Here is a 59,062-nt window from a genome sequence, read left to right as displayed (position 1 = left end):
TAGTTAATTTATTTCGTAAAGTTGAATGTACTAAAGACTAGTTCGAAAACAACAACTGTGTCGAAGAAATTGGTATTTTTAAAAATTTTATAGCCAAACTTGCCAAATTCAAGTGCTTCTTTAATGCCAAATTCCCAAAATATTTGTGGACATTTGCCAACCTGGTAGTCTTGAAATTACAGGTGCAAACAATATTGGTTGTGTACATTTCCGCATTGTCAGCTGTTATTGATTAAATTTCAGGTTTATTGTAGATCATAGTTGGAAACATACAATACAAAATGTTTACAAAATCAACTTGATGACTTTTTCAATTGATCTGATATATTAATAGTATATTTGTCCAGACAGTGTATAAATTCAATTAGGTATCTCTTTGTTTTTGATACATAATACTTAATAATGTACATCCACTATTCCCAACGGAATAAAGTAAGCAATTAATTTCAGTTAGTTGTATTAGCTACTTTTTTCCATAGAGTTTAGAAGTTCAATAAAAGTTCAATCTTTTTTCGATTATAGCACTTTACAGTGACGTTTTTGGATAATAAGTAAGTATAAACCAACATATACATCTTTTTCTGACAAGGCTGGGTTGGATATCCAGATCGACCTAAATCCAATTAAAGGTTTATGATTCTGGTCAAAAAAAAGTTGGGAAGATGACCTCGTTCCGTCTCCTTACAGCCTTAATTAGTATTAAGATCGTCGTTTATTCTCGTGATAAATAAATGACTAACTAAATAGTAAATACATATAGGTATGAATACATTAATAAGGGACTGAGGTGTATACCAACGTAATTTAATTTCGCGTGTGAAAGTTTATTCACGTCGTGGAAGGACTAGGATATTATTTCTCATCCTTCCATGATTCACCAAGGGATTAAATGACATGGGTCTCGTGGTATATGTAATATGAATATGTTAGGTACCACTAATTTCCGAAATCCATTAATATGTATAATAACTAGACATATATTAGGAATTATGCATAACTACTAAACTTGCCAGTGATTATTATGTATAACAACTAAACAGATTAGAAACATTATGTGAAATCACCACAATTTTCAGTTATGCATGGTAATGTAAACATTCAGGTCATAATAATAATTAATATTATTATCATTATTATTGAGAACTGTTTCCAACGGGTAAAAAGAACCCAATTCCCTGACACAGAAGGCACTATCAAGAAAATTGGAAATTCTATATTTGGAATTTGCATATGTTATATAAGTTATAACATTCTCTGACATGGCGTTAAGGATACGTAAGTACAATTAAAAATATCGACATGATTTTCTATACCCATTGAGTTAGAAAGCATCTGCACAAGAGGAAAACCAGTTGCACTTGCCCTTCGTGCGATGGTGGTTTTTTTTTCACCTCATTAGTTTTGTTGACCTTTAGGGAGATATTGTCCAGGATAGTTGGACAATCTTGGGTTCTTCTGAGAATTTTAAATAACAGTATCACTGAATGCTCAAAACGCCGTTTCAATAAAGAAGTCATCTCAAATCTGTTTTAAGGGAGTAATTCTTGAGTGAATAAAAGTGATCTGTAATATAAAATACCTATCGTTTTCAAGAAACTTCGTTGCTTGCGCAAAGGCAACACCTAGATCACGTATTATTTCTGGTCTAGTTCGAATAGTGTTATCCAAATTGTAATTGAAAATAAAAGGTACCTACTTCTTTTTCTTCGCAAATTGAATTATTGCTAACAGAGGAACGTTCTCATGTAATACGTGCTCTCTCCCTCTACTGTGATATAGAACATGATGTTAAAAGGTTTTGTTTACCCAATTCATTGTGGGATTATGCCGCCGGGACACCGAGAAATTTCCCTAAACACTCTACTTCGGGGCCCCACATCTTACATTTCACATATTATACAGGATGTTACAATTATAAATACAATAAATTTTCCTAAACATTTAACAGACGCTTAAAAAATGTATCTATGGATAAATATTAACAAAAAATTTCATTTATACTAGCTTTGTTTTTCTTAGCAGCGTCGTCAAAAGTTCCGAAAACAACATCACTTTTACTTCCCGAGCGTAAGCTAAGGAAGTATAGTAATCGAGTCCATCGGGCGACTTGCCGTTTTCATGTTTTCGCATGTTTGATGCAGGGCGGCTGGTGTCGGGGGGCGCAAGGGCACATGCCCCCCCAAAATTACAACGTCTATAAACACACTGGACATAGCAACATAGTAAATTTCAATATTTAAAAAAAATTCTGGAAATTTGTGTCATAATATGTTATTTCTGATGAAATGCTGATAAAAGCCGGGAACAGAGAGCGAATCATGGCTGCTTTAGACGGTTTGTTTACACCGCCGCCATGGAAACCTCACGTCCTAGCCGCCTGATACACCTGGACTGCGGTCCCGTCCCGACAGTGCTCGGCAGGATTGAATTACTATCGCTTGTTTTAATTTTCATTCTGCGCGAACACGTATGATAAATATTCTTGGATGATCTTCTCGGTCATACCGACATTCGGAAACAACTACACACCGCTTTCGGCCAATTTTGTCTTAACGTTTTTTCTAAACATCTAAAAATTTGGTCGGATGGATGTCGCCTATCGGGATATCTTCTTTCGTAGAGATTTGCTGCTGCAAGGGAATTTTTTCCGCATTCTCCAAAAATCAAGATCATATCAACGTTTTCAGTGTTCGTGTTTTACCCTCATCTTATCGCGAAGACTAAAAACTTATCTGAGTCAAAATTGACAAATAGAATTATTGCGAAAGTCAAAATTAACTACTAGATAACTATGTTTGTACATTTTAGAAAAATAAATTATAAAAAGAGGTACATATGAGATATGTATTTTGTGTTGCATTGAAATTTGGTCAGGGTCCCGTTATTATAATACTCACCCTGTTATACCCCTAAACAGTACGAACACACTATCTTGATGAGAGGTTTGCAAATAAGTGGATTGGCAGAGGCAATGTGAATGCATACCCCCCTCGTATGCCGACTTAACACCTTTATAGATTTATTCCTCTGGGGGATTGTAAAAGGACAAGTTTACCAAAGTCCTATTCGTATAATTGTGAAGATTTAAAAAGCAGAACTAGAAATGCATGTGCTACAATAACTCCTGTATGGTGTACGAATCTGCTTTAAGTTTTTCCCTAAACCGCCAAATTTTCTCAACCAAATTATAACACAGTATAATAACATTTTACCTCTAACATAGGATGTAAATCTCAATGGAATCATGGCTTGTATATCAGCAAGAGGACCTGAGGATAGCACGTTGGAGTCAAATTTGGCCTTATCTTCTTTTCTTGCGCTGTGACTAGTAGTAAAAAACTCACTTAAAATAAACGCTTAACATGCTCCCTTTTGGCTCCATTGTAGCTTAATTAACGAAATTTGTCTCCTCCTTTCTTTTGAGGAGACAAAAAAAATTAAGTTTCATTTCCTGTTAACGTAGATACTTATCATCGAAACGCACCAACAGTAATGAAACACTGAGAAAACAGGTTTTTCCGTTGGATATTTGTTTGAAACGTATTACATTTTGTCGTCACTTATGGGGACTGCGCCCTGTTGTAATTTATTTAGAACTGGTTATGTAGGCATTGATTACAGGTGACTCAAAAAAATTAATGACTATGAGTCAGTTTGTTCCATTTATTAAATCAGAAACGGCTTACTCTTATTTTAAGAAAATATGTTTCTGGCATACTTTTTTGAAAACTCAAAAACGATTAAATCTTCCACGCTGCGGAAGACATACTCAATGTTGAAGACAATTCTAAAAATTGAAATAAATTTGGACATAAATAACAATTGCCCAAAGTTACTGACTTTTTTTAAAAAGAAAAAATGAACATAATAGTAAAATCTGAAGAAATAAAACATTTTGATTATGGAAGAAGTTGATTAGTTTTAACCAAAGATCTGATCCTGATGAAGATTTCTGTAAAAATGTAAATTTAAACGTGCACTTTTGTAAAAATAAATTTTTGTATCTTTTTTGAATATAGCAATCTGTGTATCATTTAATTTCTTCAGATTTTGTTCTGAAATTTAATCCATTTGAAACCAATGTTTCACTGCGATCCAAAAAAATAGAGATTAAAAATTGGTCTAAAGAGTTTAGACAGTACTTCCCTCGCTGTCGGAAACTTGACGACTGCATGGCTATTGTGTTTTTTTCTCATTACATTTTTGTAGTGGGAATTTAAAAAAAATTGCGATGACGTCATCAACATTTTTGCAAGGACACGTATATCAGTTGGGATAGATGTAGTGTAATACTAAGAATAAAATTATTGTATTCCGAAATTTTCGGGAAAATGAATTGGGTCGTTTTGAATATTGATTTTTTATAATCAATAAAATAACGAAACAATTTACTCACGTATACGGCAACTGAAAATCGTTTATGTATAAACATTCTTAATTTAAGATGACAAGCGTAACAGCATACGTGAGAGTCAAACAGAGAAACTGTAAACAAAACGACCATCGGTTTTATTGCTTCGACTTCCGCTTATTATATAAAACATTGGGTTTTATTTTAATTCTTGACGGTGAAATTCACAATTGGTTGATTATAAACATGTCTATTTCACATTCGCGGAACCAAGTGAGCGCATAAAACAAATGCAGGTCTGTAATGTTAAAGTCGATGTAAATAAGCGTGCTACCCTTATGTTTCAACCGAGTTTTTCCTTTAACAAATTTTGTGTCTACCAAATTGGGTTGGTTGGGGTGTAATACTAATAATAAGTGATGCCTTTAATTTAATCAACAAAATAAATTGACTTCATTAATTTTTTTGAACCACCTCTTAAGAAAATCTAAAAAATATGAATGGAATGATAAATCACAAGTACAAACTCATCATATTTTTTGCATTTTAGATAGGATTTATTCAGCAAAATTTAAGGGTGACGTCATCAATTTTTTTAGGAGGGATGAACAAATACATTTTGAACAAAAGTTTACCATGCTTATACTAACTTTAAAATATTCCCAAGATTTCAAAGCATTCGGTTTTGTAATTCCTGATTAAATCGATAAAATAAATTCACGCCTTCATTAATTTTTTTGAGTCACCCTGCATATGCAAATCCAAAAATATGAATGGAATGATAAATCACAAGTACAGACTCATCATATTTTGTACATTTTAGATACGATTTATTCGGCAAACTTTTGAGCTGACGTCATCAGTTTTTTGTAGAAGATAACCAAATATATTTTGACTAAAAATTTATTATGCTCTTTATAACCTTAAAACATCTGCAAGATTTCAAAGCATTCGGTTTTGTAGTTCCTGATTAAATCAATAAAATAAATTTACGCATTCATTAATTTTTTTGAGTCACCCTGTATATGCAAATCGAAAAAATTTGAATGGAATGATAAATCACAAGAAGAGACTCACCATATTTTGTACATTTTAGATAGGATTTATTCAGCAAAATTTTGTGGTGACGTCATAAATTTTTTAGGGGGGACGACCAAATACATTTTGATCAAAAATTTACCATGCTTATGATAATTTTAAAATATCTTCAAGATTTCGAAGCATTCGGTTTTGTAGTTCCTGAGTAAATCAGTAAAATAAATTTAAGCTTTCATTTATTTTCTTGAATCACCCTGTATATGCAAATCCAAAAAATATGAATGGAGTATTAGATCACAAGTACAGACTGATCATATTTTGTACATTTTAGATATGATTTATTCGGCAAATTTTCGAGCTGACGTCATCAAGTTTTTGGAGGGGATAAGCAAATATATTTTGACTAAACATTTATTATGCTCTTTATGACCTTAAAACATCTGCAAGATTTCAGAACATTCGGTTTTGTAGTTCCTGATTAAATCAATAAAATATATTTACGCATTCATTAATTTTTTTGAGTCACCCTGTATATGCAAATCCAAAAAATATGAATGGAGTGATAAATTACAAGTACAGACTCATCATATTTTTACAGTTTGGATAGGATTTATTCGGCAAACTTTCGAGTTGACGTCATCAATTTTTTGGAGGGGATAAGCAAATATATTTTGACTAAACATTTATTATGCTCTTTATAACCTTAAAACATCTGCAAGATTTCAAAGCATTCGGTTTTGTAGTTTCTGAGTAAATCAGTAAAATAAATTTACGCATTCATTAATTTTTTTGAGTCACCCTGTATATGCAAATCCAAAAAATATGAATGGAGTGATAGATCACAAGTACAGACTCATCATATTTTGTACATTTTAGATATGATTTATTCCACAAACTTTTGAGCTGACGTCATCAAGTTTTTGGAGGGGATAAGCAAATATTTTTTGACTAAAGATTTATGATGCTCTTTATAGCCTTAAAACATCTGCAACATTTCAAAGCATTCTGGTTAGCAGATTAAAAATTAAATTTCAAAATGTTGTTTTATAATTTTGATTTTTTTTTTCCAAAAATCTGGACGTTTCGGGTGAAAAGTCCATTCAGAGTTGTAAACTACATGTGTAGGACTATGTTATTTTATACAATTGAAAACCCATTTACTATGTACAATTTTGAAGTGACGTCATCGCATTAGTGGTGGGGATGATTAGACAAATTTTGGTTAGCGTTTTACCATCTACATGATATTCTTAATATAAGTACAAAATTTCACAACAATCGGTCAAGTACTTTCGGAGATTATCTGTCTAATAAAAATCCGGGACGGCAGACGGACAGACGGACAGACGGACGGACAGACGGACAGACGGACAGACGGACAGACAGACGGAAATGGGAGACCTATTTCTTCGTCTTCTAGGGGTCATGAAAGATCGAGAAAACGTAAAAGTAGAGAGTCGGCCGACGGACTCGATTACAATACTTCCTTTGCTTACGCTCGGGAAGTAAAAAGCTACAGTTCTGATGCCAGAAGTGCAAAAAATCATTTATAAGTAAAAAGTATAATTGCACTGAGACCTAAGGTGGAACGAATTCAAAAACTAAAAAAATGAGCTTTACATAAATTCATTGTGTATTTATGTGACCCAGTACTAATTTTAACTTAATCAGCTCTGAAAAATGAAGTTAAAATTTCCGCGCCAAAAGTGGATCAAGTCGGTCTACATGTGTATAAATACATAGGTTTAACAAAATAAGCGGATAATATTAAAAATTCGTGCTTAGTCTCCCCATTTATAAAAAAAGTGTCAAAATCAACAAACATTTTCGTGGAGTTCACTATACAGTATTGGTAAATTTGCAGGAGGTTAACTATAGGGAACAGAAAAGTAAACAAAGACTGGAAATGAGGCAGAAGATGATGACCAATTTTTGTTTATTCAGTGCAGTCATTGTTAATAATTTGTTGCAAATTAAATAAACATTTGATTTGTGTTTAGCGCTAAATTTATTTCATTGATTCGACAAATATTTGACAACTGAAGTGGATCAAGTCCACAATTTATACTTCAACTTAACTTCCTGTATGAATAATTCATTAATTTTTGCATATTATTACTTCCCGAGCGTAAGCAAAGGAAGTATTGTAATCGAGTCCGTCGGCCGACTCTCTACTTTTACGTTTTCTCGATCTTTCATGACCCCTAGAAGACGAAGAAATAGGTCTCCCATTTCCGTCTGTCTGTCCGTCTGTCCGTCTGTCCGTCTGTCCGTCTGTCCGTCTGTCCGTCCGTCTGTCCGTCTGTCCGTCTGTCCGTCTGTCCGTCTGTCCGTCTGTTGTCCCGGATTTTTATTAGACAGATAATCTCCGAAAGTACTCGACCGATTGTTGTGAAATTTTGTACTTATATTAAGAATATCATGTAGATGGTAAAACGCTAACCAAAATTTGTCTAATCATCCCCACCACTAAAGCGATGACGTCACTTCAAAATTGTACATAGTAAATGGGTTTTCAATTGTATAAAATAACATAGTCCTATACATGTAGTTTACAACTCTGAATCGACTTTTCACCCGAAACGTCCAGATTTTTGGAAAAAAAATCAAAATTATAAAACAACATTTTGAAATTTAATTTTTAATCTGCTAACCAGAATGCTTTGAAATGTTGCAGATGTTTTAAGGCTATAAAGAGCATCATAAATCTTTAGTCAAAAAATATTTGCTTATCCCCTCCAAAAACTTGATGACGTCAGCTCAAAAGTTTGTGGAATAAATCATATCTAAAATGTACAAAATATGATGAGTCTGTACTTGTGATCTATCACTCCATTCATATTTTTTGGATTTGCATATACAGGGTGACTCAAAAAAATTAATGAATGCGTAAATATATTTTATTGATTTAATCAGGAACTACAAAACCGAATGCTCTGAAATCTTGCAGATGTTTTAAGGTCATAAAGAGCATAATAAATGTTTAGTCAAAATATATTTGCTTATCCCCTCCAAAAACTTGATGACGTCAGCTCGAAAGTTTGCCGAATAAATCATATCTAAAATGTACAAAATATGATGAGCCTGTACTTGTCATTTATCACTCCATTCATATTTTTTGGATTTGCATATACAGAGTGACTCAAAAAAAATAATGAATGCGCAAATATATTTTATTGATTTAATCAGGAACTACAAAACGGAATGCTCTGACATCTTGCAGATGTTTTAAGGTTATAAAGAGCATAATAAATGTTTAGTCAAAATATATTTGCTTATCCCCTCCAAAAACTTGATGACGTCAGCTCGAAAGTTTGCCGAATAAATCATATCTAAAATGTACAAAATATGATGAGCCTGTACTTGTCATTTATCACTCCATTCATATTTTTTGGATTTGCATATACAGAGTGACTCAAAAAAATTAATGAATGCGTAAATATATTTTATTGATTTAATCAGGAACTACAAAACGGAATGCTCTGACATCTTGCAGATGTTTTAAGGTTATAAAGAGCATAATAAATGTTTAGTCAAAATATATTTGCTTATCCCCTCCAAAAACTTGATGACGTCAGCTCGAAAATTTGCCGAATAAATCATATCTAAAATGCACAAAATATGATCAGTCTGTACTTGTGATCTATCACTCCATTCATATTTTTTGGATTTGCATATACAGGGTGATTCAAGAAAATAAATGAAAGCGTAAATTTATTTTACTGATTTACTCAGGAACTACAAAACCGAATGCTTCGAAATCTTGAAGATATTTTAAAATTATCATAAGCATGGTAAATTTTTGATCAAAATGTATTTGGTCGTCCCCCCTAAAAAATTTATGACGTCACCCCCAAATTTTGCTGAAAAAATGCCATCTTCAATGTGTAAAGTATGATGAGTCCATACTTGTGATTTATCACTGCATTAAAATTTTTAATATTTGCTTATACAGGGTGTCTGAAAAAAATTAATGACGGAGTGAATTGATTTTGCAAAACTGAATACTTAGAAATCTTGACGTTTTGAAGTTATTGTAAGCGTGGTAACTGTTTAATCAAAATGTATCTCTTTATCAACCCCAAAAAAAATTCATTACGTCTTCTCACAATTTTGCTGAATAAAGTATATGATCTGACTATACTTTTAAAATTTTTAATATTTGCTTATACAGGGTGTCTGGAAAAAAATTAATGACGGAGTGAATTGATTTTGCAAAACTGAATACTTAGAAATCTTGACGTTTTGAAGTTATTGTAAGCATGGTAACTGTTTAATCAAAATGTATCTCTTCATCAACCCCAAAAAAAATTCATTACGTCTTCTCAGAATTTTGCTGAATAAAGTATATGATCTGACTATACTTGTAAAATTTTTGATATTTGCTTATACAGGGTGTCTGAAAAAAATTAATGACGGAGTGAATTGATTTTGCAAAACTGAATACTTAGAAATCTTGACGTTTTGAAGTTATTGTAAGCATGGTAACTGTTTAATCAAAATGTATCTCTTTATCAACCCCAAAAAAAATTCATTACGTCTTCTCACAATTTTACTGAATAAAGTATATGATCTGACTACACTTGTAACTAATCATTGCATTCAAATTTTTTAACTTGCTTATACAGGGTGATTCAAAAAAAGAAATGAATCAGTCACTTTATTTTAGTGAATAAATCAAGAATTGCTAAACTGAATATTTTGAAATCTTGCAGATGGTTAAAATTGATTGTGAGCATGGTAAATTGTTAATGAAAATATATCTGTTTATTCCCCCGAAAAAATTCATGACGTCATCTACAATTTTTGCCAAAAAAGTTTAACTCAAAATGTGCAAAATATGATGAGTTTTAACATAAGCAACTGTGGCCTGTGGTTTAGTGGAGGTGGAGTGTGCAGTGCAATTAGAAGTTTCGGTAACAGATCCCGGCACTTCCAACTTTTTTCGTCCATCAAATCAAGAACAGCACTTCCGATTTTCGCAACAATAATGTTATAATATTTATATATTTGTTATTGTGTGTTCGTGAATAAGCACCATAAATAGCAAATGTTGAAATTTTTTTTTGTGATCGGAAGAATATCTCTTAATCATTTTATATATTGTCAATACATGATTAACTTCGACTGTTAATGTTTATACATCGAGAGAAGCAGAGAAAAAGTACATATGCATTTGCTTCAGTTACGCCACTGACCGTGTCATTTCTTTATCGCACGTTGAGACATAGTTTATATAAACAAACTCCCAGCCATAGCAAAAAGCGGAAGTTGGAAACGACGAGCGGCGCGGGGGGAATCACTTGTTTGGGTGGCGAGACGAAACAGTTGCGATTGCGAAATGCGAAGCCAATTCGAAAAAAACTGTTGAAGAGTGAGTGTCATTGAGGATATATATCTCCAAATTTTAAAAATTGGACCAAGTTACAATAATTGTTGCCAGGTAAGTCCAGATATTTTGGATTTGCATATACGGGGTGATTCAAGAAAATAAATGAAAGCGTAAATTTATTTTACTGATTTACTCAGGAACTACAAAACCGAATGCTTCGAAATCTTGAAGATATTTTAAAATTATCATAAGCATGGTAAATTTTTGATCAAAACGTATTTGGTCGTCCCCCCTAAAAAATTTATGACGTCACCACAAAATTTTGCTGAATAAATCCTATCTAAAATGTACAAAATATGGTGAGTCTCTTCTTGTAATTTGTCATTCCATTCAAATTTTTTCGATTTGCATATACAGGGTGACTCAAAAAAATTAATGAATGCGTAAATTTATTTTATTGATTTAATCAGGAACTACAAAACCGAATGCTTTGAAATCTTGCAGATGTTTTAAGGTTATAAAGAGCATAATAAATTTTTAGTCAAAATATATTTGGTTATCTTCTACAAAAAACTGATGACGTCAGCTCAAAAGTTTGCAGAATAAATCGTATCTAAAATGTACAAAATATGATGAGTCTGTACTTGTGATTTATCATTCCATTCATATTTTTGGATTTGCATATGCAGGGTGACTCAAAAAAATTAATGAAGGCGTGAATTTATTTTATCGATTTAATCAGGAATTACAAAACCGAATGCTTTGAAATTTTGGGAATATTCTAAAGTTATTATAAGCATGGTAAACTTTTGTTCAAAATGTATTTGTTCATCCCTCCTAAAAAAATTGATGACGTCACCCTTAAATTTTGCTGAATAAATCCTATCTAAAATGCAAAAAATATGATGAGTTTGTACTTGTGATTTATCATTCCATTCATATTTTTTAGATTTTCTTAAGAGGTGGTTCAAAAAAATTAATGAAGTCAATTTATTTTATTGATTAAATTAAAGGCAACACTTATTATTAGTATTATATCCCAACCAACCCAATTTGGTAGACAAAAAATTTGTTAAAGGAAAAACTCGGTTGAAACATAAGGGTAGCATGCTTATTTACATCGACTTTAACATTACAGACCTGCATTTGTTTTATGCGTTCACTTGGTTCCGTGAATGTGAAATAGACATGTTTATAATCAACCAATTGTGAATTTCACCGTCAAGAATTAAAATAAAACCCAATGTTTTATATAATAAGCGGAAGTCGAAGCAATAAAACCGATGGTCGTTTTGTTTACAGTTTCTCTGTTTGACTCTCAAGTATGCTGTTACGCCTGTCATCTTAAATTAAGAATGTTTATACATACACGATTTTCAGCTGCCTGGGATACGTATACGTGAGTAAATTGTTTCGTTATTTTATTGATTATTACAAATCAGTATTCAAAACGACCCAATTCATTTTCCCGAAAATTTGAGAATATAATAATTTTTATTCTTAGTATTACACTACATCTATCCCAAACTGATATACGTGTCCTTGCAAAAATGTTGATGACGTCATCGCAATTTTTTTTTAAATTCCCACTACAAAAATGTAATGAGAAAAAACACAATAGGCATGCAGTCGTCAAGTACTGTCTAAACTCTTTAGACCAATTTTTCTCTATCTAATTTTTTCGGGTATGAAAGTACAAACAATTAGTACTTAAGTTAGTTCATAAACAAACTTTTAACACGGTTTTACTCGTAAAAATAATTTTTGAATTTGATCCATTTTAGTTCTGAACCCCTGAACCATGGCTCACTACTGTATATGAAAAATGACAACATTTATGTGCTTTAGCCATCTGCATTTTATTAGTTTTATCACAGAGTTACTAATTAAGAAATTGCTTTTTTGTTTGATCTAGAATAATTTAGCTTACTTAACATTATACGAGTAGGGTGTGTTTGAAAGATCATAAATACAAATGGATTCACTCATTTAACGGTCAGAAGTCAAGGCCAAAAAATAATGTAATGTTTGTTTAACTGGACCGTGTATACCATTTTGGCTACCACAAGTCTTGCTAAAAGCTTAGCCATGTGTACAACGGTCTTACCACGGTGGTCGATTTTTACACATGCCGTGGCATTCCATTGCTGTGAAATAATTACTTGCGTTTATAAAAAGTGTTAAACGTTTCAGGCTCTGCCATCTCTCATTTTTTCTCCACATTCCCCTTTCTAAGTTTTTAGTATTTTTTAATTTGCTTAAATCTTCGAGTTTTCGAAAATTCTAAAACTGGTTTAAGTTTAGCATTAAAACTTTACAGTATTTTCAAGAATTTATCAATGGATATTGTTCACATTTTGGTAAATAAAATACAAATTAGCAATTTAGAAATTAAAAAAAAATTGGTTGAAATTTATTTTGACAGGACTTCCTCTTTTGATTGTAAAGTTTGAAAAAATTATTAAACAAGACTTTTCAATATGACATAGTTGCGACATTTGCAGTCTTTCAGAGGTTTGAGAAATTCTGCTAAGTAACTTACAATTTTTTTATTATTGTTTTACATGGTATCTTTTGCAATTTTTTCAAATAAAAGCAGTCTCCTGTTTACACTAACGATGTGTACAGTGCAGACATAAAATTGTCATTAGTGTCATCGATAGTAAGTATACAAACGTAAGTACATAAGTATTGTATAAAAGGAAATAAATATGGTTTTTTGGTACCCACATGCAATGTTTACCTACGTAATAGTGTAAATATGTTCTTTCTGTAGTGTTAGTTCAATAAATTTGTAATAACTTAAGAATGTATCGAACTAAAATGCGTCTTTATATTTAATTTAAAATTGTCACCGTGGCGATAATTAAGTAATTTATACTATAAGTCTTTATAGATATTTATATACTTTTTCGACAAATTAACATAACAATAGAAAAGTTCAATAAAAATTAGAATTAGTTTACACCCACTTTCACTAACACTCGTTACATAAAGTATGTATTTTCAGTACACTAGAAGCAGTCTCTTTTAGTTATTTGGGATATGTATATTTGAAATAAAGTTAAAGACAATTTACTGTTTACAAAAAACATTTTTTTCAAGAATTTTTTCATTTTGAATTAGCAGCCTAAGTACTTCTCTTACATTCTTGTAAAATTATATTATATATTTTGTATTTTGTTTTTAATTTTTTTAATCTTAATACCAAAGTAAAAGTATGATGCTATAGTAAAAAACACTGTGAAATTTACAGTGCGTAACTGCGTATTATGCTAAATCATTTCTAACCGCTAATATTACTGCTAGTATCAGAAAATTAAATGTATTAAAGAGAAAGTTGATATGATTACAATTTTCAATTAATCTACCACTTCTACGACTATGTTCCCATTTGTACCCAAAATAATAACATTATTGTTAGAACTACTTAGTCTGTTTTTTTTTCTTTATCATGTATAGTATATGCTAACGTACTTTGTTCCTTTAATCTACTATGACCATACTTTTAATTAAGTTACTTTGAAAATGTACTGCAGTTAGTACGTATTTATTATTTCATATAAAAACCATACCAATTTATAGCTGTCCTGAAGTGACAGTGATTTAATTTCCTAAAACGGCAGCCGTTATACTTACTTAATAAGGAAAAAGCGTATCTGGTTTAGAAAATAGCTAAGTTACGGTATTTATAAATAACGTTCAACACGACATGAAAATAATTTCTTTAAAAATGCTATCGAGAATAAGACAATTTTAGGTCAGGTCTATTAAAATTGAATATCATTTTATGGCGCAACGCACAACATGCTTGAAAAGATACGAATCCTCAAGGATACTCAATAAAAAATACCCAGTTTTTTTATGAGGAAAATATCACTGTCTGGTATGAAATGAAACCCCTTACTTTTGGCACAAAATTGTAATTAACAACTGGTTTGCGTTTCTTGTTTTAATTTAGTGGTAAAAGTTATTTAATAACTGCATGAAACATTCCCCTCCCCAGATATTCAGTGTTCTGGGTTCTTGTAGTTTACGGTCCCTGGGAGGGGATACTTGGCGAAACTTTACGGTCATGGTGTATGAAATTAAGTCAGATGTCTTTCATTTCGAACTAGATAACATATCATTTTTTCTCTTTAAAAATGAAGTTTTTGAAAATAACTAAACGGATAATTAATACCTGCGCTAATAGCAGACAAAATGTGCTTACTGTTCTGTCAGATGAACCGACCCCTTCACTAGAAGAATGGGAAAGTGCGATACCTTACGAAAATGTGCCTGGACCTACGCCCATACCACTTTTAGGAAATACTTGGAGGTTTATTCCTTTTATTGGTAAGTTTAAAATAAATTGTAACGTAATAAAAAAATTAGTATTGTGCTATAAATGATAAATTCTAATAATCGAAATTTTAATCATATAGGAGACTTCCAAACCGAACATATCGACAAAGTTTCAAAAAAACTTCACGAAAAATACGGAAAAATAGTAAAAATGGAAGGTCTGTTGGGGCGTCCTGACATGCTGTTCCTCTTCGATCCCGACGAAATCGAAAAGGTTTTTAGACAAGAGGATAGTTTACCTTTTAGACCGTCCATGCCTTCACTCAATTATTACAAGCACGTATACAGGAAAGAGTTTTTCGGCGACAACAACTGTGGTGTAATTGCCGTGTGAGTATTGTGCAATTACTTTAACACAAAGAATGTTGCTAAATGATTTTTAATAACGTTACCAATTCAGACACGGCGAGAAATGGCAGGATTTCAGATCCAGAGTTAACCAAATTATGTTGCAACCTCGCGTTACGAAAATGTATGTCAAGTCCATTACCGCCACTTCGCAAGAATTGGTAGACAGGTAAGTCAAAAGTTTGAAAGTATCGCACGTGTATCTTTAGATGAATACTTTTATTTTTTAGGATTGAAGCCATTAAGAATGAGGATGATGAAGTGCCTGAAGATTTTCTTAACGAAGTGCACAAATGGTCTTTAGAATGTGAGTGCATGCAATTATGGGTGTTATTAAAACATTTTTATTATTGATTTATTGTTGTAATAGCAATCGCGAAGATTGCTTTAGATGTGAGGCTTGGTTGCTTGGATCGTGATGCGCACCCCGACACTCAAAGGCTAATTGATGCAGTGCATACTTTCTTCATGCTTGTACCAGTTTTGGAGCTAAAAATACCTTTCTGGAGGTTATGGAGTACTCCAACGTTTAAGACGTATTTACGAGCTTTAGACACCATACGAGAGTAATAAATAATTTTAATTGTGTAGTACGTAATTACTAACTTTTTCATTTTTAGAATAACATTAAAACATATTGACATTGCTTTGCATAAATTAGACAAACAGGATAACCAAGAACTATCTGTTTTACAAAGAGTTTTGAAAATGGACAATAATGTCAAAACTGCGTCGAATTTAGCTTTGGATATGTTTCTCGTCGGTATTGATACCGTAAGTGCACTTTCACAAATTATCTCACCATCATGAGAAATTTTGCGACAAGATACATTATATACAAGAATTACCTGCTTGTCGCCTTCTTGTTGACTGTAAATAACACAGTCACGTAGTTACACGTTTCACTTAATTCAAACTAATTTAAATTCATGTACTTTTTCCACAAAGTTACTTGTTTTTGTACTTTGCTTATTCACGCAATCTACTTCCAGACATCCAATGCCGTTGCTTCTATTTTATACCAGCTCTCTTTGCATCAGGAAAAACAAGCAAATCTCTACGACGAAGTTAAAAAATTATTACCGGACAGTGACACTGAATTAACTCATGAGAAATTAGACCGAATGCAATATCTGAAAGCTTGCGTTAAGGAAACCATGAGGTTCGCAGCAAGGTGTGAATTGATTCTTTGTGTTTACGGAACGATTTTGCTTTTAGAATGTATCCGGTAGTAATCGGTAATGGTAGATGCACAACGAGCGATCGCGTGATAGGAGGTTACCAGATACCGAAAGGAGTAATTAATTTAGAGAGAGCAATTACCTTCTCTAATAACAATGATTGCAGATTCAAGTGATATTTCAACATTGCGTCATAAGCAATTTAGAAGATTATTTCCCAAGGTGTAACGAGTTTCTACCGGAAAGGTGGCTGAAGACCTCGGATTTGTGTAAAAGTCACCATCCGTTTGCTTCCTTGCCGTTTGGGTTTGGAAAAAGAATGTGTTTAGGGAGGAGGTTTGCCGATTTAGAAATTCAAACGGTTTTGGCAAAAGTAGGTGGTGATTCAAATTTTTTATTTTTATTTATTGGTGTGTTTTCAGATAATCTCCAACTATAAAATCGAGTATCACTATGAAAAGCTCGATTATTATATTCATCCCATGTATACTCCCAATGGGCCATTAAAACTTAAATTTATCAAACGGTGATAAACCCCACTTGTGGTACCTACACATTTCAATAAAATAAAAGTGTCGTAAACACGTTTTTACGTAACTGGTTTTTTATTTACACACGTGAATATCAAAATGATTTTTCCCAATAGGACGGAACAATAAAAAGATGTGTAAAGTAAAGGATGTTTTATTTATCTCACAGGCGGTCATTAGCGTTCTTTGTAGCTATCTTGTGGCATTTACACATCTAATGAAGCAATGTTTAATGTTACAATCAACGATTTACTTTCTAGGCCAAGGTTACTATCTGTTTGCTTAATAGTTGTGTAGGCAAGTTCATTGAGAACATTCAAAGCAAGACAAAAATCATTAAAATTCTATTTCCACAGCATTAATTTATTCTATAATAATCACTAATCAGTATAATCTACTAAATTTACACTATACAAATTCAACTGGTAATCATTCTTTTCGTTTAATAACTTTGAAGCGCAATTCGCCATCAGGCGCATACATGAAGGTAACTTTATATTCCAAAGGTTCGTGATGATATTCCAACTTATAGGAACGTATTAACTGAAAAAAGAATAATAAAATTTTGTGTTTCCCTTATGTAAATAGTTCACCTTAGCTAGCAACACCTGAATTTCGAGGTCCGCAAATCGTCTACCTAAACACATACGAGCTCCATACCCATAAGGTAGCGAAGCAAATGGATGAATTTTGTAATCATCCGACTTCTTCAGCCAACGTTCTGGAATAAATTCGTCAGGCTGGCTTACAAATTCTTCCATGCTTCCTGTAACAAGGGTCGGAAATACCACTTGAATACCTTTAGGAATCTTATATCCATGAATTATAGTGTCTTGTTGCAAAGTTCTTCCATTACCGATCACAGTAGAGTAAGCCCTACAACAACAAAATAATTTTTGTACGAATAATACACCAGTTATTAACCTTAACACTTCTTTAACAAACGCTTTTAAAAAATCCATTTGATCTAATAATTTGGTATTCAGTGGTGTGTTAGGATCGGGCATTACTCTTTTAAGCTCCCTGTACAATTTTTCTTGTTGTTCTGGTCTTGTGGCCAGTTGATACAGTATCGAACACACAGCCATCGATATCTGAAATATGTTAATAAGAATAAATTAATTACCTCACGTCTTAATTTTATGCAAATACGCGTAGTGTTGTTTTGTGTACACTTTCGAAACTCGTAACTTGTTGCAATACTTACGGTGTCAATTCCAACTAAAATTAAATCCAAGGCTAAAATGTATGCAGTTTTAGGATCCGGTTCATTGGCGAGAATTCTTTCGACCAGTGAAAGATCGTTTTCATTAGTCACTGTTTTGGATTTAAGTCGCTCCATCGCTGCATCAATGTGTTTCATGCATATTCTAAAAAAAAATGTTACTGTAAAATCGGAAGATTGACTATCTTCGCTGTCATACTTTACAAAATAATCCATATTTTCTACGTATTTTGTCCACAGGGGTGTTGGAATGTATCTCCAAAAAGGGAATTTCAATTCTAAAAGAGCTACGTTTCTTAAGGCATATTTTGCCGCCTCGATAATTTTTTGGGGTTCGGAATCTGCCGGTAAATTAGGGTCCAAGCAACCTAATCTGACATCCAAAGAAACTCTTCCTATGCCTAAAATATTGACATTATATGTTTGAAAAACTGCAACTGGAATTGTCTTACATTCTAACGCCCATTTGTGAATTTCATTGTCAAAATCCGCCGGCATTTCTTCAGCGTCATTTTTCATTTCCATCATTCTTGTTAAACACAAAAAATTAAAATTGGAATTTACTTTATCATTGAACTTACCTTTGAATGAAGTCGGTTGTGACTGTTTCAATTGGTTGAATATATTTCTTAACAGTCTGAATTTGAAGAATAGGTTTTTGTACCTTGCTACGGAATTCCCTCCAAGGTTCACCATGTCTGAAATGAAAAAATGTACACAATTTTTTTTTAATTAGATGTGGCCTTACACTCCGACAACTCCAGCCAAGTCTCCAAAAAATTGTTTCCTTACGACGCTCTTATACCTTACTAAGCAAGGCATTGAAGGTCTGAATGGTGTCGGCCCTTCTTGTCTATATATTTTTTCAATTTCATTGGCGTCATAAATAAATAATAAGTCAGGCCTTCCAACCAGTCCCGACAGTTTAACGATTTTCCCATATTCCTTGTAGAATAGTTTCGACAGTTTTGCCACATCCGAAATATCGTACTGACCTATAATGGGCAAAAGTCGCCATGTATTTCCTAGTATCGGTATGGGTTTGGGACCAGGTATTTCCGAGTAAGGTTTGGCAGCACTTAATTCTTCAACGTGGGGGCAGAAACTTGGTGACGAGATTACTGATTCCGAACGGTTTCGTGTCACTGTTTTCACAATTTTAACATTTCGGTAAAATTTTGACATGATTTCTTTAAAATGATTTTCTCCAGGAACAACGGCAAACTACAAGAAAAATATGGTTTTATTTTCTTTTAACACTGCTTGGAAAAATGTGCCATGAATGGGTAATCTGACACTGCGTAAAGACAGTTCTTGGAATTAAGTTAGGAAATCGTCATGCGGAATATAAAGAAGCTAACATTCTATTAGAGAAGCACGCGCTCACTTTTTAATTTTTAAACACAATGACCAAAACATAAAAATAAACAATAAGTACTCACCTTAACACAGTTTTACAGGATATTTCACTCACGAACTGCTAAAACATTTTATTTCATTTGTTGTAAGACCGCTGCCTGGTGCTGCCGCAAGTGAAAATACCGAAGACATTATACGACCTCATTTTTGCTGCTTTCACGTTCTCGTGCTTGTCTCATTTGAGTTAAGGTCGTCGAGTGTTGTGCCATCATCATAAACGGTGTAGTACTACAAAAATATATTTTTTTTATTTTAAAATGAAAATTGAAAATAGATATTTACTTGTAGAGCCTTACAAAAAAATAATTCTGTGCATTAAGTGAAAGCAGTAGTATAAATAAAAACGTTGTGTAAGTAAGGTAGCATGTAAATAATTAAAATGCAACTAGTGGATTTCTAGCCGGACAGATTTCTAATGCAGCATTGTTTAAAAATATCGATTACTTAAGTACTACTACCCTACAACAAATAGAAACAACTTGTTGTCCTGGACTTTCAAAAGGACCCTTTTTAGACAAAGTAAAATCTATTACTCAAATACTATGTCATAACTGTTAACACCCTCAAAAAACATGTGATGCCTTTGAGGATCATCCCGCAGTTTGAGGAACACTGTTACCTATATTGTTTACTGCTTATTATCTTTCTTTATTACTTACTTCTTCTTAATACCAACTATAATTACTATTAAAATTACAATTTCCGAAACTGATTGGAACATAGTTTAATTCTAATTTGGAGGTACAAAATTTTTTATTGGCGCGGTTGGAATACACTGAAGCATATTTCAGTGGATAATCTCACGCTTGAACACCTCTATTTCTTGCTGTATAAGTAGCTGTTTCGCGTATCAAAAAAATTACAATTTTTTATCGTCGTATGTATCCAAGTGTGTAAAATTATGTGGACGTTTTATACATACACAAAAATAAACTGAAAGGGACGGATTGTGGTTTTTGGGGGAAGAAACCTCCGATATGTCGTGTTCATCGAGTTTCATTTGAATTAATTCATATGCATGAAACAGGATGAAAGTAGACCTACGGTGACAGAGTTGGCGGAAAATCCAGTCTTTATTTTAGAACTAAAATACTCAAATCAATAAAATTTAACACATACAAAATGATAAAAAGCAAAAATAGCTTCACTGGACAGATTAGAAGCTTTATTTTGTATGAATTAGGCTCCTATATTCGTCTAAAGCTGTATGTCACGACATGAAATCGCAGATTTTGTTTAGGTTAATCAGCACTATTTTGTAAAATATATTTAGGTCAATTGCATTAAACAAGATAAAATTTTAACAGTAAAACATTTGAGGTTTTATGCAACAGAAGGTTTACTTCTGGTTTTGTATAAAATTTGAAATATACATGTAGTTTTTTCAGGGAAGCGCTTCACATATTTTCATATAATTAATCTGAAAATAAAGGATCGATTATAAAATTATAATTTCAAAATTTGTTTTTGAATCAGTTCCCAACAGGTGTCAAATTATACCATTAAACAAAAATCTTTTTCTATATATTGAACTAGGTTTCGCTTCATAAGTGGCGTCTCATTGGAAGTGTGATAATTACTTATCAACACATTTACATTTCTCATTTAACAATGTTAATTAAAAATTTAACCTTCTTTAATTGTCTTGTTAATCGCAATTTTCGCGAATTCTGCGAATCTAAAAACAAATGCCAAGTTTCAGAACTCAATAGTTCTGATTCATAGAACTACGAAGTTTAGCCTCAATCATTCTTAATTGATACTAATTATATTATATGATATTAGTGATATTACACTAATCCGGTCCGCGGTCATCTTCGATAACTCAAGTCCGACAAATAGCTATCTGACTCTAATTAGCTAGCTTAGTTTATACTTGTTTAGGGGAGAACGGATTCAACAATATTGTTGTGCAATACTAAAAGCAATGGTTGGAAGTAATTCAATTACAAGTAACGCATTACTGTAATTCATTTCCTTTTCAAGTAATGAGCTAATGTAACAAATTACTTAATTCAGTCACTTTTACAATTTCTTTTTGCAATTACGTTTAACCCAAATACTGACCTGATCTGCTAGGATTATTATACCTAGTCCGTCCCCACAAAGAGAAGATTAACACAGTAGGGAGTTAAAATCTAAAACGAGTTTAGGACAGAATTTGTTAGGAAACCAGGCAACCATAATATACATAAGCTCTTCATCACCTAAACCCTACCTAGACTGCTTTTCCGTTTTTTAAATTTTGCTGTCAAAAAAAAAAAACTGCAACGCGTTAAAATTGTGATGAGTATGAGATTATCTGGTTTTCTCTATTTATGGATCAATTTTAAATTTTCAAAAAGGTACATTAGTCGAAATTGTATTAAAAACTCCATTGCGCTTTATAGAAATAAAAGATCTTAATAAATAATTAACTAAACAGGTGCAGAATATTTAAAATTTGTGGTCAAACAAACTTTAGCCATTTTATTAAACCCCTCATAATCCGACAATAAAATTTTATGAGAATGTCCACCTTCTATGGTTTTCCAAATTTATTCTGTAAGTCACAACGCCAAGTAAGAGGCAATTAAAAACAGACTTTTAAGTTTACATTATCTTGTAGCCCCCTTCTAAGTATTTAAGAACATCCTTTTTATTAAAGATTTAAAGATTTGCGTCCGCAGGTAATTATCGGTGGACTAATATTTACGATTCATTTAAACATAGCCAAGAAATCTCCCACCAATGCAAATTTTTGTTTAAAAATTGTTGCAGTTGGCATCAAACTTTTATTTGTAGCTAGAGTGGAATGAAATTAGGCGCAAAAGAATCAGCTCTTTGATTTTTGGTAAAATATGTAACATGTTGCCCTATACTAGTTGTGAATAAACTGTTAGTTCGATGTTATAATACGCGGTAAATAAATACTGCAGCTATTATGTGGGGTAAAGAGAAAAGATGACCCCCAACAAATATCTAAAAATAATGAGTAATTATTGTAATGAATTCCTTTAAAAAAAGTAATTTGTAATTGTAATGAATTGCTATTGTTTCTAGTGAATAATGAGTAATTGCAATGCATTATCCCAGTAAACCTTTTTATGTGTCTGAAATGTGTCAAAAACAATCATTCAGAAACATGAAACGTTTCTCACAGAGCCTGGACACATTTCTGGAACATCCCGGCAACCAAAAATGTCCTACCCTTATTATGTTTCATTTGAAACGTTTCATGTGAAACCTCTTTGAAACATTTCATGTGAAATGTTTTTAAAACAGCTTTGAAACATCTTGTATAAAACATCTTTTTAGGTATCAAGAATGTTTCACCAAGAAATTAATACCTGTATATTTTTAATAGCTATGCTATAATTTAATACTAGACATATATACATATGTGTATGTGGATTATATTATCATATATACTTACCTACTGAAATTTGGTTTGGGGTTCGAAATACGGGCTTCTTTTATCACGACCTCAACAAAATATTATTTTTTAATATCTTTTAGTAGAATTCATTAAATCCACAAACATACATAAATAACTAAATAAAAAATTCTTTTAATAAATAAAATAAACACTGAATAATACTACTCAATTTTTTGGAATATGTATTTATTACATATATGATATGGTAATTTTAAACAAAAGTAACTTACAAAGTGCACAGTTAAAATAAAACAAAATACAAAAAATATAAAAAAATACTGACAGGAAGTTAAAGTTATACATACAACTATTTCTCAAGTTTTCTCGTGAAGCGAAGATTTGCTTGTCTCAGCCATGTAGAAACAGTTAATTCAAATATTTTGTCGGTTAATAACGGAAAATTTTTTCGAACTGCATCTAAAATGTACTTTAAATCAATAAAAATAATAAACACATACATATTATTACTTTTTAGTACATCCATAATGATCAAGTTAGACACTTGAAAATTATTTTTTCTACCCAGCCAAGAGCATTTACGAGCCAATTTATCATCAAATATGCGGCGCAAACCCCTTTTTATATTTTCTTTAGTGGAGTTGCCTCCACATAAGCGGAAAATGTTGTCCTAATTATTTGATTTAAATTTTAAATATATACGTATGAACACATTAGATATTGCATATTTACCAGTTCTTTTCTGGCGTCCTCGCCAGATTTTAATCTTTCTTCGTATTCACATAACAGCCGGTACTTTGTAAAAGGTTGTATACATGTATTACTAATACTGTCAGTATTATGTAATGGGGTATGTGTAGGATCATTACTAATTTTTTGTAATAATCTTTTCACCATAATTTCTACCCGAGTGGTTTTTCTTATAATTTCATTTAGTTTGTCTACAATTTGATCTACAAATATAATAGCTATGTGTAATTTTCAGTTTCAATTTTATTTAAACTTACCATCAACATTACATGGTTCAGTAATGATTAAGGAGTCTTGTGGAGAAGTATTAACTTCTGAACCTAACGATACTACAAAATTAAAAACTTAAAGTACGACGTTTTGATATTGTAATCTACGTACAGGTCGCAGGTGAATCATTATTATTACGTTCCAAGCTTCTTACTGATACTAAAACAGAACAACAAATATATAAATGAACGATTAGATGTACAAGGCCGGCGAATAAATTTCGGACTTCAAATTTACTGTCACGTCAAAATTTGCATGTAGTTAAATTAGACTCATGACAATGAAATGACATTAGTGTCCGAAATGTATTGATTGGCACCGTACTCTATTAGTCATCTATCGTACAAGTATCACCAGAAGTAGTGGCAATGTCACCATAGGATTTGGCAGATACTAAAATCATGAAACATAAAAAATTACACAACACACTTCGTTTTTAACATACAAATATCATTTAGGGATCGTGAAGGCACTGTCGTAGCTGGCGAAGGTGGTGCTGAAACACAAACGGTTTTTTCCACACAATATAAAAATTAAAGCGACATACTTAAACTTTATGTACTATTTTACCTTTAATAATTTTTGGCGGAGGTGGAATTTGATCATCTTCCTCTTCTTCTAGTACATCAGTTATAAAATCCTTAAGACAAATTGCCTTTCGTTTGCGTTTCTTGGAACGAACTTCTTCTCCCTCTGACTCAGTTACCTTTTCATTTTTTTTCTCAAAGGAAATAGCTTCCTTATATGATACTATAATTAAAATGTTAAAAACAGTACGTAACAACGCGAAAAAATATGCATACCGCTATTTTTAAGCATTACCCTTGCCGGCCAAACGTCCCATTGCTTTTCTGGGGGAGTTGCATTTTTGATATGTTTTCGTATATTCCTCTTCTGCCAAAACGAAAATACTTCGTCGTTTTTGCTGAAGACCCAATTGTTGGGAATGCAGGATATTTCCCGATAATCGTCGTCCTTGGTGAATTCAACAACAGTCCACAGGAACGACAAATTAACGAGAGAGAACAAGCACTATTTTAGTGCTATAATGATTATTTTCATTTCTGATGAAACACCAATTGCTGTACGAATGATGTTTAAATATTATTAGTTGTAAGTAAATATCCCACAATCGTAGTTTTACTTCTGGGCTGATCTAAGTAGCAAATCAAATAAAAAGAAACGAAGACTAAAACGATAATTATAATGATAAGACTACTGTAAGTAGGAATTGTTAGCGTAAAAACTATTTCTTTCATCAGCATTATGAAATTTTAGCTGGTATTAAAAATGTAATTAATTTTATTTATGCCTTAAATTAACTTCGGCCAATATACTTTTTACAAATACTTAATAAATAACAGCAAAAGCATATATGGTTAACCGTAAAATCACAAAGACTTTACAACCTTAGTGATGCTGCTTAAAATTTTCTAAAATATTACAACAGTATGTTATAAATAGCTGCCCTAGTTTTTCGTGACACCAGTACAAATTTTAGTTCATAATTTTTTACTGCATACACACCAGTTTCGTCTTATACAAAATAAATTTATAATTAAAAGATAATTAGATTAACAAGTACGAACCTGATGAACGTGATTTATTGTTTCTCGTTATGCAATAGTGGTATAAAAACCAACGTTTCTTCATTGATGATATACTTCAGGCATTTTTGTTTAATATCGTCACACTGTATCTTACACAAATCTTGAGATAAATGGTTTTGTGTTGTTACTATATTAAAAAATTCTTGAGAATTGCAAGGTTCAGTGTACAATGATGATAGCAGATATAATTTTTTGCCATAAAGAAAAATGTTATTGTTGAAATTTTTAGCAATATACTTGACACAAAATATACTGTTATCACTTAAAAGGACAAAGTTATCTTTGTCATTTATTATAATTTGAAAATTTTTCAATTTTAATTTCTTAAAGCATGTAATATTTTCATTCAGTTGATTTTCTACTTCATATTCTAGTTGGGGATAACTGACACCAGTCTTCTCATTTAATTGTAGTCTTTCGGTCAGCCTGCAAACAATTTGTTGTAATGGTCGACGTGAAGTTTTGACCATTTTTTTTAATATTGTATAAATAATTCTCATATTTGAAAGCGCTAAAGTCATCCAAATTACCATGAAGCAAGCAGTCATTTGGCAAATGTATTAAATTGTGTACATTATAAGAAACAAATTCCTTCCCATATAATGCACCAAAATTTTTTACAAAATAACGTAATAAATCACAAGCTGAGTTGTTATATTTAAGATACAATTCAGGTGAACACAGAAAACGAATAGCCGTGTGTAACGACATGAAATGTAAAAATTTGTCTCGGGGTAAAACATCCTTTAATATTATTGGTCCTGTATACAGCAACAGTTGTCTAAATTCTGTTGCTTTAAAACGATCGACTTCGAGAAGACTTCTAGGAGTTCTTGCAAATTCTATAGGTATAACTTTTTTAAGCTTCAAGATGTTTTTAGATAAAATGGCCATTTTCGAGTCAGGAATTCTAACATCTTTTTTACCTTTCACCCAAAAAAGTACTAGCCGTTTCATCACACCTAAGCACACAAGATGCATGTAGTCCAAACATACGTTACTAACAAGCCCTACGTTTAAATTTTCAAGTGGACTATTATACAAATGAAAATCATCTTCTTTGTTTTTGAAGGAATCATCTGTGCGCAACGGAGAAACCAAACTCTGAAAAGTTACTCTGCCATTTATGTACTCGCCTTGATCAATACATTTCGTACAACCATGGTAGCCTGTGTGACCCTTGACACCTAAAATGAATGCCTTGGCAGGAGCATCGCAGATAATCTTAGAAATCCTAGGAAAAATTTTTGTTTTGCCAACCTCTAAACCATTTAGCTCTAAAAATTTGAATTCTTGGACAAATTCATTTAAGAACTGACTAACATCGCTTGGTTTTTTCATACCGTGATATATTCCACAAATAAATGGAGGCGATAATCTTGACTCTATTGATAATAATATGGGCCAAAATTGACTAGTAGAGCTTTTAGTCAGTGGCAACCCATCTATGTTTAAACTGAGTTTTAAAATATCGTTCGCTTTTACTGTCTGGACATCAGTTAAATTATTTAAAATTCCACGCGCAACCCCGAAGTGATAATAATGTCCTTCAAGTACATCAATAATATTACATGATCTGGGCGTTTGCAATCGAGTTCTAGCGTTTTTGGGTAAATTGTAACCACCTTGTCTTAAAATTTGCAGCAAATCATTAATAGCTTGTTGAGAGAGCAATGTTCGGTATTGAAGTATCCAATTACGAATATCATTCACGAAAGTATTATTCGGGCGTTCATGAGCTGGATTTTCATGAGTGTCAAGAAATGGCAATTCATTATTAAGAGTAAAGTCAGATGTGAAGCTATTTATTTCTTGTGTTGATTTCTGCGGCGGCGAAAATCGCCGACGTTCACAATACGTGTCATCAACGGATGAGGCAACAGCAATACTGTAACAATTTGCCGATGGAATATTTTTTGCGGGATCAAGATGATTACACAATTGCACGTTGAATTTATTTTGGTGTTTTACACTGCAAATTTGGCTACTTAATTTTAAATCAGTACTTGTACTCTTTGTGGATCCGTGGGTGTATGGCTTGCAAATATTGTTACGTACTAATCTTCGGAGATGCCGTTTACTGACCACAAGTTTATTTGTTCGATTAGAGAATAAGCTACTTACATGCCTTTCTTCAAGTAATTCTTTTTCCTCTTGCGACATGTTGTTCCGACATATATGTTGACGCTACAACTACGCAAATCACATATACATATGATGTACTAATAAAAATAGTACCTTTAATATACAGTAGGTTATTATACGTTAATACGATAAACTAATACCGATTCAAGAACCTTTATGGTACTTATTTTTTCACAAAACACGAACGTTTCGCGGGAATCCGTCGTTCTAGCACGATGCGCAATAACAAAATACTCCTCTGTCAAAATTGCAGTGCGCAAGCGCTCTGAAGAATGTTTTAAATGCGTCTCAAGAGGAACGTTTGAGAAACGTTTCAGCAAAAATGTGCCTGAAACGTTTCTATTTAGGTTGCACGTTTGTTTATGAAATGTTACACTGGAACGTTTCAAATTATACGCGTTTGGGATGTTTCGTAATGTTTCATAAATGTTTCGTGTTTACTGGGACTTTTGAAAAGTAATTGTTCCAGTCACTGATTATATTATATGATATTAGTAATATTACACTAATCAGGTCCGACAAATATCTATCTGACTCTAATTATTATCTAGCTTAGTTTATACTTGTTTAGGGGAGAATGCATTCAACAATATTGTTGTGCAGTGCTAAAAGCAGCATCAGGTTCTTATAAATTATAACATTAATATTGTTGTATGTATCTACATATTTATATGAATAAAACTTTACAGAGTTTTTATTTTTATAAGTATTCTATTGCATAATTTTTGACGATAACAAGTTCTGACGTTGTTTAACTTCTTTACTTACTAGCTTACTAGTTACTAGGTTAGTGCTCGCCGGCATCCCCTGCTATGTAGTTTCACACTTGTGACTTAAAAGTGATACAAATTGTGTACATATTACACATACCTAGTTATATGTATATTACCTATATTACATGACCCATTAGTAATTTTGTGATAGCAATTTTTTCTGAAACACTTATCACAAATTTGGGATAATTTGCACCACAGTAGATATATGTTATTTAAAACTCTACAGTACTTTAGTATAAAATTTTTCCAATGTTTCATTACACTGTAGTTATTTGAAATGAATGAAATTGATAACATAGTAACATTTTTAAATAGTGGTCTATTACACAACTAAAATTTACAATTTTGCATTTTAGAGTGCAACCTTGAGACAACCAAATTAATGTCTTCGACTGTGCTATTTGCTATTTGATAACATAAAATATTTAAATATGTATTAAATATTACACAAAATAGTGTTTCATCATTTCAGTAGCGACGTGTAAGCGTACCTTTATTTATATGAGCGTGTGTGAGAAAGAGATTGACATTGACATTTCCCTTATTATTGGTTATTATAATGTGACGTTTGACACCATTGACGCCTCCTATTTCATGTCAACAATAATAATGAATAATTTCGATATAAATAATACCAGTCTAGAAAGAATGTGCAGAGCATGTTTATCGGAAGATAACGAGGCAATGTCGTATTTAGATTCAGAATTAAAAGACATGTTTTTATTTTGTACATCACTAGAGGTAAAATTTTGAGGTTAATTCAAACAAACTTCTGTTTATGAGTTGTTTTAGTTCGATATTGACGATAAACTGCCACAATCCATTTGTATTAAGTGTAAAAACCTACTAATAAGTGCCCACTCGTTTAAAAACGTTTGTGTTAAATCTAATAACATATTACGACAGCATCTCCTTAACCCTTATGAAATTGACGATTTGGACCTAAAGCTCGACGAATTGTTTAAAATTGATTTCACGGAAAATAACTGCGACGACCCCAAAACGGATGTGTCTGAGGATTGCCCGAAAGTGGAGGAATCTCATCATCAAAGGAAAGGTCGAAAATCGAGTAAAAAGTTTAGCTTTCATTGTGATATTTGTTCAGAAGGTTTTAACTTAGAGGATGATCTGATATTACATAAAGTAGCTCATCCGAAAGACGGTGTTCCAAAGTGTACAATTTGTGATAAAGCATTTAATAGTTTGAAAGTTTTAAAACGTCACGTTCGGATACATTTCAAATCAAAACCTTTTAAATGTGAACTTTGTTCACATACGTTTACAGAATCTGGTAGTTTAACTAGACATTTAAGGAAACATCGGGGTGAAAAGCGTCATTTATGTACTGTTTGTGGTAAAGGATTTTATGAGGCAAATGTTTTGGCTGTCCATATGAGGACTCACACAGGAGAAAAACCTATTAAATGTGATATATGTGGAAAAAGGTTTTCGGATCCTAATGGATTAAGATCTCATAGTAAATCACATTCTGGTGAGAAAAAATATGTGTGTAAAATTTGTGATAAATGTTTCTCTCATTCGTTTGTATTAAAAAAACATCTTCGAATACACAGTGGGGAAAGACCTTACCTATGTCCTGTTTGTGGTAAATCATTCACACAGGTTTGTTAAAATTTATCTCTTTCAATCTGTTGAAAAATATTGATTTTAGAGTCACTATGTATCCATACACATGAGACAACATACAGGAGAATTACCATACGTGTGTTCAATTTGCAAGAAAAGGTTTGCCCAAAATAGTCAACTAGAAATGCATTTAAGAGTACACACTGGATATAAACCATATATTTGTAGTGTATGCATGTGATATGTATAATCAGAAAGAAACTTGACAAAATCAATATTTTAGGTATGCGGGAAAGCATGTGCAAGATCTGGAGATTTAGTTACCCATATGAGAACACATACAGGCGAGAAACCGTTTAGCTGTGCAGTGTGTTTTAAAAGTTATACCACATCCAGCCACTTAAAAGTGCATATGAGAAGCCACAATGGCGAAAGAACGCATGTTTGCAGTTTTTGTGGTAAAAGTTTTACAGAAAGTCAAGGATTAAAAGCTCATATTAGGACCCACACTGGTGAAAAACCTTATGTTTGTATGGTTTGTGGTCATGCATTTGCCCAATCAGGCGCTTTAGCAACACACAGAAAAATTCATCAAAATGAAAGCACTGCCAAGAGGAATCATGATATCAAAACAGAGAATAATGGCCTTTTCTAGCATTTGTTTTAGCGTTTTTTTACTATAGTGTGTATTAGTTGATATTGGTATGGCATTATTAGTTTTTAGATTTATTTACAATTTATTTCTTAACAAGAAAGATAGAAATAATATTAAAATTCCAAAAGTGACTATGACAATTGATACAAATTATTGTATTTGAAATGGCGAATAATTGTAACAGAGTTGTATCTGATAAAATGATTCAAGGTTTGTGGCATAATTAAATATGTGTGATTTTATTCATGTACATATGTATGAGTAAATTTACTTATTTATCGTGTTAACAAAACTGTCAGTTTAATTTGGTGTTGAATAAATGTGGCTGTGAATGTTAATATGTATTTAATTCATTAGAATAGCGGCTATTTTTTTACTTTCGTGGTCTGTACGTAAACAGTACAAGTTAAAATTTATAATTTTCATGCAATGTCGTAAAGTACCGCATTCAAACACTTTTATATGTTATAGATATAATATGATTAGAGAAAAAATTCCTCTGGTAGAGCATAAAATTCATTTTAAAATAATGATGCAACTATTTAATCATTTGAGTTACCTATTATATTTGATCGGAACTGTCAAACGGAACAAGGAACGCGTTCGTGTTGCCATTGTTAGTTTAAAAATTAGTTTCATGGCTTAACTAGAGGTCTTTTTTTCGATCACTATCTGTTAATTTGAAGATATACAAAAAATTTAAGTTAAATTTTTTTTGACGATAATCTGCACCTCCATGCTATTAAGAATCGGGTAAGTAAGATGTTCTATGTATTTTCCAATAATTACCAGACTGCCTATTAACTATTCTTGTGGAGACAATATGACGTCATCAAACATTTTTCTAAATAGAAGGGTGCAATTTTCTTGGGCTAATTTTAGAGCCTCTATAATTCAGTGGTTACAGGAGCAGCCGTATAGCGTCAGAGTTTGATCAAAAGAAACTTGCTTAGGCACTGCATCTAAAAAACTGAAAATACCTAGTATAACTGGCGTTAATTGTTTTGATCTTTGCCTCAAAAAACAAAGTATTTAAGATACACAAATCAAAAAGGATTTTTTTTTACAGAAAAACAATATACTATAAAATTGAGTGTATTCGTCGCTATCATATTTTACCAATTAAATATGGAAGTTGTATGGGGGCGACCACTGTGGTCAGGGTGATAAAATTCATATACTCATTAAAAAATATTAACGAGAATTGTTTATCTCCAATTTCAAAAGAAAAGTTTTACGAGAAACTAGCACAATTAAAAAAAAACTGATTTATATCTATGGTATCTTTTGTTTTTTTGATTTCGAAAATAAAATGTTTGTTATCACATCTGAAGAACAATAAAAAAATATCTCTCTTGTTTAGTAAGTGCAGTGAAAACGCAGTGTTAAAATTAAGGGTACGTCTAATTTAGTTTGAAATTTCCTAAATGGGTAGTTGTTTAAACAAAAATGAGTCGCATTCGACGCTAGAGTGTTCCCCAACGAGGACAATTAGTGCAATATCATATTATTAAGGTTTGTCTAATTTGAAATGTGTAAAACTCACTATTCCATCAACACGTGTTATTTTTGTTTTGTTGTCTGTAAATTCTTATATAGTTCATGTTAAAATTTTTAACAGTTCATGTTTCTACTGCAATGTTTTCATCATAAAATGTTTCTATAAAACACGTGGCAGGATATTCACTTAGTCCAGCTCCACTTATACTTAAGGCTCCACCACACCTCAAGAAAATTTCTATTTTAAAAGATATGCAACTTGTAAAACAACCCATGCTACCTTGTTATGACAGCTGCCACTCATCTCTAAGGGTTAAAATCGTTCACTTCGCTTACAATAACTAGTTTTATTACTGCTATTGTTAGCGGGGGAAGTGTATCCCAGTTTGCAGGTAGAGCAGAGTAAGGAACTAAAATATTTATCTACTATGAAAGAAAACAAACAAAATTTCTTAGCTTACGTTCGAGAAGTAAAAACGCAAAAACACGTCTACTGGTATATAAAAATTGCCATTTTGTAATATTAGTTTCAAAAGTTTTGAGCGATATTTGACAGGTGTATGACGTGATCGATAATTTTTTAAATAGCACCTTTTACTTTTTTTTTAGCATAAAGTCCCTTGAAAGAGAATTTTTGATATGCGGTTTAACCTAATTTACTGTCATAAGAAATGAAAAAAGCCAAATGTGTGTTTTAAAATAAATTAATAAAATCATTGTCAGAGACTGTTGAGATCTTTACTCACAATACACACAACAAAAAAATGCTTGTTCATATATATAATTCCGACCATAATTCTTCCTCTTATTTTTAAATTCCTGTTTCCATAAAAATTCGTACGTGTTGGGCATATTCTGTAAGTAGGTAGAAAAGTAAAATTAAATTTCCAAGAATATTTTATTGTAGGTACGAAGGTACGTTATTGTGAGTATATCTTATTAGTAATCTTGGAATTTTTCAACCCAAAATGTTAGAAATTTAGGTAGGTACATACCTAGTTAGGTACCTCTCGGAATGTATTTTGAATGAAGCAAATTGGTCGAAGGTTATTTCGACAAAACTTCTCTCGCCTCTGAAATACAATAAAACAAACCCAGCTTTTTCGAAAAATTGTAAAATTTGATTATGCGAATTTTATTTTTTTTAGAGATGTACCGACTAGTGGCCGACCGGTCGGATAAGCCGACTATTCGGTCGTTTTTCATCGTCGGCTGGCAGTCGGCGACTGATCGGCTAAACAGCCGATCGGTCGGCTTTTTTTATTAAAATTAAAATAGTATATAAAACAATTAAACCCGCTTTACAGAACCTCAATTAAATATTTAATTGCGATTTAATTTTTAACCCCGCGTTAAAGTACCGGTTTTAGCAAAGCCGAACAGTCGGCCGACTAGTCGGTTTTTACTGGCCGAACAATCGGCTAGTTGGTTAGTCGGCCAGACCTACAGTCGGTACATCTCTAATTTTTTTATGAGAACCCGTATAAGTTAAAATTTTTTCCAAAAATTCTAGATGTCTAGGGTGAAAATTCTACACGGATTTATACACCACAAGTGCAGGAGTATCTAATTTTATCAAATTTAAAAAACTTTGTATTATAAATTTTGGAGATGATCCCATTGGTGGTGGAGATGATTTGCCAAATTTTAGTTAGCGTTTAACCATCTACATGATATTTCTAATATACATATAAAATATGGCAATAATCGATCCAGTAGTTTCGGAGAACACTTGTCTAATAAAAATGGATACAGACACCAGACAGACAGACAGACAGACGGACATACGGAAACGGGAGACCACTTTTTTCGTACTCTAGAGGTCATGACATGTCGAGAAATTACTACTGGACGTAGAATTGTTGATATAGGCCACTTATTAACAACACTGAAATCAATCAGTACTTTAGATAATATTGAAATAACTCATGAAAATTGTTATGGTTTAAAAAGTGTTTTCTACTACAAATGTCATATGTACGGAATATTCGGTAATCTTTGTACTGAACCTGAAAATCATATATACAAAGTCAATTATGCAGCTATTTGTGGAGCTAGATCAACAGGCGTATATTATTCTCAAATTTCAGAATTTTGTTCAGCTCTAGATATCCCTCAAATACCCCAGGCGACATATCGTAAAGCCGAGGCTAGAGTTCTAAAGAGCATCGAAGCACTTTTCGAAGAACAAACCAAAACGCAGGTAAAGAAGAGTACCGATTAGCTGTGGAGGCGAGGGAGGTAGATAATGATTGCGTTCCATATATTACCGTTATTGTCGATGGAGCTTGGAGCAAATGATCTTACAAATCCAATTACAATGCACTGTCTGGGGTAGGACGTATAATTGGTGCCAGAACTAATTAGTTATTAGTTATTACATTATCCACACTTCATAACTGCTGATTGAAGATTTAAAACACATAATTCATTTATGGCATTTCAACTAATCTGAACGTTGATTCATTTTCAAAAAAGGATCTTGAAAATTATCATCAACAAAATTATTTTTTAGTATTATTTGTGTTCGACAAGCTGAATTTGAAAGTTCTTGTTATTGACACATTCATGCAATAGGAGATGCGCACCAAACCCGCTTTATTTTGCTTTTTACCGCATTTAACATTTGTCTGTTATGTTAAAAAAAAAATAGTTACTTCTTTTTTTTAATACCATTTATTTACATTTTTCACATATCCAGGATGTTACAATTACAAATGCAATAAATATTCCTAAAAATATAACAGGCACGTAAAAAACAATGTATTAAATATTAAATAAGAGCATCTTTTAACTTTCAGAGCGTAAATTCAGTACGAAACAATAGGTCGCCCGTTTTTGTCTGTCTGTCTGTTTGCCTGTCTGCCGTCTCTCCGGATTTTTATTAAACAGATAATCCCCGAAACAATGAACCAGTTGTTAAATTTTATATGTGTGTTACGAATATCGTGTAGATGATCAAAATTTCGATAATCATCCCTACCAACAATTTGTTAACGTCATCTCCAAAATTTACATTAGTAAATATTATTTAAATTTTATAAAATAAGATACTCCTGCACATGTGGTTTATGAACCCCTGTTGAATTTTTATCGTAGACATCCAAATTTTTTTTCGATTTTGGACAAAAAAAATTAAAATTACAACATCTTGCAATTTAACTTTGAAACTGCTCTGAAATTTTGGAAACGTTTTAGGTTATCGTAAGCACGGTAAATCGTTAATCAAATTTTCTTTGTTGATGCCCCTCTAAAACAATAATGACATGATTTTACAATTTTGCCGATTGAATTCATATTTACCAATGTATAATTTTTGGTGATTCAAAAGTATTGTTTATTATTTCAAGTCCAATGCTCATCTGAATGACTCAGGTTTAAGGATTGGATTATCCGACATTTTAGATGAAATTTCTAAATTGAAATCAGTAGAAAGTAAAATGGTACATTTCACCTCATATATATATTTTTTTCATTTATTGACGCTTTTTTTTTCCTGTTTTTTCATCTATTTTAAGGTACGTTATGATATTTTTAAGCAATCTGGCCAATTTTGACGTTGAAGTTTTTTATTGCTTTTTTATAAAATAAAAAAAAACTCAATTTTTATCGTGAATATTTTTTTAATGCATTTTTTTAACATTTCACCCCATTTTTTAAGGTTATTTTTTTAAAAAGTAGTGGATTTCTAAAGATTTTGACCATGATTCCAATGGATCCATGTAGAAACCGCTGACTTTGAGATTTTTATAAAAAATAAAAAAAAAAACACTTCAGCGTCAAAATCGGTCTGCTAAAAATGATAGAGCACCTTATAATAAATTAAAAAACAAAATGTGGTGTGAAACGTACCATTTTACTTACTTTGTCCGTTTTTTGGTATTATATTTAATTTTATAGGATTTCATACTCCTGCATGTGTGATTCCTGAATCCGTGTCGAGTTTTCACAAAACTGTGTGACATTTTGCACCTTAACTTTTAAATTGTAAAACCGAATGCTTTAAAAATTTACAAGTTTAAGAGTAAATTGTTTATGACCTCCTAAAAAATGATGACGTCAATTTATAATTTTGTAGAACAAATGTTTCTTAAATTTTATAGCACTACATACTCCATGTATCTGTAATTTAGAATCCGTGTTGAGTTTTTACCCTAGACATCGAGATTTTTGGTAAATAATTCAAAATTGTATTTTACAATTTAACTTGAAAATTACAAAAGCGAATGTACTGAAATATTGCAAACGTTTTAAGGTTACAGGAAAGATGATAAATCGTTAATCAAAATTTGTTCGTTTAAGACCTGCCCAAAAAATTATGACGTCATCGTACAATTCTGCCGAACAAATGTTTAAATTTATATTATAAATACGAATCCCTGTTTAGTTTTTACTGTTGGCATCCAGATTTTTGGGAAAAAAATCAACATTGTATAACAATATTTTACAAGGTAACTTTGAAATTGTAAAAACCGAATGCTGTGAAATCGTGTAAACATTTTAAGATTATTTGAAACATCGTAAATCGTTAGTTAAAATTTGTCCGTCATCTTACATTTTTGCCGAATTTCTCCATATTAATGAGTGTTTTTGGGAAAAAACTGAGTATGAATTAATCAATCAGTCCTTTCCTCTACGTTGACGACACAAAATCAACCAAATTTCATTTTATTTTAATCGCTGATGTTTGTGCAAGTTATAGAATTCGGTCGAAGTATAAACATAAACAGTCGAAGTTAAGCATATACTGAGAAATTGAAATTGTCTACATTTTTCCCGTTAGATATCTGTTTAAATATATTTCCCATTATTAAAGACGTATGGGTTGCGGGGATGTTAATTACGCCGCTTTATAGAGGTTAACAGTTATCACAAAACGAAAATCGCAGAATCTAATTTTATAATTTTTTAAAGAAGCGGAATTATCGGACCATACTTCAAAGGCGAGGGAAGTTTTGTCAAAATAACCTTCTACAATTTTTTTACTAGCTTTGTTTTTTTGGCAGCGTTATCAAAATTCCAAAATAAACAACACATTTTTTTCAAAACGGCAATGTCGCCAGCAAAACTGGAAATAATAACAGTAATAATAACATCCAAACAACATCTGTATACAATACCACCGGGCCCCACTTTGTAAATTTCTCGGTGGACTCCCCATGTCCTCAATCCGACACTGTGCCTGTCTGTGGCGCCGTAGCTCCCAAACGGGTTAACCGATTTCACTACAGTTTTTTTGTTTGCAAGCTGGTTTAATTGGGTTAGCTATGTTTAACGATACTCACTTCAGGCATTTCGAGATCACCAGCTCATAACAGGAATCAGTTCAATTCGAGCGAAACTGGAGATAGCGCGTTAACCATCCCAACGAATCTTAATTTTAAAAACTTCATTTTTTTGTCAAGGGTTTTAAGTATTAACACTTGTTATCATTGTGACAAACTAACACACAAACATAAAAATGTAATAAAACAGATATTGTTTTAAGAACAGGAATAGGTTTTCTAGAAGAAAAAGTAATTTTCCTAAGTAATAAAACTTTAATTTTTATAGGAATTTCATTGCGAAGTTCTGATAGTTACAATTTATTATGAACTTTAGTGCTCCAGTAATTGATATTACAGCGACCTCTGTATGTTCTGTGAAAGTTTTCGTGTAAATCATCATGCTGTCGTAGACTTTAGGGATGAGCCCTTTCGCGAAGTAAAATGCAATATATTATATTTGATATAAATCAAAGAAACTAAAATATAGCCGCTGAGAAATGTGAATATAGGTAAAGTTTGGAAACAATGCTTACAATGTTATTCCTGCATTGTTGTTTAAATAAATGTTTTAGAGAAGAAGCTAAAATACCACAAGTCAGTTTAACGCGTAGGTACATGTGCATGTGTAATATATAAATATTCAAAAGTATTTTTGATGAGATCTGATTTCGTAACAACTTTATAAACTAAATATAAATATATTTACGAATTTTATTGATAACATCATTAGCTTGCAGAGATGCCAAACAAGGTCTGTGAATCCATGCTTATCCTCAGAAAGTTTCTGTAGGTACTCTGAATAAAATCATTCAATAATGTAGTCAATGTAGTGAAGACTGGAATGTGTATGAATCACATTCGACGCGAGGGTCCCCCTCCAACGAGCGTATTTTTGGTTATTGTTTGTAAATTCATAGTTCATGTCAAGATTTTTAAATGTTCATTGTTCTACTACAAGTTAACAACAATAAATGTTTATGTTCATATGAGACACTGGCGGAAATTCACTTATTTAAGCTTGACTCATTCTTTTTAACGATATATCTAAAGTCTGAATATTTTTATTTATGTTATTACATTATTCATACTTCATAACTGTTTACTCGATATTTAAGTATATAACTTAATTATGTTTATTTTGTCTTATTAGTTTACGTATTATTTTCTTGTGAGCTTAATTATTTTCTCACAGCTTGAATTTGAACATTTATTCTCAAAAGAATATTTTGATTTTTATTGTAGTGAACATAGCCTGCTGTGTTTATTTCATATGTGTTTTGTTTTAAGTGATATGGGGCTTGAATTCTTGAATTAACGCATAATTTAACATCATCTATATTCTTTATTGTTTAAAGATCTTGATGCAACGAAAATTTGTTTGCTTTGCAGTTTCAGTCATTCATTTAATTCTCATCTCTCTCATTTGAGGGCACAAATTTCAGATTAATTAGGTTACCCGTACAAAGGGATGTCGACGCATAGAGTTTTCTGACGCGCTCTCAACTTATAATAGGTGTCGGTCCTTTTTTAAATCAACAATAACAAAATGGACGAGGTGAAGTTTACCGGTCAATTGCGCAAGTTATCTAGCCATTTTACGTAGGAGCACTTTAGATTTTTCAGTTATGCAAATGCAGCGATAACCAGTTTCTGAGATATTTAAAGGGTACTATACTTTGAAAATATCGTGCATAAATAATTAAACACACATTAAAAAAAACTTAATAATTTAAACAGCACACAAAAAAAAAACAAAATGTATGTCCTGAAATTTCTAATCAAAGGTTTAATTTGTGTAGACAGTTTTAGAAATACTAAGATAAGATTTTTAATTAAATATATGTATATACAGCTACAGTTTGAAAAAGAAATTGTTCATAACGCATTCGCTTCAAGCTCATGCTAACAGGATTGTAATCGAGTCATCGGCCGACTGGCTACTTCTATGTTTTCTCGACGTTTCATGATCCCTAGAGTACGAAAAAATAGGTGTCCCGTTTCCGTCTGTGTGTCTGTTTTTCTGTCGTGTGTCTGGATTTTTATTAGACCTATGATCTCCCAAACTGCTGGACCGATTGTTGTAAAATTTTGTATGATGTATATTAGGAATTTCATGTAGATGATTGTCTAATCATCCCACTTTTCTCCTCAAAATTTTGTACAATAAACATAACTTAGAGCTCATACAATATTATCCTCCGACTCTTGTGCTTTATGAATCTGCATTGTTTTTGCTTATTATTATTATAATTGTTATTGTTTAAATCTTCTTGTTCATGACTCACATAATACGTAGCCAAGCAAACCAACTTAACGATGACAGGGATGTTTGGTTTGTAGATGAAAGGCCAGCGATCAAATCGAAAACGTTCACCCCAGTAACGTCCCACCCGCCTAGATTTAATATTTATAAAATAATAATTATCATAATATCAGCAAAATAATATTCGGAACGTTTTATTCCATTCTAGCTTAATTAATTAATCAGTCCTTTCCTCTGTTTAATAAGGAGATAAAATCAATCAAACTTCATTTTATTTTAACACCACTGCATGCGGCCGCTGATGTTTGTAACTGAACGTGCCAATCGTCGAGTTCTTTGGATGTAAAAATGTAAACACTCGAAGTTAAGCATGTTACTGATACTGATAGGACATTTTTTTCCAGTTGGTTATTTGCTTTAAATATATTTTTTATTGTTTGCACTTATGTGATTATGTGAACCCCGCTGCCTTCGAATTTTCGTCCTCACGGACCAGGGTCTGCAGGGATGTTATTTGTGCCACTGATTTTTACTTTATATAGAGGTTATCACAAACTGACTGTACTTCAGGTGCGAGGGAAATTTTACCGAAATAAACTTTGACCAATTTTTTTACCATATTTTTTAAGCTAGTTTGTGATAATTCAAACTGGATCACCTTCATACCGGAAAACTTTTTAATTTAAGTTGAGTGGTGCACTGAACATTTGTTATAACAAGCTGAAAACGTAAAAAGTTTTATTTAGAAAATTTTCAACAGCTCTACTTTAGCCAAGTCCACGTAGGAATTTAGTTAAAGTTTCAACGTGGAATTATTAAAGGTGCAGCTACGAAGCTTGGCATGTAACCACCACCGCTAAAACTATTCAGTCCGAGCAACATTTTTTACGTAGAGATGCCAGACAGAAAGCAAACATTTGAGTTTGTCATTAACATCGTCAACGTTCCGCTTGTTAATTGATTCCACCACAACAAAAACATATTGAATAGTGAAAAAATATATTGTCTAAGTTGAGATATCCCGGATTTTACAACTTCCTCGCTCGTTCTTCATCAGAAAGATAATACGATATCTCGTTACGAGCACCTCTCGAGTGCATACAATTTCAAAAGGGTAATGCCCACAAAGTAAAAATGAAAAGCTGACGTGTCAATTGTGAAGCGCCTCCAAGTCGTGCGCAAGCTGAAGCACCTCTTGAGTACTCGAAGAACTTGCTCCAATGATTTCTTTCAAAAATTCTCGTTAGTAATTTACAATGTGGCCGACACGTTCGTTTCAAAGGCATTTGTGTGTTCTATTTTTAACATCCGCTGTAATAACGTCTTTATTTATTGTGAAAAATTCGAAAAAATCCGAGGAGCTTAATGTGTATCCCAGCACTGCCGGATTTGAAGGAAATGAAACTTTGGTGAGGCCGTTTTATATGAACGGTGGAGGTGATCACAGTAGATCCAGGCACATTATACACATTTTGGGTTTATTTGAATTAACTACTAAATGGGGCAAAAGACCGGAAGGATTAAGTGAAATTGCCGCAGCTGAACTCGCTATCAAACATGTTAACCAGTTTAATATACTCCCAGACTATACTCTCAAACTAATTATCAATGATACGATGGTATGTATAGGTATTTAAAAGTTTTAATAAAACCAATTTAATGTTTCGGAGTTAGTGCGACCCTGGGGTTGGGATTGACCGATTTTTCCACGCGGTTTATTCGAAGAAGACAATCGTGATGCTACTGGGAACGAGTTGCTCAAATGTTACCGAAAGTTTGGCTCATGTTGTACCTTACTGGAATATTCTACAGGTAATTAATTTCAATGCAAGTGTTTATGTTTGTTTGTGCTTAATAGGATTTTTTATTTTATTAAAGCTGAATGTGTTTTATTATAAATCAAGTGCAATACTTTCGTCGTTGTACATGTAGGCGAGGCGGAATTGATTTTAATTTCAAAATTCTTAATGCCATACGCGAAACTTTCTTTAAACTTTGAAATTAGCTCATACATTATGAATACGTAAATGTCATTAATTTTATACGTATGTTCTTTTTTAGAACGTCCATAGCAGTGTATAAAAACGAATCAAACGTTACTAAAACAAAATAAGGTTGTAATTCGTTGTTAAATTTTGGACACATATTTTGACCAATTTACTTGTTGTTATTCCAAAAATTAACATTGTAAATACAAACATAGTTGGAACTTTTCTCTAGCGAAATCATGAAAAACTCTTTCTGTGATAAAGCAGTCATTATTTTTAGATCAGTAGGCGGCATTGCTTTGAATTTCAGTGTAACAACAGCCTTAATAAGTTCGAATACCGACCACAATAAAGATATCTAACGAAAGTCGTGGTGAAAAAATTGCCATATAGAATTAAAATTGTGTAAAATGAATTTCTGTTGGGACTGTTTTATAACTGTAAAACTTTTTTTTTAATTACATTAAACCGTTATTAGAGTATGAAAGGTGGCAAATATTTACACCTTATACTGATTTTTTTTTTATAATGGAATTACTCATCCTAAGACACGTCATCAGTATATTAGTGCTATAACTGCTATTTGTTATAGCATTTTAACTATTTAAAAAATTAACTTTTTTCATACATAACCTCAATCTTCTTTTTTAACCTTGGTAGTAAAAGTTGAACTTTACTACCTCTAAACAAGTCGACAACTGCATGCTTCTTGGCTACTAGTGAAAAAAAATATATTTGAACTAATTTATTTAATTAGTGTTTGGAATCGAGAACATTAGTGGTAGTGCTGATTGCAACTCAGAAAAGTTTTGAATTAATTTTTAGCCAAAATTCGATGTGACGCATGCACTGATTTTAATTTTGAATCTACAATACCGAATGCTTTGAAATCTTGTAGATGTTTTAAAGTTACGATAAGCATGATAAATTTTTAATCAAAATATATTTATTTATCGCTCCAAAAAATTGATGACGTCAGCACAAAATTTTACTGAATATATCCTGAATCCTATTTAAAATGTAGAAAATATGATGAGTCTGTACTTATGATTTATCATTCCATTCATATTTTTTGGATTTCCTTATTCAGAGTGGAACAAAAAAATTAATAAATGCGTTAATTTATTTTATTGATTTAATCAGGTACTACAGAATCGAATGCTTTGAAATCTTGGAGATGTTTTTTTTTAGATTTGCTTATACAGGGTGACCCAAAAAAATTAATAAATCAGTCAATTTATTTTATTGAATAAATCAAGAATTGAAAAACTGAATGCTTTGAAATCTTGCAGACGTTTTAAAGCCATTGTAAGCATGGTAAATTGTTAATCAAAATAAATGTGTTTATTCCCTCCAAAAAATTATAAATAAATACTACCTAAAATGTGCAAAATGTGATGCATTTTTACTTGTGACTCATCATCGCATTCATATTTTTTATTGATCAAATTAAGAACGAGTCACCCCATTTTCCCGAAAATGTGAACATACAAACGTCTTTATTAAATAGGAATTATAATAATACTCAGAACATTTTGTCGATTGTAGGTTACTACTTAATAGTTTTGATCCTGTTTTGAGGGGACGAACTCATTCGAATCAAATTAATTTCTACTTTTACATCTTTTAGTTTAGTTTCTGTTTCACTCTCACGCCTACAAGTTGATAAGTGTTATCGCTATTTGTCTTAAATTACGGGTTCCGTAAATGATTTTCAGTTCAGTCTTCAGTCGCACTTCTGTTATTACATAAGGCAGACGTGATTAAATTGTTTCTTTATTTTATTGATTTATAAATCACTATTAAAGAATAACAATAATATAATGATTTTATTATTAGTATTACAATGCACCTATCCAAACTGATATATGCGCCCTTGCAAAAATGTGGATGACATCATCACAAAATTTTGTAATTTTTACTTTTGTCTTAGCAGTGAATATTTTTTCGAAATAATAAATGTATAAGCAAACAAATTAAATTAAACTCAGTTCTAGAAGCAATTAACCATTTCCGAAGAATTTGAAATAACAAATTCAAATTCTGTTACTAAATCAATTTTATTCAATCTTTATTAGACTACAATGAAACATATAACAGAAGAACTTCTACCATGAGAAGAAAATTTTTTAATTTATTTGCGCTAAAAGTTTAGAGCTGGTTATTGTGACAAATTCTACATCTAGCGTGCAAAATAGTTTCTCCCGGAGTTCAGTCTGCAAACTATGCATTCAACTTTGTTTCGCAGTGACAATGTTCTCACAATTACAGGATAAACCTGCTGAGTAAAATAATTTAATACAGCGTACATTTTTGTCTAAATAAACAAAAAAATGGGTCATTAATTGTACGACTAAATATATTTCTTTCGTAGAATGAATTTTGTTGGATCACGATTTTATGCACTATTAAGCTTAATTATACAGAGAATTCACCGCAGTTACGTTATCATTATAAAATACATTAAATATTAACGCTGTATTTAACAAGAGGTATCTAACATGCCAAGTTCAGGTAAGAGATAATAAGTTTGTCTGTCGTGTTCTTAGAAAATTAGATTTACTTGTTCCGGCACAGTCTACAATATTTAACAATGGGCTTCATTACCAAAACACGTGTACCAGGAAGTTTAAAGTGTTTTTTCAAGAAGCACTTCTTATTTAATCAATATACTTAATTCATTGAGTAATTATTATTTTGTCAACGTCCTGTATAAATAAATAATTATGAAAAATTAAAATTGGTCCAAGGTTATTTAGACAAAACTTCCAATTCCTGAAAAAAAAGGTTAAGAAAATATAGATAATACCAGTCACACGGCAAGACAAGAAGCGGATTCATAACCACAAGTATAGCATTGTTATTTTATTAAATTTAAATAACATTTACTGTGAAACATACTGTCTACACGAAATTCTTAAAATATGTCTAAAATGACACAACCGTCAGTGCAGTAGTAAAGATTACGAGCCCTAACAACTAAATGTTCGGACAAACTAACCGGAGCGTTCAAAAACCACTCTTTATGAATTAATTTTTAATTTTTATTATCAAATCACATAAAAATAGGAAGCTAAGATTTCAAAGAATAGTTTTTAATAAAAAAGTTGAATGTTTTACTTTACATAGAATTTTAATTCAAATATGACTGTGGATTTTTCAGAAAAAGTGAATACACTTTGGCAACTAATTATTCGGACAAATAAATAAAAAAATTAATTTTCACTAAGTAGGCGGTGTGAATTGTTTGATTGTTAATAAATATCATTCTCCTCTTCCTGCTTTACCTAACTGTGTTGTAAGATCCATAGAAAAATATATATATTCTTTAACAAAATGGTTGGTGGACGTCCACTTGAAAAATCATTACGTGCACTTATTGTAAAGAAGTATTGCCAAGGTAAAAAAATTCGGGAAATTAGTGAAGAACTGAATTTAGCAAAGTCCACTGTAGCGGATATAATCTCACATTATCGCGAAACTGGTGGACTAGACGTTAAAGGAAAAAGTTCAGGAAGACCCAAATTAGTTTCAGAAAGAAGTCAAAGGCTCCTTGTAAAACTTTGTAAAAAAAATCGAAGAAACACATTGCGGGACATAACAGCACAATGGACGGATGAAATAGGGCATAAGCTGTCACGAGAATGTTGTAGGAAATGGATTCACAAGTCAGGATTAAGTTTTTATAAGGTAATTTTTAAGTTTTTGGTTTACATTTGTTCCACCGTGACGATACAGGCCAAAGAAAAACCTTTAATAACGGTAAATCGAAAGAAAAATAGGTACAACTGGGCAAAGTCTAAGCTGGCATGGACCATGGAAGATTGGTCAAAGGTCATTTTTAGTGACGAGTCAAAATTTGATGTGTGCGTGGGAGATTTGCGGAGAAGAGTGATAAGATCAAAAAGTGAAGCGTTCAATAAAGACTGTTTAAAACGAACTGTAAAGTTTCCTAAAGGAATAATGGTGTGGGGATGCATGTCAGCTAAAGGGTTGGGAAATTATGAATTGGTGGAAACGACTATTAACGCCATGAAATACCGACAAATTTTAGAAAACAGTTTGTTGCCCTCTGTTGAAAAACTGTATCCGGACAACAATTATATTTTTCAACAGGACGGTGCATCATGTCATACCGCAAAAAGTACTAAGAAATGGTTTGGGGATCATGATATAAGAGTCCTTTCATGGCCTGCGAACAGCCCTGACTTAAATGTCATTGAGACACTTTGGCAGGACATAAAATCCGTTTTGCGCAACAACCCCCAACGAACACTCTTAGGTTTAAAAGCAAAAATCGACGAAGTTTGGGCAAGTTTTACTCCTGAATACTGCAGAAGTCTTGTAAGTACTATGCCTGCAAGGATACGCGCAGTAATCAAAGCAAAAGGAGATGTTACACCATACTAAGTAAAAAAAAATACTCATGTCCGAATATTTAGTTGCCAAGTTTATTCGTTCATATCAGCTTCTTGCTGTGTTATAATTTTGTTAAGTTAATAATATTACAATTTTTGTTGAGAATATTGCATTAAAGATACCTACTTATATATTACTTTAGTTTTGTTTTTGTAAAATACATTTTTTTTCATTAACTTAATTTTTTTTGTATAAAAGAATACGTGTCCGAACATTTAGTTGTTAGGGCTCGTATAACATCTGATACAGTTGCTAACAAAATACAGACATATTTTTTTCATAATTTGGAAGGTATAGAACATGGAAAAAACAGTAAATTGGCCATTAGGAAGGCAAAAATAAGTATTTCAGCCTATTTTCATTTGAAATTATAGAAACAATGAAAGAAGATGAGTTTAACGTATTTGTATATTTTTCAGTCGAACAAAACATCATTCGGCTGAATCGCAAATGTAACTAAAAATTATCTGATAAGTTGAACAATATTTTTATTAAATGAAAAAAAATTATGACATACAAAGATTCTACACGAACAGATTTTAATGTGGTAAAAGAAGTCGTTTTGTACATGTACTTTACTTTTCTAGTTGCTTTGACATACCTGATAATTTTACTACAACTTACAATCTCTTAAGTCACGAGCCACCACTGTAACATACATATAAATAATCCAATTACAATAATTTCAATATAAATTAATAACAAATTAATGTTTTTCAATTATAATTTTTTTGCAGATATCCTTTGGTTCCACGTCGCCGACATTAAGTGATCGGAAAAAATTTCCCTTATTCTTCCGCACTGTGGCCCCAGACTCGTCCCACAACGCCGCAAAAGTTAAATTTGTTAAGCACTTCGGGTGGAACGTTGTAGCAACGTTTTGTCAAAGCGAAAATGAGTTTCTGCTTCCTCTCAACAGCTTAATTACAGATTTTGAAAACGAGAACATCACATGTGTGACAACAATTACCTTCTCCCTGGACAATTACAAAGAGCAACTGAAAATATTAAAGGATTCTGACATAAGAATAATCATAGCGGCTTTATCATCGAAAGTAGCACCAACAATATTTTGCGAAATATATAACCTCGGAATGTATGGAATGGGTTACGTCTGGATTTTAGAAGACAGACACGATTTCTGGTGGCATTCGAGCGAGAAATGTTCTTCTTTAAAATTAAAAAGCTCAGTCGAAGGACTTATTTTGATTTCAGACTATAATGTCGTGGGGGAAAACATGTCTATTTCGGGACTGGTAAGGAATGAATAAGTGGAAGGAAAACAGTGGGATTTGTAGTAATTATTTTCAGGATAGCGAGAAATTCGAAACGGAATTACAACTGTCTGCACATAAAATATCCAAATATGCGGGTTTGACATACGACGCGGTATGGGCGATAGCACTAAGTTTGAAAGACGTTTATCCACTGTTTGAGCAAGAATTTAATTACGGGAGAAGTGATATTGTTTGCGAATTTGTGCGTCGAATGAGCTCTTTAAATTTTATGGGTGTATCAGTGAGTACTTGTTAATGCTAAATGACAGGTTTACCGAACAGGGGCTGAAATCATTCCAGGGTCCGTTGAGGTTTATTGGAGCTGATCGCGTTGGAAGTTCAGCTTTGCGTCAACTGCAAGGTGAAAATAAAACACTCCTAAAACCTTTTTAATTGGTTTAAAAATTTTAGATGGTCGCGTTCGAGACATCGCAGTTTTTGATTCCGAGTCGAACGAGCTTAATTTCAAATGCAAAGACTGCCAACCCGTTAATTGGTGGAACCGACAGACGCCTATCGCACAAAGAATCTTAAAAGTATCCCTCATTTCCATTCCCAAATCTTTATTTTACTGTGTAATTTTTGTTTGTGTAATGGGGATTTTGTTTTCCGTGTTTTTCCTTTATTTTAATTTGCATTTCAGGCGAATGAAAACGGTGAAATTATCAAGTCCTAAATTAAATAATGTGGCAGTGGTCGGGTGTATTTTAGTCTACCTCTCTGTCATCCTTTTGGGTTTCGACACGTTCACGATGAACAAATATGTTGACGAACTTTGCACGGTGAGGACAAAGGATTATTTAGGCGAATATATTATACAGTCGAAAAGTTTCAGTAAACCCTTCAGTAGGTTAGAAAAAGGTCCCTAGTTGTCTTAGTTATGACATGTTCTGACCTGTTAACGTGTACTTGTTTTGAGAATTAGACACAAATTGGCCAATTAAACTTACCAGAAACAAAAGCAGTGATATTTTATTAACTTAACGATGAATGATAATGATATTAAAACGGAAGATGAAAATCAGTGGGACAGATATAACGCAGATAAAACAAAAGTTGAAAATTGTATTTTTTAATTAACGCACAATTAGCCTAAAAGCTCACAAGAATACAAAAGCATAATTAAAATTTCAAACGCAAAACATCCATTGCTTTTATTGTTCGGACTGGAACAAAGAGCGCTAATTTTTAAAATAAACGTGGATTAATTAATCCAATATCCAAGGTTTGAATACTCACTACTTTCAAAATTTGTTGTCATAGATTGCTTTAAAATTAAGAGATTTTTAAGCAAAGTGTTGTATAAATATAACTATTGATTACAAATTGTGCGGAAACTAAAATCGATGACGCACTTCATTTTCACTACCAGGAGCATCAGTATTGTTTCTTTTCCCACGGGTTAATACATTACTCACGGTTTCTGATCAACCGCAAAATTACAATGGTGATATTTTCCGGCATCGTAGGACGCAGCCCCAGGGGAACCAAATATCATTATGTGCACTCTCTGTGCGTCTGTAGACACAGTTAGCGTTCTACTTTGACACCGTGAGGGTTATTTATTCGAATGATTTACAAGACGTAGATGTAGCTCGTGTGGCACGAGTAATTATCGTCAAACCAAGTTCGATGAATAATCCATATATTTTGTCTAATTCAGTGTTGTTTGTACAAAATTCTATTAATAACATCGTTAATTTTAATAAGGTATATGTAGGTAGTAAGCTAGAATTTACCTTCATTAACAAATTGGGTTGTTTAGATTTAAAAAAAGGTAAAAAGTTATTAGTTTTTGACAAATTGTTATGCCTTGTAACTTTTAATTTACCTGGAAGTAAATATATTTTGCCGTTCCATTTAACGAATAAGCAAATAGCAATAACACAATAATAATAAGAACTCACTCTTCTGAACAAATACTCTTTATATCGGTAAAAAAAATATATATCTAAAGCTTTATTCTGTTTCTGTTCATTATTTGTGTTTACTTTTTTGTATTTCTAATTTAAACATTCATACAATTACTGCACCACTTCTAGTCTAAATTATTTTTAGATGTCCCGGCACCTCCACCATTTTTAACCACTGTTTTCAAGCGATTTAATGCTCTTTAAAATATGTATTAAATTAATGCATTCAGTTAACACACACTTCCCTATCATAAAAGCAATAATAATAAAGGGTTTCCGGGTGATGCCGCAATTATAATGCTGTTTCCTTTTTCAAAGCTTGTTTTCAACTGTTCGAAAGATGTTTTGAAAGAGAAAGTGGCATGTATGGCAGTAAATTCAGAACGGCATCCCAGATTCAGGTGAAAGCCCGTGGAAATTTACATTTTAACTTTAAATTACAAAATGAAGTTGGAAACTCCAAGCACGTTAGAGTTTTACGAAATATTTTCATAAAAGTAATATTTATTCGCTCCATACGAGTGAAAATACCCTCCCAGTGCCTAATTAAAAATATTAAAGCGAATGTTGACCGAATTTTCTTCTCGTAAAATAAGTTTATTTTACTTTTCAAGCGATTGCTGGGAGAAATATAAATATCTAAGATCGTCATTTGAATCTGTTGAACTCTGTCTCCTGGGAGAATTTTGATAAAATATTAAATGTACCTTAAGAGTATTACGAAGATTATAAAGTGGTAACTAAATTATCTCTCACTTCAAAACTTTGTTGAATAAACCTTAACATGAATTATGCAACCTAATGTGTTTCTCTGCTAACAATTCCATAGGACCAATTTATTGTTTATGTATATAAATTATCCAAAAAGAAACTGGTCGAAAGTGATTTAAGTTCTCTTACCTCGAAAGAATAAATTATTCTAGTTCTTTAGATAAACTATATAAATCTGAATCTACGAACTTTTTTTGTTATGATAACTTTACAATAAACTAGAGCTGGATTCATACATTATAGGTAAAGAAGTACGATGCACGTAAGTTTCGGGTGGAATTTTGTGATGACGTCATCAACTTTGTAGTAGGGATAAATAAACATTTGTATCGATACACAAATAACAGTACCGTATTACTAAAAGGTCATTTTTGATTACATGATTAAGTTAATAAAATATTTCTTAATTTTCCTGGAACATATATGTCTAAAAAATCGCCACTGTTATAGACAGATGGAGAAACGAAAAACGACAGACAGACAGAAATGAGAGACGTAAGTTTAGCACTTTAGGGGTCATGAAACATAAAGAAAACATGAAAGTAGCCATGAACAGCCCCTGTTTAACTTACCTTCGGGAAAAAAAAAATGGAGTCCATTTCGCCAATCAAATATTTTTTCCTTCCTGAGCGTCAGCTACGAAAGTATTGTAATCGAGTCCATTGGACGACTCGCTATTTTTGTGCTTTGTCGACATTTCATGACCTCTAGGGTACGAAAAAAATAGGAAATAGGTCTCCGATTTTAATAAACATATAATCCTGGAAACTACCGGACCGATTGTTGTAAAATTTTATATGTATATTATGAATATGAATACGATGTAAATGGCAAAACGCTAACCAAACGTTTTATAATCATCCCACCAACAATACGAGAACGTCACCTCCAAAATTTACGTTAGTAATATTATTTAAATCTTATAAATAAAATACTCCTGCACTTGTGGTTTATGAATCCGTGTAGAGTTTTGACCCTAGACATCCATTTTTTTTCTTTTCTGGTCCCTTAAAAAATGATGACGTCATTTTATAATTTTGCCGAATGCCTGCATGGGTGATTTAAGAATCTATGGTAAATTATTAGCCTAGAAATCCAGGTTTTTGGGAAAAAAATCAAAATTGTATTTTACAACTTAACTTCTAGATTGCAAAACCAAATACTCTAAAATTTTGTAAAGATTTTCAAGTTATAGGAAACATAAAAAATCGTTAATCAAAATTTATTGGTTTATGACACCTCTCCAAAAAATGATAACGGCATGTTTTTTGTATTATTTATGTTGTTTATAAATCCGTGTTGAGTTTTATCCTTGGAATCCAGATTTTTGTATGTGTAACAATATTTTACAATTTAACTTGCCGAATACTGTTTTCAAATTTACGAGTATTTTTGTGGAAAAATGAGTGTGGTTAATAAATTAATCCGTCCTCTCCTCTGCCTTGAAGGAGGCAAAATTAATCCAATTTAATTTTCTTTTAACCGCTGCTGCTTGTAATATGAACGTGCCAATAGTCGAATTCGTCCGAAGTATAAACATAAGCAGTTAAGTTAAGCATGTACTGAACAATTGAGAATATCTACATTTTTCCCTTTGATTAGTATTTAGTTACGGCAATGGTTTTCACTTTATTTGGCTTATCAGGTACAAAACGAAAATCGCAAAAACAAATTTTATATTTTTTTAAAGAAGAAGGATTTGTCGGGCTACATTTCAAGAGTAAGGGAAGTTCTATGGAAATAACATTCGATCAGTTTGTTAGCCCCCGCGTGCTTATCTACATCACTTACCTGACAAGCAATCTCCACATTCGCAACAAAAAGTTGCTCTTGGTTGATACTGATAGACGAGTAATTATTACGCTGTCTACCAATATTTTGTTTTTTGTTAAACTGTGCGCCGATCAAGTGAAAATAACTTCTTCCCACGTATTAAACAAACATTTTTTCCAAGGAGTGTGTTTCTATTGACTTGTTGAGTAGGAGACAACACTCAAGTTATTTTTTCACAACTTATTGATAAATTTTATGAAATTATACGAAAGTCAAATAGTTGAATATCGATTATGAATTGAATAATGTAATATTATAAAGTGATTACGTCGATTTCGGTTAAGGCCAGTCGCTATTACCATCTATTTTTTTAATTTTAGTGAAATTTTTGCATTAACTATCTTTAAAAATCAATACCTCAATTATTCATGAAAATTTCCGAACACGGTTTTCGACACTATTTTCAGCTTACAAAACTTCAGAAATCGTATGTACCAGATATACCGTCGACTCTTTTTGATGGAAATGAGACACAGTAAAAAAAAGCGTGCAGTAGAAGGTACTAGACGCTTCTTTTTACTGTATCTCAGTTCCCCACAAATAAAGTATATGATTGCTAAAATTTTGTAAGCTGCAAACAGTGGTGGAAACGGGTTCCGAAGTTTCCATTAATAACTAAGACATTGGTTTTTAAAAAATTTCAACAAAATTTAAAAAATATATGAAAATAAACTGCTTAAAAAATTGCTCTCGCATTATATAGTGAAAGTTGTGGGCAGGTCACATTTAAGTTTTCATAGCAATTTGTATGTTAATAATGAGCTATGACATTTTGAAAATGTATTGACGTATTGACGTCGTAAGAGCCCACTTAACTTTAAATGTTGTACTTTTAAATATATACAATACGAAGTTTGTTAATAATCTCATCAGTAAATAGCAGCAGTAGTTAGCTAATGCACTACAATAAAACTTTATTTGAAACCAGACTTTCACAAACTTTTTTGTTTAAGGTCCGCGTATATTTACTTTCATCAGGATTTTCTCTAGCATTTGGTTCGATGTTTGCCAAGACGTATCGAGTTCACAGAATTTTCACTCACACGGGAGGCCCAAGCAAAGTGAAAGACAAGTTGCTGAAAGACAACCAACTGATTGCTTTAATTTTGGTTCCTTTAGTAATCGATGCAGTTATCTTAACACTGTGGGTAATGATCGATCCAATGGAACGACAGTTATACAATTTAACTTTAGAAATTAATTCCGAAGACCGTGGAGTTGTTTACCAGCCACAGGTAAATTAATAAGCCAAACAACAGCGAATAAGAAATCCTGAGTAATTTTGCAGGTGCAAGTATGCCGTTCGCAGAACACAAGCGGTTGGTTTGTTGCAGTTTATGGTTATAAAGGTTTAATCTTGATAATGGGGCTCTTTATGGCTTGGGAGACACGTCATATTAAAGTTCAAGCTTTGAACGACTCTCAGTATATTGGAATATGCGTCTACAGTGCCGTCTTCAGCGCCATAATTACAGTTTTGACAAGTTTTATGGACGAATATGTCGTGCTTAATTACTTGGCGAAAACTACAAGTATATTAGCATCGACCACTCTGACACTATTTTTGCTGTTTTTACCAAAATTTAAGTCCGTCTTTGGCCGTCATAATTCCCTCGATCCCGTCATGCAGAGTATGGGCTTAAAAATCGAATATAACACCAGACGCTTCATAACCAACGATCCAAAAGAACAAATACTTCGGTTAGAAATACAAAATAAAGTTTATAAATGCGAACTCGCCGCTCTGGACTTGGAAATCACTCGCCTGGAAAATCTTTTACAAGATCGAAGGTCAAGCGGAATTTTTACGGTATTTAAAGAGGAATACGTTAAGCTTGATAATGAAAAGGGGAAAAGTTGCTCGTGGCCTGTTTATTATTGTAAATCTCAAGACAACTTTTTTTCTGAAAATAAGCTCAACGAAAGGAAATCAATAATCGACGAAATGAGACATCACTTCATAAATAATATTCGAATTTATCCAAAAACTGACTCTTTATTGGATCATGAATATTTAAGTTTCTGTGCCACCAAGTATAGAAACAAATCTCACCCCGAATTTTATCATAAATGTGGGTCGAAAGCGACGGTCTTAACAAGGGCAAAGTCTGAGCTTGACTTTAGTTTAATTCGTAGCTTTAAATAAAGTGCTAGCGTATCTTGTATATAAATTAATAGCGCCACCTTTATCATCCGACGAGTGTTATTTTACAGAACAAGAGACACGAGCAAAGTTTCTGCATAGTGCGGCGTGTGTTAAAGTTTTATCACATTTCAGATTAGAGTTTCCATTGTAAGAGCATATTTTTTCTTTTGTAAATAACCAGCAAGTATTTTACTTTTATTGTAGATTCTCGTATTTTAGCTATGTAGAAATAGATTATTTATGCCGTTTAGAAACTCTTTTCTTCCAGTAAGTTATTCAGTTTACTATGTATTATTCTTTATGTGGAACCTAGCTTTTATAACACACAAAGTAATAAATTATTATTATAACATGTAATGGTTTTCTTTTTTCAGCAATTACTACCATACCAATATCGTAACCCATTTTTATTTCAGTTTCTATCAAAAACTTTTTAAAATTCCAATTTTAATTACTGCGTAAAAATCTTTGTAAATCTTATGCATCACAAATTCGAAGAATTTTATTCAGCTCTTGAAAGCTCAGTACTGAATCTGAATACAAAATACAAAGCATTGAATTTCGATATCGTTAGATTTGTTGCTTTCAAATATGCTCTTAAAATTCCTCACCGTCGAAGTATTGTTTATACCAAACCCCACAACATTTACCGAAAGTTAGGATAAATATTTTTTTGGCCCCGACAACTGTAAAACTGACATTTACGATCTCAAAAATATATCATTAAGTTAAAAAAAAATTACATGGATTAAACCATCTAAATTTAACCTTGCCTAAAGAAAACTGGTTAAGGTAGATTATTAAAAAAATTTCTTTGCGACAAAAAACCGAAATACGTTTAGCAGTCCATTTGAAGCTTTTTTCTGACATACTTTTGTGCGATGTTGTGAGTATCGCTTTCCTCGAAACTTTCATTATAGCAAAGAAGTTAAGGATCTATTGTGAAGTTTACTTTCAGCTGGCAGCGCATAAAACGCACATGTAGTGCATTTTACATGAAAGATTTGTGACTGTGTTGTCAGTTATTAAAAGTATACCGATTCTCTGAAGAATGTTGCACCATTTCCCATAAAACGTTTGCCATTCTGCATATCGCAACTTTCCTTGAATTTTCATATTATTTGAAACTAGATTTTTCTTATGTTCATCACGTCGTGTTTCAGACTGTATTCAAATTTTGTCTTAATCTTTTAACAATAAAATAACCAAACTTCTGAATTTAACGTGCAATTTTGGATATATTGTTATCTTTAAAATTCTTGTCCTTCAAAAAATGCCATCTTTGCTACCACTACAATAAAATTTCTGGAATAATCTTTAAACTATATTATTTCAAAAAAGTGGTTTTCGGCTCGTTATTGTGTCCGCCCTTCTAAGTTTTTGTGAACACGGTATTCATTTATCTTCGACTAGGGAGTCCCGATTACATTTAAACAAATTATTCGTATCTTTTTACCCCAGTTTATGAGAAAGGAATAAATGTGGTGTGAATAAACGATTGAAACTTTATTTTGTGGAAAGTTTTTGATCAAACTGGCATTACATTTTACGGGGAAATTGGTTGAGTACTGAGTTTCTCTTGTCTTGCTATTTTAAAGCTTTTTTAACGAATTACGAAAAATAAGGAGTTTTTATATTTTTCATGTTTTGTCGCTATAAAACAGCTGCACATTTTTATTATTTGTGTGACAATATGACTTTTGCAAGTCAATATTAGATTTTAGGGCTCGTTTATACAAGCAAGTGCTGCAATTTGTGACAGGCAATCAGACTCACTTGCCAAACTGTTTACACACTAATTTATTCATAATTTCCAATATATCTGTTTTCGTGTTTTGAATAATTTGCAATCACAAATTAGTTTCTTTGTGTCTAAATATCGTTCATGTTTATAAAATTATAATCGTGTATTAACGATACTGTGATGTGATTTAACTCCAGTGCTTTGTTTTAAATAATAAAATTGTCAAAGGTAATGTTAATATTTTCACACATTAAATTATTGTTTGTAACATTATTGGAAACATCAAGTTTCGTTTAGATTCAACAAACTTTATTTAGAAGTGAATAGTTTTTGGCTTAAGAGACAAACTTAGCTAAGTGAGGAACAAATTTCTTGTCATTCCTTTAGGCCTTAATTATAAATATACAAATGTGTCTGCAGACGAACATTTTTTCGTATCTTTAATAGGGTTAGAAAAAACGCTCTGGAGCTTGTTGACCTCAGACTGCGATTTATTCGAAAGCCAGCCACATGCAAAAAACTAGCCACAATGTTGTAAAAGTTTGAACATTACGCATACTTGAATGTCAAGAAAATTTGAAGCATTCGAGCGCTGAACAATTTTTCACTGTGATAATATGATCAAATCAGGAACTCTTGTCTGGGAGCACAGACTAACATAATTTATGAGACAGTGTTGTTTCACGTTTGTTGTTATTAAAGCCAATAAAGTTATAACAGAATACGACTTTTAATACTTCAACAAATGGTTATATAAACGCTAAATGTTGGAGATGTAACTTGTAATCATTTCACGTAAGAACGGGGATAATTTTGTACGATCGTACATGATATTACGTAAAGTAGCAATTGGATGAGGTGCAGATCCGTCTGCGACCGTCTACTAACAAGCCCCGCCAGGACCGGATTAAAATCAACTAAGACCTGAAGCGTAAAACAAAAATGGCGCTTGTTAGACATTTCATGAAATGACAAGTTATTAAATGTGATCAGACTGTAAATTAAATTAAGGAATTTTAAATTTAGTTTCACTGGATAAATTGCAAATACATCAATTTTTTTGAGGTTTATTTAATTTTATCTTTTTAACATTTCATTGAACTATTGTTTTCTTGTTTTTCGTATTACTTTGTTGTTGATTTTTTGTTTGTCTTGCTGTATGTATGTCAACTTATGCCATAAAATGTCAAATGATATCATTATTTAGAAATTATTCATCACGGCACAGTTAATTGTGCATTTATGAACACATTATGTAGGAATTATTTTATATTATTTATTTCAATAAGCAGTATTTTATATTGTATTGAAACAAAGAAAATGAGCAGTTCACGCAAATGAACCTTCTTCATATGTGGTTTTCTTTAACTTAACGACAGTGACGATAACAGCTGATTTCACTTCACTCTGGTACAATTTTTTTCAAAATGATAAAGAAAAATCGTTCTGATGCCTTCTTCCCGTCCTTGCAACAAAAAGTATATGTAGATAATTTAATTAGAACAATATGAAGCTTCTAATTTGCGACATATGGTTGGTTTCTATCTTTTGTCATTACTCATTAATTCATTATCTTAAACAAATTGTTGCATTTGATGCTATTATCAAGACTTTCGTCCTTCTTTTGTTAAATTGTTATCGGGCAAACATATGGAAATTACAGAATATTAACTAAAATGTATTTAATTCTTTTGAGAAAATTAACGACGTCATCTCGAAAACCTAGTAAATAAATTTCTATTGAAAAATACTTTCGAAGATGCGGTATTGCTTTTATTGTGATTTTATTTGTGAGTGTTGCTCACAGAAGTTTTGACGTCATCGCACAACAATAAGTTTCCTGTTTCCGTCTGTCTGTTTACCGTTTACCGTTATCCGCCTCCTGTGCTGATTTTTAGTAGACAGATAATCTTCGAAACCACCGGACCGATTGTTGTCAAATGTTATATGTGTTAGGAGTATCTTGTAAAACACTGGCCACAATTTGTCATCCACACCACTTAAAATTTTACGTAGTAAACGCTATTTCAATTTTATAAATGCCGTTTAATGTATAATAAATTATCGGTATAAGATAATATACCCCTGTACTTTTGCTTTATGAATTTGCCTTACTTTTGTTATTATTGTAATTTTTATTGTTTAAACTTTCTTCTTCTTTTGTCATACAATACGTAGCAACGTAAGCCTTACCTACAGACTTATGGAGATGCGCTCTAATTTGCAGAAGAAGGGTCCTTGGTTCGATCCCCGGTGCGTTTCCAATTTTTTCATTGATCAAAACAAGACAAAAGTCTCTTTGCTGAAATATAGATCGGAACATTTTCCAGTGGCAAAACTCATTAGAAATACAGGCATATCCTTGCGCTTTATCAATGCATACATATTTTTGGAGCAATTGTTAATCGAGTCAACTGAGCGAGTGTAACATAATTCGCTCGGATCAAAGGCAGTGGCAGAGTATGGGTGATTAATAGAGTGGATCCGTGCAGGTATCATTCAAGTCGCATTGTATAGGCTCGTGTGCTTGCTGCATTAAGTAAGGGTTGAATTACAGCTTAAGTAATTCCATCTGAATTAACACTATGTACATTAACAATTATTGCTCTCTCAATATTCTCCTCCATAAAACTGAGTTTTTTGTCTTTCGTCTATTTCGTTTATGTCGATTTTATTAGATAGATCTCCAAAACTGCCGATACTATTATTATAAAATTTTAATTGTATTTTATGAAGATAGTCTAGTCTAAATGGGAAAACGTCAACTAAAATTTGTCTAATCACCCTTACCAACAATTTGATGACGTCACCTCAAAATTTTTCGTTACAAAACTTTTTAAATTTTATAATAAGTTAATAACATGCCCCTGTAGTGGTGGTCTTTGAAGACATCTTAAGTTTTTTCTCTAGGCATCCAGATTTCAGCTAAATATCTAAATCACCTTAGGCACCACATTTTTATGGTGATGACTATTCCTAAAGGTGATGATTTCAGTTGGTT

At 32.2% G+C, this 59,062-nt stretch overlaps 6 protein-coding genes across 7 annotated transcripts; 3 read left to right on the top strand and 3 right to left on the bottom strand.

Annotated features, from left to right (window-relative positions):
* The first annotated feature begins 14,777 nt into the window (after window positions 1-14,777).
* LOC135129254 (probable cytochrome P450 49a1) lies at window positions 14,778-17,241 on the top strand. The gene is made up of 10 exons (XM_064056414.1): window positions 14,778-15,059; window positions 15,149-15,398; window positions 15,469-15,585; window positions 15,647-15,723; window positions 15,787-15,982; window positions 16,037-16,190; window positions 16,409-16,578; window positions 16,635-16,713; window positions 16,764-16,970; window positions 17,020-17,241. Exons 1-10 carry the CDS (start codon window positions 14,867-14,869, stop codon window positions 17,125-17,127), a joined length of 1,551 nt encoding a protein of 516 aa, XP_063912484.1. The 5' UTR covers window positions 14,778-14,866; the 3' UTR covers window positions 17,128-17,241.
* A 217-nt stretch (window positions 17,242-17,458) lies between these two features.
* On the bottom strand, window positions 17,459-19,979 carry LOC135129246 (probable cytochrome P450 301a1, mitochondrial). Its single transcript, XM_064056402.1, has 9 exons — window positions 19,795-19,979; window positions 19,101-19,576; window positions 18,934-19,050; window positions 18,805-18,881; window positions 18,552-18,753; window positions 18,335-18,497; window positions 18,052-18,221; window positions 17,721-18,003; window positions 17,459-17,670 (listed from the first exon to the last, which is right to left on the bottom strand). The coding sequence occupies exons 2-9, from the start codon at window positions 19,535-19,537 to the stop codon at window positions 17,557-17,559; spliced, it is 1,563 nt and encodes a 520-aa protein (XP_063912472.1). The 5' UTR covers window positions 19,538-19,576; window positions 19,795-19,979; the 3' UTR covers window positions 17,459-17,556.
* Window positions 19,980-23,368: 3,389 nt separating this feature from the next.
* Window positions 23,369-25,432, bottom strand: LOC135127875 (uncharacterized). Its single transcript, XM_064054577.1, has 10 exons — window positions 25,298-25,432; window positions 24,971-25,199; window positions 24,738-24,917; window positions 24,613-24,663; window positions 24,513-24,560; window positions 24,279-24,326; window positions 24,155-24,226; window positions 23,880-24,100; window positions 23,658-23,817; window positions 23,369-23,606 (listed from the first exon to the last, which is right to left on the bottom strand). Exons 1-10 carry the CDS (start codon window positions 25,430-25,432, stop codon window positions 23,497-23,499), a joined length of 1,254 nt encoding a protein of 417 aa, XP_063910647.1. The 3' UTR covers window positions 23,369-23,496.
* Window positions 25,192-28,305, bottom strand: LOC135129201 (uncharacterized). Of its 2 annotated transcripts, none has more exons than XM_064056322.1 (2): window positions 28,016-28,305; window positions 25,192-27,970 (listed from the first exon to the last, which is right to left on the bottom strand). In XM_064056322.1, exon 2 carries the CDS (start codon window positions 27,938-27,940, stop codon window positions 26,177-26,179), a length of 1,764 nt encoding a protein of 587 aa, XP_063912392.1. In that variant the 5' UTR covers window positions 27,941-27,970; window positions 28,016-28,305; the 3' UTR covers window positions 25,192-26,176. The 2 variants fall into 2 exon arrangements, with proteins under 2 accessions (XP_063912392.1, XP_063912402.1); XM_064056332.1 differs by having other exon boundaries at window positions 25,192-27,964.
* Window positions 28,306-29,172: 867 nt separating this feature from the next.
* LOC135129238 (zinc finger protein 501-like) lies at window positions 29,173-31,278 on the top strand. Its single transcript, XM_064056390.1, has 4 exons — window positions 29,173-29,439; window positions 29,491-30,321; window positions 30,371-30,514; window positions 30,569-31,278. Exons 1-4 carry the CDS (start codon window positions 29,200-29,202, stop codon window positions 30,938-30,940), a joined length of 1,587 nt encoding a protein of 528 aa, XP_063912460.1. The 5' UTR covers window positions 29,173-29,199; the 3' UTR covers window positions 30,941-31,278.
* A 9,948-nt stretch (window positions 31,279-41,226) lies between these two features.
* Window positions 41,227-54,510, top strand: LOC135129371 (gamma-aminobutyric acid type B receptor subunit 2). The gene is made up of 8 exons (XM_064056524.1): window positions 41,227-41,589; window positions 41,645-41,782; window positions 47,115-47,633; window positions 47,689-47,895; window positions 47,955-48,015; window positions 48,066-48,436; window positions 53,125-53,406; window positions 53,460-54,510. The coding sequence occupies exons 1-8, from the start codon at window positions 41,227-41,229 to the stop codon at window positions 54,315-54,317; spliced, it is 2,799 nt and encodes a 932-aa protein (XP_063912594.1). The 3' UTR covers window positions 54,318-54,510.
* The last annotated feature ends 4,552 nt before the right edge of the window (window positions 54,511-59,062 follow it).

This window comes from Zophobas morio, unplaced genomic scaffold, assembly GCF_036711695.1.
Source record: "Zophobas morio isolate AGI-343-1 ecotype UQ-CSIRO unplaced genomic scaffold, CSIRO_AGI_Zmor_V1 ptg000002l, whole genome shotgun sequence".
In the NCBI taxonomy this organism is placed as follows: domain Eukaryota; kingdom Metazoa; phylum Arthropoda; class Insecta; order Coleoptera; family Tenebrionidae; genus Zophobas; species Zophobas morio.
Note: the sequence above shows the minus strand (reverse complement) of the source record. Positions and strands in the feature narration are given on the sequence as shown.

Excerpts from the sequence above, each read along its gene's own strand:
- LOC135129201 (XM_064056322.1), bottom strand. The coding sequence starts at position 27,940 with ATGTCGCAAGAGGAAAAAGAATTACTTGAAGAAAGGCATGTAAGTAGC.
- LOC135129238 (XM_064056390.1), top strand. The coding sequence starts at position 29,200 with ATGAGCGTGTGTGAGAAAGAGATTGACATTGACATTTCCCTTATTATT. Across the intron at positions 29,440-29,490 it reads TATTTTGTACATCACTAGAG|TTCGATATTGACGATAAACT; the intron begins GTAAAATTTTGA and ends GAGTTGTTTTAG. Across the intron at positions 30,322-30,370 it reads GTGGTAAATCATTCACACAG|AGTCACTATGTATCCATACA; the intron begins GTTTGTTAAAAT and ends TATTGATTTTAG.
- LOC135129371 (XM_064056524.1), top strand. The coding sequence starts at position 41,227 with ATGTGGCCGACACGTTCGTTTCAAAGGCATTTGTGTGTTCTATTTTTA. Across the intron at positions 41,590-41,644 it reads TAATTATCAATGATACGATG|TGCGACCCTGGGGTTGGGAT; the intron begins GTATGTATAGGT and ends TTTCGGAGTTAG. Across the intron at positions 47,634-47,688 it reads ACATGTCTATTTCGGGACTG|GATAGCGAGAAATTCGAAAC; the intron begins GTAAGGAATGAA and ends AATTATTTTCAG.
- LOC135129254 (XM_064056414.1), top strand. The coding sequence starts at position 14,867 with ATGAAGTTTTTGAAAATAACTAAACGGATAATTAATACCTGCGCTAAT. Across the intron at positions 16,191-16,408 it reads TTCTCGTCGGTATTGATACC|ACATCCAATGCCGTTGCTTC; the intron begins GTAAGTGCACTT and ends ATCTACTTCCAG. Across the intron at positions 16,579-16,634 it reads TGCGTTAAGGAAACCATGAG|AATGTATCCGGTAGTAATCG; the intron begins GTTCGCAGCAAG and ends TTTTGCTTTTAG.
- LOC135127875 (XM_064054577.1), bottom strand. The coding sequence starts at position 25,432 with ATGCTGATGAAAGAAATAGTTTTTACGCTAACAATTCCTACTTACAGT. Across the intron at positions 24,561-24,612 it reads ACGATCCCTAAATGATATTT|TATCTGCCAAATCCTATGGT; the intron begins GTATGTTAAAAA and ends TCATGATTTTAG. Across the intron at positions 24,227-24,278 it reads TAATGATTCACCTGCGACCT|TATCGTTAGGTTCAGAAGTT; the intron begins GTACGTAGATTA and ends TTAATTTTGTAG.
- LOC135129246 (XM_064056402.1), bottom strand. The coding sequence starts at position 19,537 with ATGTCAAAATTTTACCGAAATGTTAAAATTGTGAAAACAGTGACACGA. Across the intron at positions 19,051-19,100 it reads TTGGCTGGAGTTGTCGGAGT|ACATGGTGAACCTTGGAGGG; the intron begins GTAAGGCCACAT and ends TTTTCATTTCAG. Across the intron at positions 17,671-17,720 it reads TTCAGGTGTTGCTAGCTAAG|TTAATACGTTCCTATAAGTT; the intron begins GTGAACTATTTA and ends TTCTTTTTTCAG.